Here is a 71,244-nt window from a genome sequence, read left to right as displayed (position 1 = left end):
TGGTGGGAAGGTAAATGGCGTTTCCGTGCGCTGCTCTGGTTTGCCAGAAGCGGCTTAGTCATGCTGGCCACAAGACCCGGAAGCTCTCTGTGGACAAACGCCGGCTCCCTCGGCCTATGGAGTGAGATGAGCGCCACAATCCCAGAGTTGTCCATGACTGGACCTAATGGTCAGGGGTACCTTTACCTGATGTCTAGCCTCTGATTTAGTTGTTGCATCTGAGCATGCTCATACTCAGTAGTGTTAAAATGGGGAAAGTGTCTTGAGTTTAATTTTTAGTGGCTGCACTGTCCCTGCAGAAATAAGCATGGTTACCAAATAAATAGATTGCAGCTAAGTCTCAGAGCCCTTTCCTTTTTTTGTCAACATAGGCTTGATACTGAGTGTGGCCTTTGTGAGAACGTGGAGGCTGACATTAATGGCTTATACCCCGTTTTGGATCAACTGGCCAGCTGTAAGACTGACATGGAAGCTGAACTGAAGTCACTGCAAGAAGAACTGTCTGGTCTCAAAAAGAACCACAAAGAGGTACATGGTTGGCGCAACAAAATAAGAGCCCCTCATTTTCATAAAAACAACGCATGCATGAATTGCGTATTTTATACAAAAAATTGGCACAAGCCACTTTTTGACACCAAGTGCCCCCAAACAGATTACATTCATGAATTCAAACATGCGCACACTTCTGTGCATCTGCAATCAATCGCAGGAAGCAAGTGGTATCCCATAATGTTCAAACCCCTAAATGTTAATTACAGGGGACACGCTAACAATTAATTTTAATTTTTATATTTAAAGCCTTGTTATATTCATATTGTCCCTTGTATTTCTGATATTTTTTTATGATCTGTGATATTGTGTGTGTTGATGCTGGTCTGTGACCGTATTAATAAATTCATTCATTCATTCATTCATTCATTCATTCAAACACACACACACAAATTCAAAGAGGATTGGGCAAATTCATAGAGGAGAGGGCTATCCATGGTAACTAGCCATAAGGTCTATTCTCTTTCTCCATGTAGGAAGCTATGCTTCTGAATACCAGTTGCTGGAAACTGCAGGAGAGAAGAATTCTCTTGTGCTCTGGTCCAGCCATCTGATTGGCCACTGTGAGAACAGGATGCTGGACTAGATGGACCAACATCAGGCTCTTATGTCGTTCCACAGGAAAGGTTGAACAGTTGATGCTGTGCGCAGCCAGCCCTTTTATAATACGACAGCAAAGGCATGGTTCTCATCAAAGTTCTCTTTGCAGGAATTAATCTCTTTGCAAAAACATTGTTCAAGTGATGTCAGCCTGGAAATCAGTGCCTGCCCCAGTCGAGATCTGAAGAAAATCCTGGAGGAGATAAGATGCAAGTACGAAGCGACGATCGACTCAAACCGCAAGGAAGTTGCAGAGTGGTATGAAGGCAAGGTAAATGAATCCGGTCCCTGTAAGGAAGCAAAACTTTAAAAGAAGAAGAAGATGAAGCCTGATGGGAAAAGGGCAGGGTCTGCAGGAGTCTCCAGGGTGATGCTGGTGGTATGATGATGCTCTGTGTTGTTTTGTTATTCACTACTTTTACACCCACACCTTCCCCTGAAGACCATGTGTGGTTCCTCCCACCTCCTCCATTGCATGCTCACAACAAGCCTGTGACACAGGCTGGGAGATGGTGACTGATTCAAGGTAACCCAGCAAGCTTCATGACCTTGCATGGAGAATGGAACCAGGTCTCGCCACTGCTCTTCCCTTTGGCTAATCAAAGAACCGTGCAGCAGTATATCCAAAAGTGCAATGTTATTCAGGTTGCAGTAACTAGAGCTTCTAAAAAAAGAGGGGGGGGGGGGAAATCAAAGCATATACAATCCTGGCTCAGCATCTTTAAAATAGAAAAGAACATGCTCTTTCCTTTTCTTTTGTTCTGCCAAAGCCAATTTTCCACCCCCCCCCCCGCATACCGAATAGTACATAAAACCTCTGAAAATGCTGATGTTTCAGTCAATCTGTGTTTCAGCTGGAGGAAGTGAACCAGGAAATCTGCACCACTAGCAAGGAAGCTGAGGATGGCAACCATAAGGCCACTGATCTGAAACGTCAGCTGCAGGCCTTAGAGATTGATCTCCAAGCCCAGCGCAATCTGGTAAGGAGAGAGAGTGTGGGATGCATCTTATTGCTCTATCCTTTTTGCAGCTCAAAGCAACTCACATGGTGGAGTCACGGTGGGTTTCCATCCTGGGACTAATCAGGTCCACAAATCCCTTAGTTTCAATCATGCCATGCCATGCCATGGGGTCCTCTCCAGACATTCAGTGGGGACAGATGCTTGAGTGCACAAGGGGAGAGCGTTCAACTTAGGTCCAGTAGTGGTTGGTGGGGTAGGATGAAGCAGAGTGGCATTGGAACACTGGAACATAAAATAATTACAGTGGTACCTCGGGTTACAGACGCTTCAGGTTACAGATGCTTCAGGTTACAGACTCCGCTAACTCAGAAATGGTACCTCGGGTTAAGAACTTTGCTTCAGGATGAGAACAGAAATCACACAGCGCCAGCGCGACAGCACGGGGAGGCCCTATTAGCTAAAGTGGTACCTCAGGTTAAGAACAATTTCAGGTTAAGAATGGACCTCCAGAACGAATTAAGTTCTTAACCTGAGGTACCACTGTATCTCAGTGATCAAATTAGGATATAAGGTTTCAGACAGTTCCTAATCTACCCTAGGTTGTTCAGGGCTTTGTAGATTAATGGAAGAGACTTTGAACCTGGCTTGATACTAGATGAGGCTTCAGCAAAGGTGTCACATGAGGGGGGGGGGAGGTAAAGGTAAAGGAGCCCTGGACAGTTAAGTCCAGTCAAAGGTGACTATGGGGTTGTGCCACTCATCTCGCTTTTCAGGCCGAGAGAGCTGGCGTTTGTCCACAGACAGCTTTCTGGGTCATGTGTCCAGGATGACCAAACCACTTCTGGTGCAATGGAGCACTGTGATGGAAACCAGAGAGCATGGAAACGCCGTTTACCTTCCCACCGCAGTGGTACCTATTTATCTAGTTGCACTGGTGTGCTTTTGAACTGCTAGGTTGGCAGGAGCTTAGACAGAGCAATAGGAGCTCACCCCGTCGCAGGGGTTTGAACCGCCAACCTTCTGATCGGCAAGCCCAAGAGGCTCGGTGGTTTAGACCACAGTGCCACCCCCCCATGTTGTAGGCCACTTTGAGCATCATTGACAATCTGTTCCTCAGCAACTGGCATTCAGAGGAATAGCACCCTGATCCTGGGGGTAGTATACAGAATCATAGAATCCCAGAATCATAGAATGGTTAAACTCATGTTGGTATATTTGAGAACACTGTCCAACCATCTCGTCCTCTGTCATCCCCTTCTCATAGAATCATAGAATCATAGAGTTGGAAGAGGCCACAAGGGCCATTGAGTCCAACTCCCTGCCAAGCAGGAAACACCATCAGAGCACTCCTGACATATGGTTGTCAAGCCTCTGCTTAAAGACCTCCAAAGAAGGAGACTCCACCACACTCCTTGGCAGCAAATTCCACTGTCGAACAGCTCTTACTGTCAGGAAGTTCTTCCTAATGTTTAGGTGGAATCTTCTTTCTTGTAGTTTGGATCCATTGCTCCGTGTCCGCTTCTCTGGAGCAGCAGAAAACAACCTTTCTCCCTCCTCTATGTGACATCCTTTTATATATTTGACCATGGCTATCATATCACTCCTTAACCTCCTCTTCTCCAGGCTAAACATGCCCAGCTCCCTTAGCCGTTCCTCATAAGGCATCGTTTCCAGGCCTTTGACCATTTTGGTTGCCCTCCTCTGGACACGTTCCAGTTTGTCAGTGTCCTTCTTGAACTGTGGTGCCCAGAACTGGACACAGTACTCCAGGTGAGGTCTGACCAGAGCAGAATACAGTGGCACTATTACTTCCCTTGATCTAGATGCTATACTCCTATTGATGCAGCCCAGAATTGCATTGGCTTTTTTAGCTGCTGCGTCACACTGTTGGCTCATGTCAAGTTTGTGGTCAACCAAGACTCCTAGATCCTTTTCACATGTAGTGCTCTCATCATGGTTAGTAGCCATTGATAGGCTTGTTTGATTTATGCTCACCCATGTACTTTCTCTCTGGTTTCTGCGTAGCTTCTGGTTCCAAAAGCTTTTCGTTCATGCCCACACATTTAAGGCACTTAGGATGCTGACTCTTGTTCCCTCCTCACCCCTTTAGAGAGACACACTGCAAGTGTCCTTGGCTGAAGGAGAACAACGCTACAATGCTCAGCTAGCCAATATACAGGATCACATCTCCTGCATGGAGCAGCAGCTGGCAGAGCTGCGCTTGGAAATGGAGGGCCAGGACCGGGAATACAAAGAGCTCCTGGATGTTAAGAACAAGTTGGAGCAAGAGATCCAGACATACCGCAGCCTGCTAGAAAATGTGCCAGGCGAAGTACATGCCGCACCATGAAAGAACAGCCTAATTTCTTATCCCCTACCATTTCCGTTGCATGACTAGATTGGGACTAAGGTTAATTTCCTACAAAGGCCAACTATGTTGAAATACCTGCATCTTAATTCTTGGTTTCAGTTTTTAATGGCTTCTGGCCATTTCTACTTCTGAATAAGGCTGAGCTGAAAGAGGGGGAGATTTTTGCAAACATGGAAAAACTCATTTTGGTAACCTTCAGGGGACTGCAGTGAAAGGGGGAGAAAGTATTCAGGAAGCATTGCTCTGTGTCAGCCTTCTGTTGAAGTGATCATCTTTCTGCAATTTTTTTTGCTTCTGGCACCTATTCTGCTAATCCACACAACTTGCTCATTTTACTGTTTAATCAACCCACTTGTTTCTAATAAAGGCTTTGCCGGTTGCAACTGAACCTGAACAGCAGCTTCGTCAATTCTGACTGTGTGATGGTGACAGTCATATGAGAAACCACATTTAAGAGGCATCACAAAATGACAGGCTGCGTTCACCCTACACTTTGGATGTCCCCATAAAACTGCCTTAGACAAGACTAGTTCCAACGTGTCATTCTCGTGAATAACAAACCATTACGGTTAATGATAATAATACAGATGGTCTTTGAGAAGGACAACAGGTGCAGATGAGTTAGGCCTCACTTCTCTGCTGTCATCTGCCAGGCAGGTTCTTGGCGAGTTTCCATCAACTACCAAGTTAACACTAAACCCATCACCATCCCAGCTTCTTTCTATGCCATGGTACTTCCAAACAGACCTGCTGTGCACCAGGTAGACCCACCTGCAGGCATGGCTTCCAAGTCCCCTTCACTATCTAACAGGCAGCTGATGGCCTTGAGACCCCAGCAACCACATTCAACCCCACCTCTGAGCTGAGCTACACAGCAGTGTAGAACTGTCACAGTTCTGGAGGTCATGCATTCAGTAGTGTAGTGTGTGGGGGGGGGCAGCCATGGCGATGGTCCGGGACACATTTTAGGGGTGCAATTTGGGTGGGATGCAAGTTTGCAAAATTTAAGTTTTAAAAGGCCACAAGAATAGAAAACTGCCTGGGTGGGGGATGGGGGCCTTTTTCCTTTCTTTTAACTATACACAGAAATCATGTAATATTGGAGGAATGCAGATTGATGTCTAGAATGACTTGAAGGGCACATGGCTGTATCCAACAGCTGCATTATTTGGATTTTGCAAACTCCAGAGCTTGGTGATGGGCTGGGGGCCTCTTATATACCTGCTGGGATTGACAAGGCATCTGACCCTCACCTGAATCTCATAGCTCTCCTGCAGCTGCCTCTGATTAGTTATCATTTAACTCTTGGGGGAAATAATTAGCATCACACGTCATGTGCATGGAAGTTGCCGAACCAATTAACCAACTAGAAGGATTACTGTTAATAGCACCAGTTTTCCTATAACTTGATATTGCTGGATAATTTTGATGAACTGCAAAAGCATTTTTAGTTTGCTTTCTGTTGCCATCCTGGAACTTTTCTTTATTAGTGCCACTTGTTTTGTACGATTCCTTGCAAATGAAGGAAAACAACTTTTCTACTTGTATATGTTGATAATATAATTTTGGTTACTGAGGACAAACAAGATTGTACAAAAACAAGATTGGGTGCAGCCCTGGCCAGGACATAGGCGTCCTGACTGTGACAAAAGTGACCTGTGTGCTTGCTTGCTTGATTAACAGCTGTTGGGAACCTCAAGGTCCCTGCTCTCCCTTCTTATGGTCTTTGTACTGGACCTGGAGACTCCAATAGAGAGCATTCCATGTCTAGAAGGAGGGCAAGTGGGCACTCTATCAAATGACAGGGCAGGAGTTATATGGAGCAGGGCCTCGCACTTCCCAGACCTGCTCTCTTTTGGCCTGTATTTTGGAACTTTATAAATCAGGAAGACTTTGGAAGACTTGGCACCAGGGTTTACACCAGCATAATAGAGAAGGGCATCCATTATCTGCATAGCAGGGGGTGTTCAGCCAACAGTGCAAACGCTGAGCTGAAGCATTCCCTGCTGGTTACCTGCTTTCAGCAATAGGGCTCACTGTTTGGTAGTACCCAATTGGGTGTCAGATTCTATTGGTGGCTCTTAGGTAATTCACAAAATATAGAGACCATACATAAAACACAGTGCTCATTCATAAAGCAGTAACATAAATCTCCATTGCTACATATTGGGTGTATATTTCAGCGGTTGACCTACAAGTTTATGGCCATGCTGTAGTGTAGTGCTTATGCGACTGTGAATAAAAGGTGGCTGGGCTCATTGTCTCGGGGTTTTGGGGGGGGGGAGAGGTGACAAAACTGATTTCCAATAAATGCCCCCCTTTATTTCCACAACAAGTTCTTGAGTCTGTACTCTTAATGGTGACACCAGGGACCTAGGAGGTGCGGGGCTTGTCAGTCCAACCCCTGCACAGTCTCATCAGGGCTGACCTTAAGGCAATTGGAGCAATTGGGTCAAATTGGGTCCCGCAGACCACTCCTAAGGAGCCCTCCACATCACATCTACCTTTCTTTCACTTGCAAAATCCTAACCTTTAAAAGTCCACTGAAGAATGTGGAATGTCCAAGGGGGTGGGGAAGGGCTGGGACTCTGTGGAACAGGCAGAGCGAGGCCTTGAATGCCAAGACAAATGCTTTGAGATAACAGAATGTGCCTCTCAGCTGGAGAGGAGACCTTTGAAATTCTTCTGGAACTTTTTCCCTTTAACATTCAGGAAGAATGTGAAAACATTCCTATTTACCCAGACATTCAGTGGCTGAAGAACACCATTCCTGACAAACCCGAAGAAAGAATGCTTTTAGCTATAATCTGTAATTGCTTATAGCTATATATATTTTAAAACTGAAACTGCTTTTAGATGTTTTTCATTGTAACTGTTTTTAGAAAGCTTTAAAACTTTTGGAGTGTTTTCGTGGTGATTTTTTATTTTGAAATTGGGTATCCATTTGCTACTTGAGGAGGAAGGTCAGGATATAATTCAGATGATGAAGATCTTCTGGGTCTATCCAGCACTAATTTAACCATGTGATGGTCTCCTTTGGATACTGGATTTTTTTATTTTTTTTAAATGAATCCGCTGTGACACCAAGAAAAGGGGATGAATTAGAATAAGGGATGCCCTGTCAGCCAACATAATACAGTCAAATATATATTAAAGGCAACCCCATCATTAAAAAGGAAAAAAAATGCAGCACTAACATTTTTCAGGTTGTAGCTGCGCCTCCTGAACTGTAATGAATACATGAATTAAGTAAACATGTAATATAGAATTAAAATTTAATGCCTCTCTGTGTGTGTCTAACACGCAAACACAAATTAAAAGCCCACATTCATTATTTTTCCTATGTTAATTTCTTCCTCAACATTACTTCCCTAGCACATCAAAGACACGGAAAAAGTCTTCATCAGATGGTGCCTGCTAGGCATTATGTAAATCGAGCAAGCTCATTATGACAGGCAACAAGATTTTTTAAAAAAAGCTTTGCATAGTTGCTGGTGGAAGCAAAGCATTTCTCAGGGAATGCAAGAACTTCTTGGATATTCTGTTCTCCTGGTGGGATTGGGTGTTTAGCCAGGCATGCCCATTTCTAGGATACAGTTGCACCTTGGCTTTTGAACAGCCTAGTTCTTGAATGTTTTGGCTCCCGAACAATCGAAACCCGGAAGTGAGTGTTCCGGTTTTTGGACGTTCTTTTGGAAGCCAAATGTCCGATGGAGCTTCTATGGCTTCTGATTGGCTGCAGGAGCTTCCTGCAGCCAATCAGAAACCGCGCTTTGGTTTTCTAACGTTTTGGAAGTCGAACAGACTTCCGGAACAGATTCCGTTTGACTTCCAAGGTACGACTGAACTCCATTTGACACCCCCTTGGTTTTCTCCAACAATTAGCCAGCCTTCTGTGGCCATGGAGCATGCTTAGCTCTAAGAGGGTGCTTTTGTCCTCTTCTTGTTTCTTTCCCCACTTTTTTCTAACTTCCACAAACCTTTGGATTCATCCAAACCTGCTGCTATCTCCCTCTTGTGCATGGATTGTGGGGTTTTTTTTTTGGTTGTGCAGAATCCATACCCTGTACAAATTACCAGCAGAGTCAAAGCACAAAGCAGGAATCAAAAGTGCACACAGAACACAAGTCAGGCAAGACGAGCATAGCTGCAGTTACATGTCAAGGCATAAGTATATATGCAGCGTATTATTAAGGAATTAAGCCTTTAGTAGATTCTAGAACACATTAACCCATTTCGCAGATAGGGAACACTGAGAATGATATTAGTCCTGAAAACAGTTAGTGAGTCCATGGCAGAGAATGCAAGGGCGTGTCTTCCCAGGTGTCAGAAAAGGTTATTTATGTATGCAACAACTGCGGCCCATATTTTGTTAGCCCCAAAATGGAAAGTGAACAAGGTCCCAACTAAAGAGGACTGGCAACTTAAGTAGACAAAAATGTTCATGGATGCAGACAACTAACCTCTTACAGCAGTCTTGTGTTGATTGCCTGGTCACTATTGCCAGTGCAGTTGGGCCAGGATTGGTGCTATGTGCCCTGGCTGTTTTGCCCTGGTGAGCAGCCTAGCCACTGAATTCTGCACCAGTTACAGCTTCAAAACTGTCTTCAAAGGCAGCCCCATGTATAACAAATTGCAGTAATCTTGCCTAGAGGTCACCAGAGCACAGAAGCAGAAGATGGGCAATCCCTGTCCTGATTGGGGCATAACTGGGCCACCAGCTGAAGCTGATGGAAGGCACTTCATACCACTGAAGATGTTTGAGCAGAAATGGACCCAGAGGTTGCATTGTGTAGGTGAAGTGGTTTGTTGCAGACAGTTTGTTATGCAATTCCATCACGGATGCAACACAGTGCAATCAAAACAAAACAAAACATTATGCTAACACCTGTCCTCTTGCACAGCCACTCCCCTAAACCAATTAGGATTCCCTGAGTCTCCCCTCCTTGCCCAGAGGACCTTTTCATCCATGATTTCAATTTTGGAGATATTTGCTGAGCTTGTACTTGGGGACCGACTTGAGTACTGTCCTGAGGGGAAGGATGAGGAACTGTCTGCAGAGCTGAGTTTCTATAGGGACCAGCGGTACACCCCGGGGCGGACTGCTCTCAAACCACCAAATCATTTATGGTGCTGTTGCCAACCAAGCTTGTAAAACAGGGATTGAAGAACCTTAAGACTTAAATGAGGATTAAGTATTCTCCTAAAATGTCAAAGAGGAATTGAGGAAACCTAATCCTTTTGCTGTATTCGTGGCAGCAAATCCACAAGCTCAGGCGTGGTTTGTGTTGCACCACTTGTCTCTGTTGAGGAGGGCCGGCCCACCCATGAGGCAAGGTGGGGCAACAGCCTTGGGTGGCAGAATTCACAGGGGCAGCCGATCTGGCCTCCAAGGAAAGCATCGCTCACTGCTACCGCCGCTGCCATAGTGGCAGCAATGGCTGTGACACACTGCTTGGAGGCTGGATCTGCTGTTTTCTTGGCAGCCCTCAACAATGCTGTCTCTACAGTGGTCTCTTGGTGAATAGGATGAGCTGCTGGTCTCCTCCCATCCCTAGGAAGGAAATGGTGGGGTCTCCTGGGTTCTGCACCTGCCCAGCATGTTTCAGAGTAGACTCTTCCCCCCAGCAATGACCTTTGATTTTCAAGTCAACCATCGGCTAAGTTTGCTTTGATTCCACCCCCTTGTACTAAGTGTAGATCTTCCTTTCTCCCTTTCCAGTGGTGTAGCCAGTGTGGTGTAGTGGTTAAGAGCGGTGGACTCGTAATCTGGTGAACGGGGTTCGATTCCCTGCTCCTCCACATGCAGCTGCTGGGTGACCTTGGGCTAGTCACACTTTTCTGAAGCCTCTCAGCCCCACTCACCTCACAGAGTGTTTGTTGTGGGGGAGGAAGGGAAAGGAGAATGTTAGCCGCTTTGAGGCTCCTTCGGGTAGTGATAAAGCGGGATATCAAATCCAAATTCTTATTCTTCTTCTCTCCCCCCTCCCCCCGATGTAGAACTTCACTCATCTCTTCTTCCCTGCTGGGGTTGGAATCATTTTGTGGTTTGCCTCAGGTGCCAAAATGTCTCAGGCTGGCCTTGCTGGTGCTGGGTTACAGACCCAACTGGAGGCCATGCCTCCTGGCTACACTTTCCCGAGCCGAGGGTTGAGCTCTCTGTTCAAAGTCCCCCATCTTCCTCTCACTGCCTCTGTCTACTCCTGCACTTCTCGCCTTGAGAGTTATCCCAGTCTTGCTTTGAATAGGGTGTTGAGTCTTAGAGAGGCTGCCCATAGCCTCAGCTTGGTTTTTATACAGGATTGCAAATCATGGCTCAAAACACAATCTTTGATTTGATGGTTTTCCAGGTTATAGAGATGAGCAATAAGGGTGATTAGCAGAAAGTGTGCGTTAAAAAAAAATGCACTCCTGAAAACAGCATGCAGATTTCTCACTTATCACATTTGGCCTACAAGAGTAGGAGATGGGAGGATCTGGTGATTAGGTTCCTCGCCTCTGCTGTAGAGGCAAAGCCACAACTGTGGAGCCACCACCAAAAAGGATCTTCCAAGGAGCCTTGCATTGTGCACCTTATTCAGAGGAGACCGTCACCCGCTGTCTTGAATGAATGGGCAAGTTGACACAGGAGAATGTGGTTTCTCAGATATCTCAAGTGTTCAAACAAACCCCACTGAATCTAAAGAGTGCATTAACTGGCTACTGCATGGCAAAACCAAGAACGACTATCAGTTTGGCTAGATAGGCAAGCTTTTCTGCTGCCACCCATGGACAGTCTTCCTAAGGGAGACCCCACACCACCTTGACAACCGCTAAATTCTCTCGCCTGGCATTGCGGATTTGTCCTCCGCTGGATCACTTGCTGGTGCTTCGTCATGAGAAAGAAGCGCCTCGCAGCAGCCTGTTTTCTTTCGCCAACACAGCTTTTCCGTTGCCTTTCCCTGGCGCCACATGTGCCACCACGTTTGTAATAAGGAAGTACAACAGAAGGTCCCCTAAAGGGCTTGGTAGGCCCAACTCAAAAGCCAATTACTGTTAATAGCTGCTTTCTGCCCATACTGGAAAAGGAAGAGTGCCCTTTCTGTGTGCTGGGGAGGAGAAAAAAGGTCCTCTGAGATATGCTTTAAGGGGTACATTTGAGCCAAAGCTCACACCACTTTGGGCGTGCCTTCAGTGCTGGGAACCTCCTCGGGCCGTCACTGGAGTGCAGGTGCAGATCTCTGAGATTCCATGAATGTTTCAGGTGATTGCTGTCCAGTTGAGATGGGATAGGCAGATTCTCCTTCTTTCAACTGAACCTTACACCCGCTTTACACATTATGTTTTCTGGATCAACACCTATTAAGTTTTAAGTCCACACCTAAATATGTGTGAATGGGGGGGGGGAGGAGTCAATGTCATGCTAATTGATTGAATGCAATCTACGTACAGTCATATCTTGGGTTACAGATGCTTCAGACTGAGCATTTTCAGGTTGTGCACCGCGCTGAAACCAGAAGTACTGGAATGGGTTACTTCCGGGTTTCGGCGCTTGCAGTACTAAAAGTACTAAATCTCACAGAAGTACTAATTCACGCTTTGCGCATGCGCAGAAGCATCAAACGCGACCCACACATGGGCAGACACGGCGCTGCAGGTTGCGAACGCTGCGGGTTGCGAACGTGCCTCCTGCAATCCGAGAATCTACTGTATAAGTTTTTTTGTTGCAGAAACACAAGAACATAACAAGAGCCTTCTGGACCAGGCCAATGGCCGATCTTGTCCAGCATCCTGTTCTCACAGTGGCCAACCAGATGACTCTGGGAAACCCACAAGCATAATCTGAGCACTGTCCCCTTCTGTGGTTTCCAGCACAGTTTGTGTCTCCAACTATGGAGGTAGAGCATAGCCATCATAGCTATCAGTAGCCGTGGGAGTGACTTTCATAGTTTAACTATGTGCTGAGTGGAGAAGTACTTTTTTTATATATAATCATGGGAAGCCAGAATGACTTTGTTGGGGATTGGATGGGAGAGTTTTTGAGTGTTTTCTGCAATACAGTGGACGCTCAGGTTGCACACGTGATCTGTGTGGGATGTACATTCTCAACCTGCAGCATTCACAACCCACAGCAGCACATCTGCGCATGCACGGGTTGCGATTCGGTGCTTCTGCACATGCGCAAAGCGCGATTTAGCGCATGCATGAGGGTCGAAACCCAGAAGTAACCTGTTCCGGTACTTCTGGGTTTCGGTGGTCCGTAACCCCCAAAAAGGCAACCTGAAGCTTCTGTAACACGAGGTATGACTGAACGTCCTTGATGCAATCATAGTGCAATAGCAGTAGATTTATACTGGGCTGTCCACACACCATTCCACTTTATTGGATATTCAGCAGTGTTTCCCCATTGTTATTGCATTATTGTTGCTTGGCAATATAGACTCTTGCACTGTAGTGCCACAGAATAAGAAACTGTAGCATTTGTGGTATAAAAAGTGACAGGATTTCAGCAGGACATTACAGGACGTTCACATAATGGAAATGAAGCAGTATGTCTGCTCTGAAACTTTTGCAGGCAGAAACAGCATTGAAAGTGGGATTGTATATAACTGCCCCGATACCACCATGAGCACAGATCATCATCATCGCAAAGGAAACTAAGCATCTAGAGCAGGGGTCAGCAACCTTTTTCAGCCGTGGGCTAGTCCACCGTCCCTCAGACCATGTGGTGGGCCAGACTATATTTTTTTTGGGGGGGGGAAATGAACGAATTCCTATGCCCTACAAATAACCCAGAGATGCATTTTAAATAAAAGGACACATTCTACTCATGTAAAAACACACTGATTTCCAGATCGTCCATGGGCCAGATTGAGAAGGCGATTGGGCCGCATCCGGCCCATGGGCCTTAGGTTGCCTACCCCTGCTCTAGAAGTTAGCAGTGGAAAATATCTTCTTGGCTCATTTTTGCCACTGAAGCAACAACATAAACATAATGCTTGATGGTGGATGCTTGTTTTTGTGGGTTGGCGACAGGAGAGAACCGAGGCTGAAATGGCCTTTTTGCACGGATTCCTGTGAAACCCACAGGGCTTCCTAAATTTGGCATTTCATAATCAGAGCTTTTAAAAAGGCTGAAGTTCACGTCTTCCAAGCCAGACTGGAACATTGAGACAAACTGGAGTATCGCTCATACTGAATGCAGGCTGGCACCAAACCCGAAAGCTTCAAATGCGAATTGAAATGTAGATTCTGAACTTCAGCTTCCTTTATCTGAACATCTGAACAACTGAATATGAATGAGAATTTCGCCCCACGGCATCACATTAATGTGTCTTTCAAGAAGTTCCAGATGTTTTCATACTGTCATTGCTTGGTTATGTAATACAGCCTCCTGGAGCAGAGAGAATGGGACATATCCAAGATATGTTATGGATTGTCAGATTTATTTATTTTTTAAAAGTGGAGGATGCACACACAGACAGAAGGATAGACAGAAAGAGAAGGAGAAAGAAGAATGTTTATGAGTGCTTGTTGCTGGAATTGCAACAGCAGAGATCGTCCCATGTGCAACTTAAGGGTTAATCTTGTTAGTGTTAAAGTCAACTAGCCAAGAGGGGATGGGTGGAGGTGTTGCTTAGCAACCATGCAGAGTGGCATGATGTTTGCTGAGGTAGTCTGTGCTCTGATTGGTTGTGTAGTTCTGAGGGAGTTTTCCCCTGTGAGTTTGATTGTATATTTTCCTGATATGTATAAAACCTGAGCTAAGAAAGACAAAAGTCTCTCTGGCCCTTTCTCATCAAATTATACATTGTTTTTGTTAAGTTTCCTCAGTAAAGCATTAGCAGGATTAATTTCCTTGCTGGATTCCATCTGCACTATTTCAGTGACTTTGCTAACACCTTTAAGTAGAGGCTTCTAAAGAAAACAGAATAATGGATTAGAGAGATGTTGTTGTGATTTAGCAAGTTCTTATGAGATACAGAAAGAGAAAGGTGGTCAAGTGAGAAGGCAGGACAAACAGAGAGGAAAAAATCAGCAATGTTAACAGAAAATGGAAGGGGTAGTATTTTCCTCAGGGCTATATTAGTATTAAGGGAAACTGAAAATATTTAAGTAAATGGGAATCTTTTACCAAAAACCCAACATTATTTGGGAAAAAACAGTTACACAGATTTGACCAGTATCAACTTTATACCCATAATTTCACCTTCCTGCACATATGTAGGGGACATAATGCTTATAGAGAGTAACTCGTATTACAAGGGGGAAAACACAGTTATGCATTATTTCTGTTTCAATTTCTTATAGACTTTGGTTTCAATTTCTTGGAATGAATCTCTCTCTCTCTCTCTCTCTCTCTCTCTCTCTCTCTCTCTCCACTTCTAATTTTGAATAATAAAGGTAAAGGGACCCCTGACCATTAGGTCCAGTTGTGACCGACTCTGGGGTTGCGGCACTCATCTCGCTTTACTGGCCCAGGGAGTCAGCGTACAGCTTCCGGGTCATGTGGCCAGCATGACTAAGCCACTTCTGGCGAACCAGAGCAGCGCACGGAAACGCTGTTTACCTTCCCGCCGGAGTGGTACCTATTTATCTACTTGCACTTTGACATGCTTTCGAACTGCTAGGTTGGCAGGAGCAGGGACCGAACAACAGGAGCTCACCCCATCATGGGGATTCGAACCGCCGACCTTCTGATCGGCAAGTCCTAGGTTCTGTGGTTTAACCCACAGCGCCACCCATGTCCCAATTTTGAATAATAATTTTGAATAATTTTTAAAGATTGATAATTTTTGTACAAGATCTTTGAGTCTTGGGAAGGAAGAGGCAGATTTTCTGTTTCATGCTGTCATTTTCCTTCAGTCTGCAAAAGAAATGTAGGCATCCAGAGAGTTAGTATGGCAGAGATCTTCACTGCATGAATAACTTCCACTCCCTGACTTGTAAAAAGCCCCACCAGAAGTGTCTGTAGCACAGAAGCATTCAGTAAAAATACCAATGACTTGTTTTCCAGCTTTTTCTCTGCAAATATGAGGACAAGAGATCTGTTTTAAACACAGTGGGAGGATAGATTCTTAGGATTGTGCAAGTTGACAGCTACTAGGATATAAGTGTGAAGTCAGGTATGCTATGACTAGCTGTCCCTGAACACCCCATTCTTTTGTCAAAGTTAGACTTGGCTATGGGGAGTCTTTGCAGGGTCAGATCCATAACAGCAAGTGGGTCTGGCTTAGGTCCAGGAAACACCAAGTCAGCTGGCAAGCAGGTAGGCAAAATGAACTCTGGGACATAGCAAGGGCAATAGTCTAATGTAGAAGTGTGGAATCTGCAGTCCTCCAGATGTTGTCAGGCTCCAGATCCCATCAGAACCAGCCAGCATTACAGCTGATCAGGAATGCTGGGAACTGTAGCCCAGTAATATTTGAAAGGTGGCTGGTTGTGCGGATGCCTGATGATTGTCTTCCAAAGCAACTACTCTATTTCGAACTTAAAAATGGAAAGCGTAATGCTGGTGGTCAACAAAAGAGGTTCAAAGACTGTCTCAAGGCAAATCTTAAAAAATGTAGTATAAACACTGACAACTGGGAAACACTGGCCTGCGAGTGCTTTACCAAAGGTGTCATGGGCTTTGAAGACACTTGAATTCAGGACGAAAGGGAGAAATGTGCTAAGAGGAAGACACGCTTGGCAAATCCACATCCTCACCTTCCACCCAGAAACCAGTGTCCCCACTGTGGAAGGATGTGTGGATCCAGAATTGGCCTCCACAGTCACTTACAGACTCATTGTTAAAACTGTGTTTATGAAAGACAATCTTAGCTACGAGCGATCACCAAAGAAGAAAAAGAAGTTAGGGGAAAGGTTTCTTTGTGATGTCCAATAATATGTTCCATTACAAAACTCTTCCTGCTTCCTTTCCTTTCCTTCTAGGGACAAGTACCTGAAAGATTTTGGCCTTGTATCTGTGGTTTGATTTGCTTCTCTGTTTGTTCCAAGGTGAAGCAAAGCTAGGTTGACTGAGAAGTGTTATGACAGCGATCTTCCCATATCCCAAGGGCTGTCACATGAAAGATGATGCAAGCTTGCTTTCTGCTGCTCCATAGGGTAGGACCCAAACCAACAGATCCAAATTACAGTCATATCTTGGTTGTTGAACGCCTTGGTACTCATCCGTTTTGGCGCCTGAACGTCCCAAACCCGGAAGTGGGTGTTCTGGTTTTCGAACGTTCCTTAGAAGCTAAACGTCCAATGTGGCTTATACGGTTTCCGATTGGCTGCAGGGAGCTCCTGCAGCCATTCAGAAGCAGCGCCTTGGTTTTCGATTGTTTTCGGAAGTTGAATGGACTTCTGGAACAGATTCCATTAGACACCCAAGGTACGACTATACAAGGAAGGCGATTCCAACTAAACATTAGGAAGAACTTCTTGGCAGTAAGAGCTGTTTGACAGTTGAACAGAAGGTGGTGGACTCTCCTTCTTTGGAGGTTTTTAAACAGAGGTTTAAAAGAATCTGTGAGGGATTCTTTAGCTTTGATTTGTGCATTGCAGGGGGTCAGACTAGATAACCCTTAAGAGTCCTTTCCAACTCTACAGTTCTATGGTTCTATGACGAGGGAAGCCTCCACATTCAGCTTTGTGTCTTCGCTGCTAGTTAAAGAAAACCCCAATGCTCATTAATTAAAAATAAAATTAAAATGAAATGAAAATAAAATATCTCTAATGACAGCAGAAGGTTGCTTTGTTGCAATGGGCTGTAATTATTTGTTCTCCACTCATATTTTAGGGCTGTTTTATTTGATGATGCTCTCCGGTGAAGTGTTCAGTATGGGGCAAAGCCTGATGATTCACGGGACATTGCTGCGGATGATATTTTTGGAAGCAAGGTGCTGACGCCATGAAATGCCTCCCTCATGCAACTCAGATTTCCACAAGCAAGTTTGCCCCAGGGACAATTTTTTCTTGGCAGAGGCAGCCAGGTGAGCCAGCCCCGTGGAAGAAGAAGAGCAGGAAGACAAAGCAACACCCTCACAGCTACACCCACGCCATGGAAGGTATAAATAGAGACCTGTGTGGATGCCAGAATCTGCAGTCTTGTCTTCCGTATCGAGCTTTTGTGTCTTTGGGGCTTCTGCTTAGTCTTTGGGCTTTTTTCTGAAGGTCTTTCGCCATGAGCTGCAGCACCAAACAGGCATCCACCATGTACACGAGAGGCAGAAGCAGCAGTGGGAGCTGCGGTGGAATCCGGGTTTCTTCGGGAGTCTCCGGGAGGTGTGCTGCCCCTGCCGTAGGTAGCGTTAGGTGTGATATGTCTGGGAGGAGCTACTGCAGCGGAGTGAGTTTTGGAGGGGGCCTGAGTGGAGGCAGCTGCATCGATGGTGGCTTTGGTGGCGGGTACATGTGTGCTCCTGGTGGCGGCGCCGCCCGCTTTGGTGCTTTTGGCATTTGCAATGATGCACCCTTGATCTCCTGCGACGAGAAGATGACCATGCAGAACCTCAACGACCGCTTGGCCTCTTACTTGGACAAAGTGCGGTGCCTGGAGGAGGAGAATGCTCAGCTCGACTGCAAAATCAGGGAGTGGTATGACCGCCAAGGTGCCCTCTGTGACCCCAAGGACTACAGCTGTTACTACCAACAAATTGAAGACCTTAAAAACCAGGTAGGACTATGTTTCCTCTGCAGCTTAGAACCAGATGTAGCATCAAGCTAAGTGAGATAGAGAGCAGGGCTCCTTGCTCTGACAGCAGAGCACTCATTCGTTATTATTTACGGCAGCAGATCTTTCCAATCTGGTTTACGAAGAACGTCCAAAAAAATTCATTCTCCAATCCCTTTATGTTCAGAACTTCATATTGTTGAATGAATGATGGTGTTTCTGGTTGGGCTTTAAAAACCATGATTTAGATAGAACCCAGAATGATTATAGGCTGTATCATTAGATTAATGTATTTTTTTGAAAACTCTATTGTCTAAAACAATTACAGTGGTACCTCTGGTTAAGAACTTAATTCGTTCTGGAGGTCCGTTCTTAACCTGAAACTGTTCTTGACCTGAGGTACCACTTTAGCTGATGCGGCCTCCTCCTGCTGCCGTGCCGCCGGAGCACCATTTCTGTTCTCATCCTGAAGCAAAGTTCTTAACCTGAGGTACTACTTCTGGGTTAGTGGAGTCTGTAACCTGAAGCGTCTATAACCCGAGGTACCACTGTAAATGAAAGGAGAAGAAAAGAAACGGCAGCAACTTATTTGCCGTAAGAATGGCTATATCTACAAATGTATAGATCACAAACACATCAATAAAACAAATAAAAAGTGGTATCGTGGCCCTCAATGGTGCATCTGCTGCTGTAGTGGTAAAACTGATAGAAAAAAAAGGATGTGAGGATGGAATGAGACTTAGGGATGTCCTGGCACAGAGCTGTGGGCTAATAGGTTGTCCAGATTTAGCCAGATGTTGACCCCATCTGTGTGATACATTCAAAGCATCATCATAGCACTTCACACAGCCATGGCTCCCCCCAAAGAATCCTGGAAACTGTAGTTTGTTAAGGGAGCTCAGAGCTGTTAGGAGACCTCTATTCTACTCAGAGAGTTATAGTTTTCAGAGTGGTTTAAAAGTCAATGCTCCTTCCCAGAGAACTCAGGGAATTGTAGCTGTGTGAGGGAAATAAGGGTCTCCTTACAAATCTCTGCACCCTTAACAAGCTACATTTCCCAAGATTGTTTGGGGGAACTGTGATAACACTTTAAATGTAATAGTGCAGATGGGGCTGTTCATGGATGCAGAGAATTACAGGATAGGTCAGTTGGTCCAATACAATCCTTCTGGTTTCGGGATGACCCTGTAAATGAATCATAGGCTTTGAGAGAGTAGAATGAAAAATCAAAAACTGCAGTTTGATGCACGATGCTGTGGGCATCAAGAAGAAACAGATGGACAAGCGCAAACTGTTTTATTCCCCAACCCACAGATTATCTGTGCCACTGTGGACAACAGCAAGCTTGTTCTGGATATTGATAATAACCGGATGACTGCAGATGACTTCAGACTGAAGTGAGTCCCTCTTGAGTTGTACGAGGGGCTCTGGGTGGGTGGGGCGAATCCTTTATTTTGTTTCCCTTAAATCCTAAATATGTAGTTGCCAAAGTGTCCATAATGAGTTAGCACTCAAGTCCACACACACTTTCTCTCTCTATTGGCCCCTGTAAAACGTAAAGGGTAAAGGGACACCTGAGCATTAGGTCCAGTCGTGACCGACTCTGGGGTTGCGGTGCTCAACTTGCTTTATTGGCCGAGGGAGCCGGCGTACAGCTTCCGGGTCATGTGGCCAGCATGACTAAGCCAATTCTGGTGAACCAGGGCAGGGCACGGAAACGCCATTTATCTTCCCGCCGGAGCGGTACCTATTTATCTACTTGCACTTTGACGTGCTTTTGAACTGCTAGGTTGGCAGGAGCAGGAACCGAGCAATGGGAGCTCACCCCATCGTGGGGATTCGAACTGCCGACCTTCTGATCAGCAAGTCCTAGGCTCTGTGGTTTAACCCACAGCGCCACCCGCGTCCCTTTTATTGACCCCTGTAGGGACCAACAATTCATCCTTTCCCCTCTTTTTTGGTTCTGTAGGTATGAGACTGAGCTGGCCCTCTGCCAAAATGTGGAAGCTGACATCAATGGCTTACGCCAAGTCCTGGATCAACTGACCCTTTGCAGGTCTGACTTGGAGGCTCAGCTGGAAGCCCTCCGAGAAGAGCTGTGTTGCCTCAAGAAAAACCATGAAGAGGTAAACCCTGGCCCCTTACAAAGAGATGGAGGGCCTACAAAGGAAGGGTACCCCCCTCTCACAGTCAACTCCTGGCACTGGGAAGCACATTTAACAACACACAACAACAACAAAAACCACATTCCAATTAACTAGAATTTCCTTTTCAGGAAATCAAGGGTCTGAGGAACCAAGCAACTGGGGACGTGAGTGTGGAAGTCAACTCCTGCCCAGGCCCAGACCTGAAGAAGGTCTTGGAAGAAATGAGATGCCAGTATGAAACTATGATTGAGAACAACCGCAGAGAAGTTGAACAGTGGTATGAATGTAAGGTAGGTTAATATACTGTATGCAGCCAGGTATTGAAAGAAAAGAAGCTTGAAATCATCCATGCATATTTGGTAGTAGCAGGCAGCTCTGAGCCAGATCTCACCCTTTAGGGGGAGCTGGTTTCGAACCTCTCTCCCTTCTATGTTATGTGAAGTTACTCAGAAGCTAAGGGGCTGGTGGTAGGAGAATAAGCAAGGAAAGACACACCTTCTTTTCTCCTGAGATTCTCCTCAGCCACTGGTTTGTCCCAACACCCTCATCTGGTCCCACACTGGGTTTTGGTACCCAAGTAGGAAGCACTAGTGAAGGCCCATCTACAACACAGTATCTATCGTGTTTAGGAAGGATGAATTCAAGGTGGAAGTGGTGAACTGAAGAACAAATATAGCGATCTTGCCTTTTGGGCAAGATTAAAAGATATGGCTTCACCAGGTTAGGAAAGAAGAATGCTGAGAAAGGGCTGTACAAATAGCTCAGTTTAAAGAGAAGTATTTGGTTTAGTGAATATCATGAACCAATGGCCATAAGTGATCCTTCAAGGAAGTGTGATTGAAAAGCAGAAGAAGGCAGTTAACCCTTAGAGTTAAGCCTCCCAGAGTGGTGGGGACAACCCAGCCAGATGGGTGGGTACAAATAATAATAATAATAATAATAATAATAATAATAATAATAATAATTTGCAGACAAACTTTGGAATCATCCTCATGAGTTTTTTTTTATCTTCATGGCATATCTTTAACCTATACCCAAATTTTCTACATCCAACCAATTGGTCTTTGATTAATCTTTTTAGTGGATCTTTTGACACCCCCACCATCCTTACCTTCATCGTTTGCGGTTGTCATTATTATATCCTTTTGCTTGGCTGAAACTCATCATGAAAACAACTCAACAATTCCTCCAATAAGCCCTAAACCCCACCACCCCAATTTTGTGTTTAATGCCTTTTCAGATGGAGGAAGTGAATCAGGAAGTCTGTAACAGCAGCAAAGAGGTTGAAGACTGCAACAACCAAGTTGTTGACCTGAAGCGCCAGCTGCAGACCTTGGAAATTGATCTGCAGGCTCAGCTTAGCCTGGTAAGTGTTTATGCGGGCAGTCCTCCACCTTGGACCCAATAAACCTTACCTTTGTATCTACTTCCCAAAACTGTCTGAATTAGTCCCGCTAACAATACTGCCTGTGCAGTAGGTATATATTACTGTCCTAAAGTAATAGTATCAGTAGCTGCTCAACAGCTATGGGAATCTGGAAGGTTTGTAGCTTTGAGGCAGATGTGCGCATGCACACACATACACCAGCTCAGTGAGCACAGGGGGTTCCATATACTTTCAGCTGTCTGGACAATTCCACATTCAGGTCCCTCTTGCATGGGACAACTGTAACCAGCAGGTGACTGCTGACAGCATTAAAAGAGAAAGTGGGGACCTGTAGGAAGAAAAGAGGCTGAGCCAAAAATAATCCACAGTGAGGCAGGAGTTGTGGCGAAAGCAGGAAGGAAAAGGAAAAGGAGACATATTCTGTGGAATTGCCTGTAATTATTGCTAAAGTACTACAAACTATTTTAGAGAGAGCTTCCTCACACACCAAAATTTGCATGCATTATGAGCAACTGGCAAAGTTTAATCCCAGGTAAAGGATATTCTCCATACACTCACCAAGTTCTCTTCTTTCCACAATAGCTCGTAGGATATTTTGGGCTCTCTCTCTCTCTCTCTCTCTCTCTCTCTCTCTCTCTCTCTCTCTCTCGTCTCCCCCAAACTTATTTGTGCTAAAGGTTTTGCCTTTGCGTTTTTTAATTCTTCAGAGAGACACGCTGCAAGGATCCTTGGCCGAGACCGAGTGTCGATATAACAGCCACTTGTGCGAAATACAGAACCAGATCTCTTGCGTGGAGCAGCAGCTGGCAGAGTTGAGGACAGAGATGGAATGCCAGAACCGAGAATACAGGGACCTCCTGGATGTCAAATGCCGCCTGGAACAGGAGATCCAGACCTACCGCTGCCTGCTAGAGGGAGGCCAGAATGACATTGTGTAGGTAGACTGCCAAGTTCTCGGGTTTCCCCTGTGCTTCCCCTATCATTCATGAGTGACTAGGGAGAAACCCCATGGAACAGATTTGCTTAGAACTGAAATGAATACTGGCAAATTTTTAATTCCTAAGAAAAGCCCTGCTGAATGAAACCAAAGCCTCTTCAGACCTGTTCTCACAGTGGCCAACCAGATGTTTACTGGAAAGCTCACAAGCAGGACCTGAGTGCAAAAGCACACTCCTCACTACTGATTTCCAGAAATTGTGGCCAGAGCAGTGTGTGGCTTAACCACCTGCAGTGGGGCTGATGTATTGGTGACCCTACTTTGCATGAGAGGCCTCTTGATCCCTAGTCTTCATATATATATATTTATTATATTTATATCCTGCCTTCCCACAGCAAGCACAAGCTGGTGTCCATAGTTCTCCCCTTTCCCATTCTATCCTCACAACAACCCTGAGAGGTAGGTTAGGCTAAGAGAAGGTACTGGACCAAGGTCATCTAGCAAACCTCAGCGGGGATTTGAACTCGGGTCTCCCAAGTCCTGATCTGGAGTGTGCATCCAATCCAAATCAGGGTCCAGCACCAGTATCCTGCCAGTCCTGTCCTCGATTGCTGCTTCCCTTCTTCCCCACTGCCAATTATGTTGTTTATATTGGCATAGACGACAGAAAAGAAGAGTCTGCTTAGAAGAAGTAGTCCAGCCTCGGATGACTATCTCCTATAAGCCATTACTGACATAAAACCCATTTTGGCTTGGGGAAGCACAAAACATACCATACCAATATGATTCAGTTCACATTTAAAGGCAAATCTATCAAATCTGTACTTTCTGAAGCGATACAAGAACCGAAACGCAGCCACCCCTCAAAATTCACACTTCTCTGAATCTTATGACGTACTTCTCCAACCAACCCATGTTTACAAAAATGCATAGATTAGGTAAGAATGAATATATTCCTGAAAGACACACACAAGAGGCATTATATTAGAAGAAACTGCTGATAAAAAAGTGTACAACAGTTAAAACTGCAGACAAAAATGAGTTTATTGGGAGAAATATACACTAAACAGCTGAAGAACTTTCATGACGGTTAAAAAAATAATGCAGAGAACGGGATGTGAAATTGGAAAAATGTGAAAACTGTGAGAATTGAAATGGACAGATCTTTCCATCCTGACTTGGAAAGCATCAAAATCTGTTCAAATAACACTTTAGATGATTTTATAGTGGAGGTGAAGCATGCATGGATTTGATATACAGTCATACCTCGGCTCCCAAACGCCTTGGGAGTCGAACGCTCTGGCTCCTGAACGATCGAAAACCGAAAGTGACTGTTCTGGGTTTCGAACACTTTTTTTGGAAGACGAACGTCTGATGGGTTTTCGCAGCTTCTGATTTGCTGCAGGAGCTTCCTGCAGCCAATCGGAAACCACACTTTGGTTTTTGAACATTTTGGAAGTTTTGGGTTCTGTTCGACTTCCAAGGCACCACTGTAGTTGTCTCCTCAAAACATCCCCTCATCCCCTCACTCCAGCCCTGGGTGCATGACATAAAAGCGCAAGTATTGTTAGCTTCCAATGCTGTTCACCTACTTTTGATCTCATCCAACAACCCTCTTCCCCTCTCTGCACTAGGGGCTCGAGCAGCAGTGGTTCAGGAGGCGGAGCCTGTAGGCAGTCAGGAGGAGGGGTGACTAGAACTTGCCACACGTACACGGCCTCCACTTCCCAGTGCCAGCCTTGCCAGCCTGATGTCAAAGGTAAGTGGGGAACGATGGGGTCTCCTACATTCACCAAGTATTGAAACTTTACAGGTATTCAAGAAGGAACAAACTTTCTTTCACATGTGGTGGTCCTGTAAAAGGGTAAAGGAGTAGTGGGAAATAATTTATAATGAATTGAAAAAATGTTTAAAAGCACTTTGCGACAAAAAAACCCAGAGTCCTTTTGTTGGGGATAATTCAGATGGAAATTCCCAGGTGTCAAAAAAGGTTATTTATGTATGCCACTACTGAGGCCTGTGTTTTGTTAGCCCCAAAATGGAAAATGAGTGAGGTCCCAACTAAAGAAGAATGGCAACTTAAGTCGACGGAATATGCTCAGCTTGTAGACTTAACATATAGAATAAGAGAACAAGAAGATTGGAAAATGTTTATTCAATATATGGGGGTGGGGATTGTGTACACCTGAAAACATTGGCAGCATTAAGACAAATTCAACAGTGCAAATAAATTTTGATGGAAGTAATAATGGAATACTGAATGGTTTAGTTTATATAAAATAGGCAGGGATTTATGCTATGCAAAACGAACCATGGAAAGAGAAGAAGGGAAGTCACGGATATTTTAAGGTTGTTGAAATAAGTATTCTAAATTGTAAAAACAGAAAATTTAATCAAAATTATATATATAAACTTTACAGGTATTAATCTGTAACTTCTAGTCTAATTTAAAAACCATATGAATCCCCTAGCAAATGTCCTCTGGAGCATTGGGAAGACTCCTTCCTTTCTGCCAAGCTATCAACACCATCTTCAGTGAGGCTGCATGCATTAGCTTGAAATATTCTTTCTTTGGTCATAGCTGAAGTTTTCCTCTTTTCCCCCCACTCTCCCCAGGGTACAGCAGATAAGAGCTGGAAAGAGAAGAGCATCTTCTGTAGATGCAGCTATTGCAATTCTATCCTGTAAACTTTCTAAGCTCATATTGACAAGCAAGAGGAATCCCCCCCCAGCTACTGAACACTATAAGTACCAACCATCCACCAGTGGGCTGACCTCCAAGCTCATTATATTACTCACTTCTATAAGCTCCAGGGTATTATTAACCATGGCTAAATGTTAACCAGCATTGTGGGGTTGGTCTTGGGCATTGTGGGACTTCAATAAAGCTATGCTTCTGCCTGATGCAAACAAAAACTTTGTGTCTCTGTGTCATCATTAACATATGGCCGATCATTTGGAGTTATCTCTGTTGTTCCTTTAGATGCAGACCCCGTAATTACAGGCAACCAAAAAACCCGCTGAAATGGGTAAATATTACCTGAGCTCCTTAGACATTGGAAGAACTGCCACTAGTTATCTGTTTTATTGCTGCTGAAAGGACAGCGGAGGTGGCAGGGCTGGACAAATTCGGTTCAACATTCGATTCCAGAATGCATTAACTAGTGTAAAGCATGCATATAAATGCATATGTTGATGAAAATGGCAGACCATGGGCAATTGCTTCTCAAAAATGTGCATGTTAGTCAAATCTGCATACAAAAACCTGTTCATTAGGGGTAATTAACTCTGAAACAATGAGGAGTTTTCTTGAATTTCTTTATTATAATTGCTATTTTTGCAAATTGCTGTGGCAATGTGGTGAACTGAATTTAAGATTAAGAAAACAAGAAGCATACAGAACCTGGATTTGACAGATTCATGCATCCCAAATAGTTACTGGCCCAGTAGCACCCAGGAACTTTGAGCAGGTGCCAGGATCTACTGTCTGTGGTGGCACTGACACTTTCCCTGTACTGGATGGTTGAGCTGATAAGCCACTATTTTAAAATTTCCCACAATGCTCCAGAGTGATGCTACATTGGGGGCGTTTAAAATGGCGACCCACCGTCACCCACTTCTGCTGCCAGGTAAGGCGGTCTACTGACCAAGGAACAAATTCACCAGAGGACAATTTGACATGGAGCCGCTCAACCCTGGAGCCAAATCTGTTTGGAAGCATAAACCCCTGATATGAGACAACACCCCAAGCCACTTAAATGGTATCGATTTCTTTTTTAAAAAATCTATTATATGATATGGTTTACAACATGGGTAGGCAAACTAAGGCCCGGGGGCCGGATCCGGCCCAATTGCCTTCTAAATCTGGCCCTCAGACAGTCAGGGATTCAGCGTGTTTTTACATGAGTAGAATGTGTGCTTTTATTTAAAATGCATCTCTGGGTTATTTGTGGGGCATAGGAATTCGTTCGTTTCCCCCCCTTCAAAACATAGTCCGGCTGCCCACAAGGTCTGAGGGACATTGGACCGGCCCCCTGCTGAAAAAGTTTGCTGACCCCTAGTTTAGAAGGTGCAATGCACACACACAAACTCCACTTTTAGCAGATTATTTAGAGAAAGCAGAACTGCAAACACAGAATTAAATCATTAGGATTTTTGTGGTTAAAAGAATGACATGCAAAGTGGCTTAGCAAGAAATGCTGGCGAATGTTGATAAGGCTTGCCAAAGCAGCACGCTTAACATAATGCTGGTTTCAGAGGACAGGTTTGAGAAAGATCAGCCAGAATTGGCTGGCTTTTGATCTCGAACTTCACAATGCAGCATTTGGTACGGACTGATAGGTTCTATCCTTGGTCAGAGAGACCACTCGAAATAAGGCAAAGGCAAGAGAAAAGGAGGAGCAAGTTTGAGGAACAAAGGCAGGGTGGAAGCAGAAAAAAAGTAAGTCCAGTCCTCTCTGACTCCAAGAACATCGAAACCCTTTGAAGGACCACACAACATCATTACTAGCCAATCCCCTTCTTTCTTGTGGCGGCCTTTATGAACGAGAACAAAGAAAGATGGAGAGGCGTTGAACTTGGTGTTGCAAAGGAGCTGAAGGAAGAAAATAATTTAATAAAGTTAATAAAAGCATAAAAAAGTATTTTACCCACATGTCCGAGCCATTTGCTTGATCTTTTTTTTTATGTCACAAAAATATTAATGATAAATTGTGAGACATGGAATTCTCATATATTTATTGTGCCTCTCCCTGAATATTATACTGTGTAGCTCTTTTCTCATGAGTCCCTGCAAAATATAGTTTCTATTTCCACCCCAGGCCAAATTCCTAGTTTTTAATAAGGTTTCCTAATTATGTTTTTTTCTCTCTCTAAACCATTTAAGGTACCACACGTGTATTATCTCAGCAATCTTTGCAATTATAATTCAAAGTATGCAGGGTACGGTTTCCCCATTTTACAGATATGCCAGACCTCACAGAAGTGGATCCATTTCTTCCCTGTCTCTGACTTTGTGATGTTTCTTCCACCTTCATTTATACTCGAAGGCTTCATGCGCAACAAGGGTGGAAGATGTAATCTTCCAGGAAGTTATTTTAATGACACAAGATTCACACGCTGGCACTGACTGGCCATTCTCCGTTTCCCCTTTAGAGGGCGCTCTGCTGCCAGCCTCAACAAGGGCGTCTCTTATTTCATTTTTCTAGAGGCTTCAAGCCGTGTTCCAAAACATGTGCTTGCTTTTTAGTGTGTTTTGCTTTGCTAATTAGGGGATTAAGTAATCTTTGGCTGCCTGGCAAAAATGTGCTCAATTATAAACATGCCTGAATGTGGGTTTAGCATATTATTTGCATTCTTTATTTTTCTTTTCTTTTCGTGTTTGTGGGGAGGGAATCCAGTTTAGTATTATAGCAGTGCAGGAGGGCATCCCTTGTAACCTTTCCACTTAAATGGTTATTTCTATAAACAGGTGGCTGTAACCTTGGTCATAAGGTAAAGGTAAAGGTAAAGGGACCCCTGACCATTAGGTCCAGTCGTGACCGACTCTGGGGTTGCGGTGCTCATCTTGCTTTATTGGCTGAGGGAGCTGGCGTACAGCTTCCGGGTCATGTGGCCAGCAGGACTAAGCCGCTTCTGGCAAACCAGAGCAGCGCACGGAAATGCCGTTTACCTTCCTGCCGGAGCGGTACCTATTTATCTACTTGCATTTTGACGTGCTTTCAAACTGCTAGGTGGGCAGGAGCAGGGACTGAGCAATGGGAGCTCACCCCATTGCAGGGATTCGAACTGCCGATCTTCTGATCAGCAAGTCCTAGGCTCTGTGGTTTAACCCACAGCGCCACCCGTGTCCCTAACCTTGGTCGTATGTTGTTGTAAAGACATGCGCAACCCTTTCCATTGCTGCTGCTGCTTGTGTTGTTGTTGTTATTTATATAGAAGAGAAGTGGCTAAGCTTTCTTTCACCTGGTTTGCCCTTGCCCAGTCCTCTGGGATGCCAGTGGTGGGTGTGGCCCAAAGTGGGTGTGGCCACCAGGGATGAGTGAACCCGTCAAATACATTTTCTATCACTTTCTCATTTTTCCAGTTCCATTCTCCACATTTCCAAATCAGTTTGCAATTAAGAAGAAGAAAAATCCCATGAGCATTCACTCATTCACTCATTCATTCAGTATGTAGCCTATACCCACAGGCCTCAGGGAGGTTACAACATAAAATCACAATATATAAACACATTTTAGTGTGAATTTCTCCCAGTTTTCACATTTGGACATGCAATCTGGCCTAATATATTGTATGTACTCAAGTCTAATGCATCATGGAATCTAATGCACACCCCAATTTTCAGAACCTTGAAACAAAAAAAGAGGATTTGCTGGCAAATATAAATGCGCCGTCAGATCTTAATAGCACCTTGATTTTCATAACATGATTTGGCCGAAAAAAGGTGCACATTAGATCTGAATAAGTACAGTAATTTTTTTTTTTGCAAAGCATCTTCCTCTGATATAATGCATTTTAGTATGCTATTTTCACTCATATTTACTTTATATGCAAGTTCAGCATGGCACATGAAATTTTGTAAACATTATTTGGGACTCAGCTACATTAGTCAAAAAAACATCATTTTGAATGCTTTTTAAACATGTAACACCAGATGGTGCTGGAGAGCAAAAAAAAGTTCTTTGTGATTTTCAATGGTGGTTTTTCCCATTTATTAAAATGATTTAATTTCTGACTTATTTAAAGCAATTTTTTTTTTAGCTCAGACAACTGCATTGCAAAATTCAGGGAAGTTTGAGTTTTGAAAGGTGGCTGTGTTTTGGATCATGTATTGCTTCAGAAAGTGCAAATGAAGCAGGTTCAGCTTTAAGTGTGAACTAATCTGAACTTCTCCCTCAACTCTATTGATCACCCAACACTCTCCCATGTGCACCCACTTGCACAGACAGAGCCCCCCACAGCTGATCTGTGCAGATCTGATGAGCAGGAAGTGCAGAATTCACATCCCTGTCAGGGCACTGTTCTGGGAAAAGGTATTTAAGTGCCTCCAACAACCACAGCACCATGCGCACTTTATTTCTCCCTGCCTCTGTGCTGCCTCCTCCAAGATCTTGGGAGTCCACAAAAAATTACTTCGGGGTAAAGATCAGGCCCTCAGATTGGGAGTGAGATGTCCCTGGTTTAGGCTTTTGGTTAATATCCACCCAAGATTGCCAGATCAAGATCCTGAGAACATTTTTGTTCCTTAATGAGACACATAAAAGAGAAGAAGCAGTTAGTGGTAAGATTCATAGGGCTGAATTCAGCTAATGAGTTCTGCTAGTGGAAGCTAGTGCAAGGAGTTCCACTAATGCAATGGGGTTTTTCACCCCATCTCTCCCCCCCGTGAACCCCCGTGCCCCCAAAATTGGCTTGTGCTGGGGTTCACGAGAACCCTGGAACAGCATGCGAGGATGGAGAGGCAGGATTGTTCCAACGGGCAAGCTGAAATTATTGTGCTGACAGAAGGATCGCCGCAGTGCTATCTTGCAAACTTCCCTTAGTGTCTTGTTCCAGCCAGTTTCCTACTGTAAAAAATACCCTAGAACCAGAGCCATAGCTAGGTGATCTTGCACCCCTGACAGAACTGTCCAGATTGCGCCCCTAACCAATGACAAATTAGCTCTTCTTTCCGCCTCTCTTCCAACCCTCCCCCCATTCAATTCGCTCTCTATTAAAAACCCTTTCTTATGAAGCAATAATCAATATTTTTATTTATAGACATATTTATGGACCTATATTTTAGCCCATTTTGCACCCCCCCCCCGCCTGTGCTCATGGCGGGAGCCCACCTCACCACCGCCTAGCTACGGCCCTGCTTAGAACATGCCTTTGGTATCAGGGCTTTGTCATACAGATTATGATCTGCAGAAGGTGCTATCAGCTGAATATAGAGGCTGTGATTAGAGGTGAAACAGAATTAGAAATTCTACTTTGAAAATTCGTAAAGGAGTTCTGTACAATAAAACTGAGCGAACTACGCCAAACAACTGATTCAAAAATACCTGAGTGTCCAACTCAGCATGGAATTTTAAATGAGAACTGGCCTGAGAATCTCACCCACCTTCCACATATGCATAAATACTAATTGTAGCGAATACTGTACAAATTTCATCCCAGGCATTTTCTTTTAAACTCTTATGTGTTCGGGGATTTTTTTTGCTAGACAGTCTCATCCTAGTTTATAAACTAGGCCCTGATCTACAGAGCATAGCTGAGAGTGTAATGTACATAGACTACACCAGGAAGATGGAAAAATAGCTGGTTTTATTTCTTGGTTTGTTTTGACAGAGTTCTCAGTCTGGTTTCCATTTTGATTTTATTCCCGTAATCACAGGCATAGAGCATGCTCATTTCCAACTTTTCTAAAAAATCACTTTTCCCATTTGCCCACTAGGTGGTGTCCACATAAACCTATTGCATATAGAGTTCATTTTTTTAAAAAAATGTATTTTTATTAAAGATTTTCTTGGTTTACAAAAGTATGTGCAATGTTTCTCTCTCTCTCTCTCTCTTTCAAGTAACATTTTTTTACAGATCAGTTTTGTTTGTTGAGACATTAGGAAGAAGAGGGGGAAGGGGGAAGGGGGAAAGATGGGTGGGGGTGGGGTCGGGTGGCGATGTTTCTATTTTACTTAATATATGTGGGGTTTTGTGTCAGGGTTACTCTTGCTGGTTCTTTGCTATTCACTTGTGTTCCTTTGGTGTTGAGAGAGGTTGGGGTTGGCCTAGGGTGTGGTTGTTCATTTGTGATTGGCTGTGGTGATCTTTGTTTTCATGTGTGAGTGTGGTGGGTGGGTGTTTTGAGTCAGGTTAGCCATATTGATTGTATGCTGTTGGTGGATTATTGTCATTGTCTTGTTGAGCTGTGTATGTGATGAAGGAGAGTCATACCAGGATGAAGGCGTATTTAAACCATCTGCCTTGAGGGACAGCAGAACACCAGTCCTTTCATTTAAAAGACCAACCCATTCTAACAACCTCAAGATGAGGCTGGTAGAAACAAGATGAAGAACTGCAGCTACCCACTCCAACCACTTGGAGGAGGCAAAGATTAGTTGCCCAAGTTTGCTAATTGACACATTTGTGGACATGAATCACATCGCCCACGCTGACCTGCAACACTTGCTTGCCACCCACACAACAAGACAGGTGCGCTGTGTTCTCCTGACACCTGGAGGGCTGGAGACATCCCATGAACACCCTGCCTAGCCACCAAGGAGCACTCCTCAATTTCTTTCAATGCACACAACAAGATGTACATAACTATGGTGCGTCTTTCCCCAACCTAGTGCCATCCAGGTATTTCGGACTACAACCCCCATCAGCCCCAACTAGTGTGTGGCTGTTGGGCAGGGATAATGGGAATTGTAGTCCAGCAAGATCAGAAGGGCATCAGGATAGGGATGGCTGGTGGAGTGCTCTCCTCTCTATTCTTTCTCTCCTTCTTTCAAGTCGTTCCATTCCATTACCAGAGGACATGCCCTCGCCCTCAGGCTAATGATTTAGGAGACTATTTTGTTCATTGAACTTATATCCCACCTTTTCTCCTGAAGGAACCCAGGGCAGCAAAATTGTCCACCAGCTGATTGAGATGTTTCATCAGCTAGGAGCATCAGTCACTGTCCCTAAAGATCAGAAAACATTTCAGGCAAGGAGAGCCATCTGCTCTCCTCAGATCCCATAATGTGAAGCATAGGAGCCAACTCTTAAGAGGCCAAGGTCACTTCAGTGCCCCCAATAAAATATTTGAGGGGGCTCCCCCCCCCAAAGTTGATGGGCATTGCCATTCAAATGGTGTGTATTCGCCATGTTGTGTGATCGATTATGCGGGGTGGGGCTTACCTGAGCCCCCACAATATTTTATTCAAGTTGGCTCCCCTAAGAAGGCTGCATGAATACCATCAAATGGATTTGCTCAGCTTAATTTGGGGTCTTCTGGGACAGATTTTACTTTTGAATAGTCTTCGCTTTCCCCGTCAAACATTTGTTCCAGAAAGTTTCTAGGCTCGGGAATTGTAGGAAGAATCATCTCTTTAATCCGTTTCCGGTAAATGAGAAAAAAGACAGTCAGGACGGCCACACATAATGGAGCGAGAATGTATGCGATATATAATGTGTGGTCTCTCTTATCCCAGTTCACCACCTCGCTCCAATCACTGGTCCAGATTTCCCCACTATTGTAGAACTTTGCTCTCACTCGAAAAGTGTGCCATGCCTTAGGCTTGAGACTGATTGATATATTAGTATTGTGAGTTTGCTGTATCTCTGATCCAGAGTTATTAATTTCTACTTCATAGTTCATGCCGCTCCATGGGGATGGTTTAGTCCAGTTCAAAAAAACATCTTCATTGTTCTCTGTGATGTTTACAATTGATGGAGTCTTCAGTCTGACTGGAAATCCGACTTCTCCCGCCATTTTGCTAAGGATACACACAGGTTGAATGTCCTTGGAATTGCCTTGTAATGAAACGCTAAGTTCTATCCATTCGTATTTCAAGTCAAATGCACATCGAAAGGCACCACCTTGCTTTGTGTAATTTGTGCATGGCTGTTCTCTTCTGAGTTCTGGGATCCACAAAGTCAAGCTGTAGTTTGCGTCACGACTTGCATTCTCTCCACGAAGCCATGAGCACTCCAGGGATCTCTCCATATGCCAAACACAGCTGACATTAACCGCTCCTGTGCCTGGAACACCGTTTTGTGGAAGAGAGATATTAAGCCACTCTCCTTTCTGGCTCTGTTCTTGCTGACATTCCGTTCTGACTCGGAAAACAACTTCTTTACCCAGAGGCACCTGCACTGTCCGGGAGTGGTTTCTATGAATACGCTCCACGACCCAAACTCCACCGGTCCTTATAGCACTCCGATACTTTACATCGCAGGCCCCTTCCATTCTTACAGGAGTCCACACCACATCCAACTGGCAGCGTGTTTCATTGAGGGTATAACTCACGTTTGATGGGCGAGGAAGAGTCAGCGTGGCTCCTTTGACAGCCCCAATGAGGGTGACAAGCAACAGCACCAGTGTCCCCCTGAAGTTTCCCTGCCCCATCTCATCTCCTGATCTGGACTGAGGGCTGGTTATCATAGGAAGGACTGCTGGCAGGGCTTCCATTCATTGACACGTCAGCTGCGGTTTGCTCACCTGAGAGACACAGACAGGGAAAACAGGAAATCATATATAACAATGTATATCTGTTGAAATATACATTTTTTAAAAAACCAGAAGCATTTTTACTTGGTATTATAGGTCCGGACATTAATAGGCAAGATGTTAAATTGTTTTTATATGCAACAACTGCGGCAATTGTTAGCCCAGAAATGGAAACAATAAGAAATTCCGATGAAAGAAGAATGGCAGATGAAATTAATGGACTATGCAGAATTGGACAAAATGACAGGAAGGATTCGAAACCTGCGGGACCAGAGATTTACGGAAGATTGGAAGAAGTATATGAATTATTTGAAGAGCAACTGTAATCAACAAATGACGCTAGTAGGACTACAAGAAGTTTTGTAAGGAGAAATATACGAAGTGTTACAAAGTAGAAAAAGATAGAGATATTGGTTATGAGTTTGAAATGTAATAGGGAAGATAAGAAATGCAGACTGAGAGATTAGATTAGAAAATTTTCATACAGGATTGATGGAAGTCAAACATTTGAATAAGATGTAAAAGTATGTTTAATTACTGTTGAAAATGATATGTTAAAAAAACTAATAAAAATTATATATATAGATAGATAGATAGATAGATATAGATATAGATATAGATATAGATATAGATATAGATATAGATATAGATATAGATATAGATATAGATATATAGATATAGATATAGATATAGATATAGATATAGATATAGATGATATAGATATAGATATAGATATATGAGAAATTGTATATAACAGTTTGATGGAAGCCATTACTTTCAAAGCCATTTCCTTGGAAGTGACTTCAGCTGAATCAAACCATACATTATACGTACAGTGGTGCCCCACAAGACGAATGCCTCGCTAAACGAAAAACCCGCAAGACGAAAGGGTTTTCCGATTTTTAGCAGCTTCGCAAGACGAATTTCCCTATGGGCTTGCTTCGCAAGACGAAAGCCAATAGGGAAATCTCCGGGGACAGCGGGGAAGCGCAGCGTGCCTTCTCCTCTGTTCCTGGACCTGTCCTGAAGGCTTGCGGTGGGTGGTCCGGGAACAGAGGAGAAGGCGCGCAGCGCTTCTCCTCTGTTCCCGGGGCTTGCGGTGGGAGGAGGGTTTTTCCTCCCCACCGGCAACATTCAGAACAGCATTCTGAATGTTGGCGGTGGGGAGGAAAGCCCTCCTCCCACTGCAAGCCTTCAGGACAGGTCCGGGAACAGAGGGGAAGGCGGCAGCGCTTCTCCTCTGTTCCCGGACCTGTCTTGAAGACTTGCGGTTGGAGGAAGGTTTTCCTCCCCACCGCCAACATTCAGAAGGCTGTTCTGAAGGGTGGCGGTGGGAAGAAAAGCCCTTCTCCCCCGCCAGCCTTCAGAAGAGTTCCCCGCAGGGCTCTCCAAGCTGCGGATAGCAGCCTGCTGCCCCTATCCGCAGCTTGGAGAGCCCTGCGGGGAAGTCCTGCAGGGCTCCCCAAGCTACGAATGTCTGCCCCGCGCGAGGGGTGCTCTGAAGCAGAGCGCCCCTCGTGCGGGGCAGCAGCCTGCTATCCGCAGCTTGGAGAGCCCTGCGGGGAAGTCCTGCAGGGCTCCCCAAGCTGCGAATGTTTGCTCCGCACGAGGGGCGCTCTGAAGCAGAGAGCCCCTTGTGCGGGGCAGCAGCCTGCTATCCGCAGCTTGGAGAGCCCTGCGGGGAAGTCCTGCAGGGCTCCCCTAGCTGCAAATGTCTGCCCCGCGCGAGGGGCGCTCTGCTTCAGAGTGCCCCTTGCGCCGGGCAGCAGGCTGCTATCCGCAGCCTAGGCAGCCCTGCAGGAACTCTTCTGAAGGCTGGCGGCGGGAGAAGGGCTTTTCTTCCCACCGCCAGCCTTCAGAAGGCTGTTCTGAAGGCTGGCGGTGGGGAGAAAAGTCCTTCTCCCCCTGTCCCCGGACCTGGTCTGAAGGCGGTCTCCCTAGGAACGCATTAATTGATTTTCAATGCATTCCTATGGGAAACCGTGCTTCGCAAGACGAAAAACTCGCAAGAAGAAAAAACTTGCGGAACGAATTAATTTCGTCTTGCGAGGCACCACTGTACTTGGCTTCACTTATCCCAGCTTGCAACTGCAGTGACGGGAGATGGCACTTTGGGTGTTGGCTGGCTGCGTGGGTGAGAGACTGACATCATGGTTTGTGTTGAGCAATGAGGCGGAAGGGGACAAAACCTCTGTGAAAGTTGCTAAATCTTGCTGCAATAACGCAGCCATCTAAATGAGCATCAGTCAAAATCACGAAGGGAGGCATATTGGGAAGGTAGTGCATGAGAGATATTCAACACGCCACAACAAACGAGGCCAATGGGTGCTGCTGGGTTTATTGACAGACATGAGGAGCTGTTGATATGGTGTAGTCCAATAGAGAATCAGCAGGCAAAACTCAAGATGTTCTAGGCTGGGATAAACGAATACATTTGAGATATCAGGTGTGCCTCTTGCAAACTCAACAATTTGGACAAATATCCCTTCTGTCCAATAGCTGGGCCTGTCTGCTGATACCGCCACATAAGGCAGCCCTCCAGACTGGTGTTTTATTGTGAGTGTATTCTGTAAGATGTTATTGACACAATAATAGCCCATTAGTAGGGGATTCATTCTGCAATGTGTCTCCAATGCTAACACATTATTAGGGTCTGGTGGAGCTGTAGCGCAACAAGAGCAGGACAAAAATAAACCAGAATATTTGTGGTTTAAAGGGTTACGGGGTGTTAGCAAGAAACTACATGCCATGTACTACTAGAAATGAAGCTGTGTGACCACCCACAACACTTTTACAGGTGCAAACAGTATTAAAAGTGGGATCGTATATGACAGCTCCAATAGCGTCATGAACACAAATCAGCATGAATGTGCAATAAAAAGGATGTCTGGAGGAGCCCAAGGATTCTCATACACGTTATATAGCAGATGCAAATATTAAACACACACATGTAACATGGATGCACAAATTTCAGGCTTGCCAGATCTACTCCATCTTTTGCTAAAATGCCAGCTATACCAACCAACCAAATGCAAAATACAGGCAGCTGGAATTATAGAACAGGATGCCTTTGATCATATCCTGAGCCTAGGAATTTGCTTTCACTTCCAGAATTGAATTAAGTTCACAGTCCTTTCCGACATAGAAGTTCACTCCTGGTTACAAGCCCCCCATTTTGGCAGCCTAAGAACAAGTCATTTTGTCATTGCAGTGGTTCAGCAATTGAGAGACAGAAACCTTTCCTGCAATACCAATAAGGCATCTTCCAGTATCTCTTTGATTGATACACACCAACTTGTATGTAGCACAAAAAATGTAGTTTTTCTCCATCCAGTATGCTGCTTTCAGTCAAGAGTGATACTAGATCCTGCTGCCCACAGAGGTGTGTGTGTGCTTTTGAAAAAACCTTTTTCCTCCCTGCAAATGCCCCAGAAGAAGGATGTGGAGGTTGTGATATTGATATATGCCCACATCATTGAGCAGTTGTGGATACATTCACCTGTTTTTAAATGGACAGGCTGTGGGGTAATACAGAATCAATCTGCAATCAGCTTTTATTTCCAGAATGCAATGAGCTTCTGAAGACACACTTTTCGCGGGCAAAAAATATGCAATAGATCTAGACAGCGTGTGGACTATGTCTGTGTGTGTGTGGGGGGGGAGACAAGTGCTCAGTCTCCATTGGTTCTAGAATAAAAATAAAAATAAAATGTGTGTACAAAGAGTAGAAGATTCTATCCCTGTATGCACATTGAAATTCTTAAGACTATTGAAGAGCATCTTTTTAATAATGGCAGAATATCAAAAGGAGAAAGGACACTAAGCTCAAATATCAAGGAATACAGTGGTACCTCGGGTGAAGAACTTAATTCGTTCTGGAGGTCCATTCTTAACCTGAAACTGTTCTTAACTTGAGGTACCACTTTAGCTAATGGGGCCTCTCGCTGTCACAGCACGATTTCTGTTCTCATCCTGAAGGAAAGTTTTTAACCCGAGGTACTATTTCTGGGTTAGCAGAGTCTGCAACCTGAAGCGTCTGTAACCTGAAGCATCTGTAACCCAAGGTACCACTGTATTACCTATAACAGGTCCACAGTTCTCCTCTGACGGAGGTAAAAAGCGTCAAGAAACCTTTCTGTTTGAGCAGGTATTGGGTGACAGACAGCAGCTGATTGACGCTGTGTTTTTGCATACCACCCTCAGCAACACATTTTTACATATCTTATGAGGCAAACTGCACATGTTGCTGGAGAACAGTGATAAGATCTCCCCATTTGTTTACTTTTTACTTTAAAACAGCTCTGCGCGTATGCACAGCTGCAGCCCTGGGAGAATATGTGCTTTAACTCTTCCCCCCTTGCCATTTCCCTGATTTGAAAATAGCCTGCCTCCTAGTTGCCCCATGGCAGGGAAATGTAGGCTTGTGCAATTCCCTCATCCTATCACTGTCATCTTGATTAACTGCATGGTTTAAAAATAAATAAATAAATCAGGAAAACAGCATGGTGAAAAGCGAAACACCCCTCTCTCCAGATCAAGTTTGGTGTTCCTTTCATCTGCTTAACATTAAAAGGAGATGCGGATCAGATCACTAATCTCCACCACCGCATGTGGTTTGACCTCGCTTCACAAGGACAGAGTGAGCTCTAACATAATGCATCAAAAACACATTGCAGGAATTTCCAGTCTGTTTACATTCACACCATACTTTTAAATCACTCTTACACCATTTTAACAGTCACACTGAGAACTGTAGTTTGTCAGAGGTGCTCACCTCACTGAGCTACAGTTCCCAGGATTCTCCATGAAGAGCTCAGGGCAATGTAAATCCTGTGTAGATTGTTTCATTATGACGTTTAATCACTAGGCTTGGTTTCATCTGGCTGGAGTCGGGGGTTTCCTGTGGTTATTTTGTTCTTAAGATAAAAATTATTGTCTCACTTCCTGACTGGTGGGTCCTCTAAGCTTTCCATGCCAAACTGGGTAGTTTTCAACCACTTTATCCTCACCTCTGTCCTGTGAATTCGAAGCACAGTGAACTTCATGACCCACAGAGGACTTGAATACAACTCTTCCTGATTCAAACTGAAAGCTGAGCTAGTCAGTCCTTGTAAGCAAGGGTGTGTGGGTGTGTTTAGGTCATTGTGGCACCTGAAGTGAATTTGAAAATTGCGCTCCAAGGATTGTAGTTTGTTAAGGGTCCTACACACAGACGGAAGAGTCAAGCTTATTTCTTATAGCAAACAACTGTTGATGGCATCTGCCTGTCTTGGGTGACAGTGAAGGAGTGCATCTTTGGAGGTTAGCATCGAAGAGTTACAGTGCCTACTACAGTGGGACCAAGCAACAGGCTCCCCATATCCCAACCCATATAAATAAGAGACCAATAAGCCTGGTTTAGGGTCAAAACATGCCACAACTTTATCGAATGCAGATTAAAGAGGTTTGGCTTGGGCATGGAGCAATCTACTGTATTTTTCCATGTATAACACCACCCCTGTGTATAAGGCCCCAAATTAAGGAAATGGGCAGTGATTGCTCAGAGTTGTTAAGCTTTTTTGTGAGGGGGGGGATTGCCGCCAATCGCTCACCCACTTGATTGCCACTGCCAATCGCATGCTTCGCCAAAGCCGTCAATCGCCCGCCCAATTGCTGCAGCAGCAGCTAATCATCAGCAGGCCTTGACTTAGCCACCAATCAACTGCCCAATCACCACTGACAATCTCCTGCTTGCGGCTGCCACCAATCACCCGTCCCTCCTCTGCACTATCTGTGCATTAGACGACCCACAATTTTAAATTATTGTTATTGTTATTATTATTATTATTTAAAAATCATCTTATACATGGGAAAATATGGTAAATACTTCTGGCCCACCTGCTGGAAGTGACGCGTGGTCAAGCCAGGCGGGGGTTCCTAAGGTGACCATCCAATAGGGTGACCCCTGCAGGGACCACCATCTGCTGGAGTGCTTTCAGCCCTGGCTCCACCTGGGCATGCGGACATGGCCACTGCCCCCAGATCTCTTTAATGGGATACCCCAGCATACAACCTCCCCTCTATCCAAAACAAAGGATTGCCCCAGTGCCCAACCAGTTGTGACGATTGCTATGAGATAGGCAAAACCACCAGGTCAGTGCCAATTAGCCAGGTGGGCAAATTCCTACCAGGCCCCTTAAAGGATGGCGACCACCATAGCCACAACAACATCATTGACTATTAGCTTAAACCAAGGGTAGGTGGGTGGGGAAAACTGGCAAGGGAAGGAGCAGGTAGTGTGGGCTGCTGAAATGGGCAAGGGGCGGATCTGAGGGAAGCCCAACATTGGCTGTGTGGGCTTCTCCCTGTCCCAGCCCAAGTCCCAGCCTGCACCTCCATTGGCCAAAGCAGGGTGCAGGCTAGGATCTGATTCCTGATAGGCGGACGGGGGCTTCTGCTGCCCCCTGCCTATCAGGAAGGGCATGGCAGTTCCAGTTCTAACACTGGAGCCCCAGGGAAGCCTTTGCCATCCCGCAATGCTGCCACACCAAGAGGGGTGAGCGGACTTGCATAAACTGCATTGCTGTTGCATATGGGACTTCTCTCACTCAATATACAGTTTAAAACAAAATACAGTTCAGGAAGGGGAAAGGAGGGAGTGTTGGCTGCCCTCCAACTTAGTTTTCTGTATTTTGCACAGCAGTGTCGGCAAAAACAAAACAAAACCCAGAAAACTAAGGCTTTTTGTTTTTTTTGTTTTTGCATCCAGCAAAAACAGCAGCCAGCATCAGCAGCAGACCCAGGGAGCTGTGAACGCTCAACATCTGGGAGAGAAGCACACGTTGCACTTAAAAGCAGATCAACTGAAACGCAGGAGGTTTATTTACGGGGGGGGGGGGGAAGGAATCAAGAGCAGGAGAGTAGAGGGAAGCAGAAGACTTACTTGTCAGCCCCACACACGGGAATGGAAGACTTTGCTTGCTGCTTTCCCCTCGCCGTAAGGAGTGGAGTCGGGGAGGGGAAACCAGGAAGCAACGCTGGAGAGGAAGGCCTGCCTATTGCTGGAATTCTTAGTAAAAGGGAAGTGCTTGCAAGACTTTGCTTGCTCACCTCTCTACACGCCAGGCAGGGGAAACACAGCTGGAGAAAAAGCTTCAGGGGCTCAGGCCACAGCAGCTGTGGGGGCATGGAGGCGGCAATCGTTTCATCTTACTTCCTGGGTGGGGGGCTGGTTCTGCTTTTAAGACCCGGTTATACTAAGGCTGGCAGCAGCAGCAGCAGATTTACATATGGGCTGAGCATAAATGAGGTATGTGTTGGGGGGGGGGGCTTGGCTTTTTGCCATTTTCTTTTCTTAAGAAAACAGGCAGAGTTTTCTGTCAGAACCCAGTTGCGCAGTAATGCGATGCATGTGTCTATGACTGTGTAACAGTCACACAAGTGCTAGCTTACTGTTGAGTAAAGTTTGTGGAAGCTTTAAAGCTCCTCAGAATCAAATGGTAAAGTCAGCCATGAAGCAATACAAGGGCTCCGATCGCTGCCTATCATTATAGCACACATTCTGAGAGCAAGTGAGGACTCATTGACATGTCGCTGTGAATCGCAGTAATACTTAATTTTGACTTTTTGCGAAAATTAAAACCAGTAAGCGCTATGAAAGCGGCGCTAGGAAAAGAAAACAACAAGAAGAAGAAGAACGGAAGGAAATACCCAAAACATATAAAGCCAATCACGCCCTATGGCCTGGAACAACAGGCAGAAGCAGCCCTACACAACCCCTCAGATACAGAACATTTGTGTTTACAAACAGAAGGAAATCAAGTAGATCAGTGTTTCCCAAACTCGGGTTGCCAGCTGGTTTTGGGCTACAACTCCCACCATCTCTAGCTGACAAGACCAGCAGTCAGGGATGTTGGGAATTGGGGGGGGGGGGGGTTTGTGTGTGTGTGTAAATATTTTTTATTGAGGTTTTTCGCCAAATTTTAACATATTCAGAAAACTTAGATTACATTTTACATTTTCAGTTTAACTGACTCTCTCCAACTTCCCTTTCTGGTTTAGAGTATATTATTTCCATTCTGCATATAATTTTGTGTACCTTCTATTCTAAAATAAATTCATTTCCTAATCAGTTCTTAACCTCTTAGTCCCTATTTGTATTTACTGTTTGTATTTGTTCATTGTAAGTGTATTACTCAAATCCTGCAAGTGAGTTCATTTCAATGTATTGCTTCTGTATATATATCTTAAAAGTTTTCCAATCCTTTAAAAGTCATTGGGATGGGAATTGTAGTCCAAAAGCAGCTGGAGACCCAAGTTTGGGAAACACTGGACTAAATGATCCTCAGGGTTCATTCAAGGATTCTATTATTCCACCTCTCTCTCTCTCTCTCTCTCTCTCTCTCTCTCTCTCTCCAGTCTTTACTGAGCATTTGTTCCAATCTGTTTGCAATGAGGTTGTACCGCAATGAACATCCATCACACATCCCTTCTGATTTGCTTGCAAAGTGTTTGCACATCTTCTCGTTAATTGTTTGCTCATCCCACATACTTCAGCACATGTCCTCATCAGTTTCCTAACTGCAAACAAAACACCTGAAAAGTTGATTTGTTGCACCAAGGTGACAGAACTCTTTAATCCACTTTAATTGCACAAACCTAAAACCCTGGCATCCTCTCGAATCCCTCTTCCAAAGCATTGACAGTCTGGAGGCGACCTTACTTTAGAGTAGGAAACATTTCCGCGTTCCCTTGTGTTTTGAAACATGGATGTGAAAGGTTGCAGCACTTGCCTGGGTTTTCTTTGACCGATTAGCTGGAGTGCACTTTTCAAGTATGTGCTCACCAAGACTTCTCAAACTATTTTAGTCTAACCACAGCCTGGAAACACAAACCAAGTCTTGTGCAGCCAGGAAGTTTCTTGTAGTAGCAACAGGTAAATCTTGCCACTCAGTGCCAGGCAGACACCCAGTGACAACGAAACATGACCACAAATCATCTGCAGCACGCTTCCAAAATATAATTATGACAGCTTTTCTAAACACACTGACTAGGCAGGTGAAGGCACTGCTGAAGTCATCTATTGATTAAAAACCAGCTACTGTACAGGAGTATACAAAATACAGGTCTTTAAAAGAGCCAGATTGTTATCACCTGGCTATTATCTGTCCAAATGCCGGTTGTTGAGTGTCCCCATGGGGAACAGGGGGGCAGTCCTGCAGGCATGTGATCAAGATCTCAAGTGGAGCATAGACAGATTTGCTGAAGCTACTTTTGTCACTCTAAAGGTTAAAAATATACACAAACTGAAGGTGAAAGCCACAGTGATGGTAGGTGTCACAAGTTGAGGACAAACCAGCCACTTGAGGACAAACAGTGGCTGCTGTGTGTCATTTAAAGCCATAATGACCATTTCATGTCAACTAACCAGCTCAAAGACTCTTCTGATCATGACTCTCCTTATGATCCCTGGACAGTTCCATGATTTTGAGGGCAATTGAAGACAAGTGTGACTGCCCTTTCCCTAAAATGGATGAGCAGTGAAGAAAGGCAAGTACAGTGGTACCTCGGGTTAAGTACTTAATTCGTTCTGGAGGTCCGTTCTTAACCTGAAACTGTTCTTAACCTGAGGTACCACTTTAGCTAATGGGGCCTCCCGCCGCTGCTGCTGCATCACCACCGCATGATTTCTGTTCTCATCCTGAGGTAACGTTTTTAACCCGAGGTACTATTTCTGGGTTAGCGGAGTCTGTAACCTGAACATCTGTAACCTGAAGCATATGTAATCCAAGGTACCACTGTAACAACTACAATAACAGCAAGATGATCATCATCAACAACAACAACATCTCCAGCCTTCAGTTTCACCTCTGCTCCATAGATTCCTCTGTTCTTGGGAAGGTTAGAAGAACCACAGAAGAACACAAGAAGGCCCCTGGTGGATCAGCCAATGGCCCATCTAGTCCAGCATCCATTGGCCAACCAGATACCCACAGAAAATCAGCAGTCAGGACTTGATCACAAAAACACTCTGCCCTACTGCAGCTTCCACCAACCAGCTTTTAGAAGCATTACAGCCTCAGACCTTGGAAGCCGAGGATTGCCGTCATGGCAACTAGCGATTGATAGTCTTCTCCATGAATTTTCCATCCAAAGCCATCCAAGTTAGTAGTCATCACTACTTCCTGAGGGAGAGCACTGGTCTTCCCGAGAGCCCCAGACAAAATAAGAATCCCTCCACTGCAGAGGACTCAGTTGTATTGGGCCCCAACTCCTATCAGTCACAGTCAACATGGCCAATGGCCAGGGATGATGGGAGTCGTAGTCCAGCAGCACTGGAAAGGCAGCAGGTTAAGGAAGGCTGAGTCTCCCCCTCTCCCCCAGTCTTCATCTAGCAGAAAAAGTGGGCCACTTCCAGGAAGCACATGTCGCCCACTTAACTGGAAAAGCTTCACATGTGCGCAGTACAGTGATACCTCAGGTTACAGACGCTTCAGGTTACAGACGCTTCAGGTTACAGACTCCGCCAACCCAGAAATAGTACCTCGGGTTAAGAACTTTGCTTCAGGATGAGAACAGAAATTGTGCTCCGGCAGCGCAGCGGCAGCAGGAGGCCCCATTAGCTAAAGTGGTGCTTCAGGTTAAGAACAGTTTCAGGTTAAGAACGGACCTCCGGAACAAATTAAGTTCTTAACCTGAGGTACCACTGTAACATGAAACTTTCCCATTGCCCTTTTCAGGCTTTCCATCATGCCTTGTATTTGACAACACCATTCTTATATTAATATATAATGCTGAGCACGCTTCAGCTCATTCACACCCATGGTAGCTCTGAGGAGAAGATAAATACTTTTAAGCACATTTTCCAAATGGGGAAACTGAGGCTGGGGGGGGGAGGGTTCTTTCTCACAAAAGATGCAATTTGCATATGAATGCTTTTGGAGTGATTCCTATGCAAGCAGAAACTAGGCACCCACGTGGTTCTCTCAGAAAGAATCCTGACAAGAGAAATGATCAGGAATCCAGAACCCTCCTCCTCAAGAATTTCATGTGGGTGCTTAGTTTCAGCATCACATTAGCCAAGGAAGTTGTTTTAGAGCAGGGCTTTCGTTTTGCTGTCATGGCCCCAGCCTTACAGAACAGGCCACCCAAAGAGTATCCAAGCTAGCAATCATTCTGTCAATCAGCAATGCATAATAGGCTTGGAGAACACCTAAACCTCAACTCCCCTCCTCTTTTCTCCACCACTTGCAAAACCACACTTGTTTATTTACATTGTATCTCGTGGGGACTTTCAATTGTAACTCACTCAGGGAGCCAATCTTATCTGAAAAGCTGGGTATACAGTGGTACCTTGGTTCTCAAACTTAATCCGTTCCAGAAGTCCGTTCCGAAACCAAAGCTTTCCAAAAACACGGCGCGCTTTCCCATATAAAGTAATGCAAAACAAATTAATCCGTTCTAGACTTTTAAAAACAACCCCTAAAACAGCAATTTAACATGAATTTTACTATCTAACCAGACCACTGATACATAAAATGAAAGCAATAATCAATGTACTGTACTATGAAATAAATAAGACAGTATTGTAGGTGATAAAAATTAAAATGATTCCCCCCCCTTACCTGTGCTGATGATAGTCATTGTTTGGATGGGGGGGTATCCATTTCCACAGTCACACAATCAATCAATCAATCAATCAATCAATCAGTAGCTGAACTGAGTTCCACACAGTCGCAAAAACAAATTAACCGAAAAAGCCTTAAAAACAAAAAATGCAAAATAAATAGCAAAAACAAAAACGCCAAACTTAATTCATTCTGGAAGTTTGTTTGACTTCTGAAATGTTCAAAAACCAAGGTGCAGCTTCTGACTGATGTAGGCGCCCGGCAGACAATAGCCGACAGCCATATCGGATATTCGGCTTCTGAAAAACATTCAAAAACCAGAACACTTACTTCTGGGTTTTCGGCGTTTGAAGACCAAGGCGTTTGAGAACCAAGGTACCACTGTAATAGTTTGGGCCCAGGCTACCTGAAGAATCATATGTCCCTATATGACCCTGCCCAGGTACTAACATTCTCAAGTGAGCACCTTCTCTCTGTCCCATCAACATTAGTGGCATGGTGGGTGGTGGCATGAGAGCATAGGTGCCAACTCTGGGGCTGAGGACATGTTGGCCCCCCAAAGTATGGGGGACGGGGTTGAGCTCCCCCTCCCATCTTGAGGGGCCAGGTATTGGCAGGCCTTCCTGTGGAAACTGGGCCCTACTGGCCTCCCTATGGTGGTGGCGGGCCTTGACGGGCACCCCACAGTGGTGGTGGGGTCAGACCTCCTCATGGTGGCGACGAGCCTCAGCAGGTCTCATGGCCTCCTCCCACTGTGTGTGACATCGTACATGTGTCTCATATGTGTGGCATCATGCGTATGCGACAAGCTCCACCCAATGTTGGGCGGAACTCAGCACCTCTGTTTAAACAAAAAAAATTCCTTCCAGTAGCACCTTAAAGACCAACTAAGTTAGTTCTTGGTATGAGCTTTCGTGTGCATGCACACTTCTTCAGATACCTCTGTTTGAGAGAGAGAGAGAGAGAGAGAGAGAGGGTCTTTTCAGTGGCTGCTCCCATATTGTGGAATTCCCTCCCAAGAGAAGTCAGACTGGCTCCTCTTTGCTGTCCTTCCACCAGCCGGCTAAGACTTTCCTTTTCAAACAGGCCTTTGAAAATTAAGGTGCAGATGATGCTGACAACTGGGCCACTATCAGGGCAAACTGTTTTTAATTGCTCGCTTTAAATGAGCTTTGATGTAGCTTCCTTCAGGGTTGCCATATTTCGAAAAGTGAAAATCTGGACTCAAAAGTTGTTGAGCAACACTTCCGATATGGGCAGCCATTTTCAAAAATTCCGCCCTGACGCCATTTTCGATGAATGAATCCCAGCTATGCCCAGGAAATTCTGAACGTATGGCAGCCCTAGTTTACTTACTGTTTTTAACTACAGTGGTACCTTGGGTAACATACGCTTCAGGTTACATACGCTTCAGGTTACAGACTCCGCTAACCCAGAAATAGTACTTCAGGGTAAAAACTTTGCTTCAGGATGAGAACAGAAATCGTGCTCCGGTGGCGCAGCAGCAGCAGGAGGCCCCATTAGCTAAAGTGGTGCTTCAGGTTAAGAACAGACCTCTGGAACGAATTAAGTACTTAACCTGAGGTACCACTGTAGTTTGTTTTTTGTAATGATGTTTTTAAATATTGTAAGCCAACCCGAATTTCAGCTTTGGAGAAAGGTTGGGTATAAATATATTAAACAATAAAATATTAAATATATTAAGCTCTCTCTCTTTCTCTGGATGTCGTTGGGACTAAAACTACCACCACGTCTGACAGTTGCCAGATTAACTGGTGCTGATGGGAGTTGGAGTCCAACAGCATCTGAAGAACACAGGTATGCGAAGGCTTACCTGCACAATTCTATGACTCTTCCGTTTCAACTTTCAAGTCCCTCTCTAGGAGGTCACTTATGTGGGCCAAGGAGGCTGTATGCAATTGCAATTCTACCCATAGATCTCAAATAATCCTTGTTGCAATTTTCATGTTATTGCAGGGCTGAAGGAGGCTAAGTCCAAACTTGCAGGAGTCACTTGGGGTGTAAAATCGTGGAAGTGATCAGAACGAAACACGGAGCCACCCAGGTGAAAATTACACCGTTGGAATTTTAAACAAACAAACAAACTCACACAGACTGGGATTGTTCGAAATAATGACAGTCTCCTTTGGCAAATCATGCCGGGGATCAGCAAATGAAGCCAGACAAACCCACATAGGATGGAGAAACACCTGGAGTAGAAGGTATAAATAAAGATGGCTTTGGACAGAATCCCCACAGAGCCGTCATGATGAGCTGTATCTCTAGCTTCAAGCAGACATCTATCTGTGGTGGTGGTGGTGGTGGTGGCGGTGGTGGCAGTGGAGGAGGAGGGTCTTCCTCAGTCTCCTCTAGGAGAAACGCTTCCTCCATGAGAAACAGTCAAGGGTTTTCTGGTGGAAGTTATAGTGGAGGAAGATCTGGTTCTGGAGGGGGGATATGCCATAACATGCCTGGAGGGTTTGGTGGTGGGTTTGGTGGTGGGCATAGCTATGGGGGTGGGAGTGGCTTCAGTGGTGGGAGTGGCTTTGGTGGCGGTGGCTTTGGTGGCGGTGGCTTTAGTGGCAGCGGTTTCGGAGGCGGCTCTGGGGGGTTTGGGTTTGGTGGCGGCGACGATGCTGGGTTCCTCTCCAACAATGAGAAGAGCACCATGCAGAACCTCAACGACCGCCTGGCCTCTTACCTGGACCAGGTGCGGAACCTGGAAGCAGAGAACAACCAGCTGGAGCACCTGATTGAAGAGTGGCATCGGAAGCATGGGCAGAGCGGCGCACCGAAAGACTACAGCTCTTACTACGATGAGATTGACAAGCTCTCCCACGAGGTAGCGTAATCGCCCTTCCCCGCCACAGTTTCTAGCTGGGGCAATCCGTGTCAGGTCCACTATTCAATTGCTGATTCAGGACCCTAAAAGTGTTTTATATAACTGACTTTTTATTTTGTTCTGCGTACATCCCAATGTTCTTTGGTTGCTACGGCCAGTGGGCGAATAAAGTTTCATTCGCCCTTCCCCATCTGTTTTGACTCTCGGAGAGGGGCTTCTCTTTGGGCTCCAACTAAAAAGGTCATTTGTGGAACGCTGTACAAAGCGGGCAACATCTTCTCAAATCCAGTAGAATGGGGATTATGGTGAATGGATTGTGAGAACTGCTCAACAGCAAGGATGAAGGAGGACTCCAAATGGTTGACATTTTAAAGAGAACCAAACCATATTAACTTATTCCAGATTTATACATATGGAGAAATGTGTATTTTAGGGAAAGTGGTTTTTTAAAAAATAAGAATTAAAAAATGTGTTACTTTAGGGGTAGAATATATATAAAATGTGCACAATTTTGATGTGAGTTGTGTGTTTGTGTGTGTTTAAAAACAATTCACAAAAAGAAAAAAATCAGGGAACAGATCTATGACTAGAATAGAGCCTTGGGGAAAAGTTTCCATTGGTTTTTTTAAAAAGAAGATTATTGTCACATATCAACCCTCACTGGTGCCAGTGAATACGTTTTCCTTAAGGCACCTAGGACTCAGCTACATTAGTTAAAAATCAGTGTTTTGGATGCATTACAAACATGCAACACCAGATGGTGCTGGAGAGCAAAAAAAAAATCTAAGCGATTTTATATAGTGTCTTTTTTCTTTTATTATAACGATTTAATTTCTTACTTTTTAGGGTCCCCCCCCCCGTGTGTAGATCCACCCCTAGTGACATGTGTGTTTTGTTCAGATCACAATGGGGAGGGACATAAGAATATAATAAAGGCCTTGCTGGAACAGGCAAAAGGCTCACCTCGTGCAGCATCCTGTTCTCATAGATGCCAGTGGAAAAACCACGAGTGCAATGACATTCTCCCATTCTGCAGTTTCCAGCAGCTAGTATTTTACTTTATTGTATGTATTTTTCCATAAAATTTATGCACCGCTTGATTGGGGGGGGGGGGGGAGAGACACACCTCAGAGTGGTTTACAAAAGATAAAACATTAAGAAAAAATAACAACCCTACTTTGAAACATACAAAAGTTTAAATACTAAAAGAGATAAAAATTGCCTCTGCTGTCTAAGCACTTCATCTACCTCTCCCCTCCCTGTATATCCTTAAATCTGTTCTGGAGTTTTCCTCTGGAGCAGATTTGGGGAGGGTGCGGGGCGCGTGGGAGAGGAGAGGGAGGGGAAGCTCCATAGCAAAAGTGGAAATTCTTACGCCCGCAGATCTACTTTGTTGGATACCACCCTACAGAATGAGAAGGAGAATGAATTGGCTTGCTTGAGGTCCCACCAGCTTGTAGTATCCTAGAGGAAAGCACGACTGCTTCAATGAAATGTGGGGAATGTGGGGAAGAGCTGTGGCTCGATGGCGGCCACAAGTTTTAAATAACATCTAGTTAAGCACTAATTGCCATAATCAGAATGTCAATCAGAATGTCAGCTTTCCATACATGATTTTTTTTTTTTTAAAGTGATGTTTTGCGTCAGGTATTTCTTCCCTTTGTATCACTGTGGGAAATATGGTAGTCCCGAATCCTTAGCAACCAAATGTGCCCTTTCCCCTTCTTGCAGCTGGTCGATGCGGTGGCTGAGAGTAACAAGATGCTCCTGGACATCGATAACACAAAGATGGCTGCTAATGACTTCAAGATGAAGTAAGACCATACAGAGATGCTTCCTATTAGGCCACATCCACACCCATGCTCTTATACCACTGTAAACAGCCATGGCTTCTCTCAAAGAATCCTGGGAACTGTAGTTTATTGAGGGTGCTGTTAGCTCTTAGGAGACCCCTATTCCTCTCATAAAGCCAGTGCTTTCTTTCCTGGGGGTACACATAGTCACGCATACCCCTTAACATTTTGTGAATCTAATTTTGGCCTCATTGAGGGGCAGTATTTCAAAATGAGTCATAAAATGAGAGTACCCCTAAACATTTTTTTAATAGAAAAAAAGCACTGCATAAAGCTATTATTCCCAGAGCTCCCCATCAGGGACACTGAGGTCCAGCTCTGAGGGCCTTCTGGCGGTTCCCTCACCATGAGAAGTGAGGTTACAGGGTACCAGGCAGAGGGCCTTCTGGCTAGTGGCACCCACCCTGTGGAACGTCCTCCCATCAGATGTCAAGGAAATAAACGTTTAGAAGACATCTGAAGGCAAGTTTAGGGAAGTTTTTAATGTTTGATCTTTTATCGCTGTTGTTGTTATTGTTGATATTGATATTCTATTGGGAGCCATTCTATCTTGCTTTTCCTCCCGGCCATTCAAGTGACTTTCCCAAAGACCTCTGTGATTGGGCAGAGACGTAAGGAATTAGGCAGTGCTTGAGGTATCCTGGACCTTAAATACTTAGGGCCTTGGAAATTAATACAAGAAGCTTGCATTCCTGCCTTGCTTTTCCTCTCAGGGGCCCAAGGTTGTGTAAATTACCCTCCCTCCCCCCTTTTCTCTTTACAACAACCCAGTTAATGGCAGTGAGGTTGGGGGGGGGCAAGAAGACGCAGGTAGCTCAATCCAGTGTACCAGCCTCTGGAAATCCTGTTGGCATCCCTGGAATTTAGGATTGGTCCCTGAGAGACGTTTAAAACAACAGCAACCAAACAGTTTTGTCACAAACAAAATGGATCGCTGCAGACTGCGCCTTTGTTGCCTTTCAGACTAACTTCCTTGGCTTTCTTAGGTATGAGACAGAGGCTGGTCTTCTCCAAAGCGTAGAGGCTGATCTGCAAGGTTTACGTCCCCTTTTGGATAAGCTGACTTTGGAAAAGTCTGACCTGGAGATGGAGTATGAATCCCTGCAGGAAGAACTGAGCCATCTTAAGAAAAACCACAACGAAGTAAGAGCCGCCCACCCCCCTCTTGCCTGGAATGAAATCCAAGGCCTTTGGAAGACATGTGTTAAATTTCAGAAAGGAAGTTTACATCTTCTTCCTCCCTGTGCTGGGATCTTCCAATATTTTTGTGAAATCCCAGAATATAAAAAGGTAAAGGTACCCCTGCCCGAACGGGCCAGTCTTGACAGACTCTGGGGTTGTGCGCCCATCTCACTCAAGAGGCCAGGGGCCAGCGCTGTCTGGAGACACTTCCAGGTCACGTGGCCAGCATGACAAAGCTGCATCTGGCGAGCCAGAGCCGCACACGGAAACGCCGTTTACCTTCCCGCTGGTAAGCGGTCCCTATTTATCTACTTGCACCCGGAGGTGCTTTCGAACTGCTAGGTTGGCAGGCGCTGGGACCGAGCAGCGGGAGCGCACCCCGCCGCAGGGATTCGAACCGCCGACCTTTCGATCGGCAAGTCCTAGGCGCTGAGCAGCTTATTTCTCACTAGGTATGGGAATAAAGGACACAGCGGCTCTGGCCTGGTGGTAACTCTTGGGAACTTTAAAACGGAGGAGAGAACTGCTAACTCCTAGGCAAGGTTCAGGATCCTGCCCACAAAGGATTCCCCCCCCCCCGGCTCCCCATAAACCCATAAATTTGGACATAGTGTGTGCATAGTTTTGGCAGAATTGGAAATTGTGGGCGTGAAATTGCTGCACATTTCAATGCCCAGTCAGACATGAGCTCAAAGAAGGATGCAGTCTAAGCACACTCCATTGTTTTGAATGGGATACGCTCCATCACTTTGAATGTGACTATGTCAGTGGGAGAGATGGGAAGCAGAGTTTAGTCCATCACCTCTGCTGTAACAGCCCAGCTGCATCACATACCTCTTGCCCCTGAACTGTTTTTTTTATCTTTATTAATTTAAAATAAATACATTTATGAGAAAACAGATGTACAGACAAGTAAACTAACATACAATCAATCAATCAATCAATCAATCAATCAAATAACAGAAAAATCAAACAAACCACCACACTATAAGATATAAGAAAATTAATATAATTATCATCATATATACTCCTGATACTGAACACAATTATAAAACTTATAGAGAAAAAAATTAAAACTGACTTCCAATTGATCTCACTGTACTTTCTCTATCCATTACTTTATACCGCACAGTTACATATTTCTTATATAGTTTCTTTTTACCTCCCTACGAACTTATATTTATACAATATACCGGAATCAGTCTAATTCTGCCAAGTTGTTTCCTTTTATTCCATAGTTTTCTAAATATTCTTTAATATTTAGAACTGTGCCAGCTGGTCATTATAAGAAAAGCTGTTTGAGAATTGGTGCCTGAGTTTTGTTTCCCCCTCTTCCCTCCCTGTCCATTTTCTCCTGTGTCTTTTATTTATTTATTGTAAGCCTGTGGACAGGGACTGTCTTGCTTTAACTGACTGTATGTGAGTCACTCTGGAAGTCTTTTTGGCTGAAGGGTGGGGTGCAAATGCCCTAAATACTGAGCGCCCGCCATCCACGACTCAAAAAGCCATTTACACATTAGTGTGCCTAAGGAAGTGCGCCCACTGTGTGTGCCGGGAGGGTATCAATGTTTTATTTGTTTTGGACATGCAGGTAAAGAACAGTATGCAACACCAGTCCGGTGGGGATGTCACTGTTGAGGTTGATTCCAAGCCTGGAGAGGACCTGAAAAAGAGACTGGATGATCTGAGACATGAATATGAACAGATCATTCAGCAAAATCGCAGAGAGGTCGAACAGTGGTATGAGGCTAAGGTGAGTAACCCCGGGAGAGCAAGGAACAGGGTCAAACGATGCTTCTTCGCAGCCTACCCCAGCTCTAAAAGAAAGAAAGAATTTTAAATCATATGGGGTCTGACACAAGGAAAAGGTACCCAATTGCTTGCCTACTTGTAGATAGCTGTGTGGGGAGCAAACACTGGCATCTGTAGTACAGTCATAAATTGTTTTATGATCAATTTACGTTTCCGAGCACAATTCAAAGTGTTGGTGCTGACCTTTAAAGCCCTAAACGGCTTTGGTCCAGTATATCTGAAGGAGTGTCTCCACCCCCATCATTCTACCCGGACACTGAGGTCCAGCACCGAGGGCCTTCTGGCGGTTCCCTCACTGCGAGAAGCCACGTTACAGGGAACCAGGCAGAGGGCCTTCTCGGTAGTGGCGCCCTCCCTGTGGAATGCCCTCCCACGCTCTTGCCATTGCCCATCCTGCGCAGTAGCCTGAGGCGCAAAGAGGGGAGGAGAAGGTTGGGGGTAACGAAACTCTTATGTTGGGGGAGGTCCAATAAAAGACCACTCTTAGATTCTGCTAGCAGTTGAGCCAGACATGAGCTTTGGGGCTCTTCACTGTAAATAGTTTGCACCAAAATAAAGCCTATAAAACACAGGTCCTGCCTGGTTACTCTCCAGCAACTGCAACAGCCATCTGACACTAGGGATCATTATCTGAAGATGTTCAGCACCCTCACCCAGCTACAGTTCCCAAGTTCTTTAGGAAACTGAATCAAATCGATGTAGCTTGATGGTATAAGCATGCCTTTAGCACTCAGGGTATAAATTGATACCTTTCCAGTGCTTTCCCCAAGTGCCCTCACTTCAGCCATTGAAAACCCAGTGTGTAATTGAACTATGGAACAGGCTCCCACGGCAGGCAGCGATGGCAAATCAGCTTGGGTGGCTTTGAAAGAGGATTAGACAAAGTCACAGAGGACAAGGCTATCAGCAAGAGGAGAATGCTAATAACCCTGATGGCCATGTTCTACTTCCTCTATTGGAGGTCATGTGACACTGAATACTATGACTCTGAAACCACAGGAGGGGAGAGTGCTATTGTGCTCATGGCTTACTTGTGGGCTTCCTAAAGGGATCTGTTTGGCCACTGTAGGAAATTGGAACCTGAATTAGATGGGCCTCTGTTCTGACCTGGCAGGCTTCTTATACACCTTGAAATGTGAACGCCTTACAAGTCGAACATTTTGGCTCCTGAACGCCGCAAATCCGGAAGTGAGTGTTCTGGTTTGCGAACATTCTTTGGAACCTGAATGTCCGATGGGGCTTCCACAGCTTCCAGGAAGCTCCTGCAGCCAACAACAACAACAACAACAACAACAATAATTTGTTGTTTATACCTCGCCCATCCGGCTGGGTTTCCCCAGCCACTCTGGGTGGCTTCCAACAAAAGATTAAAATACAATAATTCATCAAATGTTAAAAACTTCCCTGCACCTTGGTTTCCAAACATTTTGGAAGTCGAATGGCCTTCCAAAATGGATTACGTTCAACTTCTGAGGTACCACTGCAATAAGATTTGAGACGAGGTTAGTAACATACACATTGCATATTTAGAAATACTATTGAAAAAAATACATCGTTACTGTTGTCACCGAAGTGTGAAAAACACAGATATTCCCATCTTTTAAATTAATGATATTTATTAAGTTTGGGCAGGGGGAAATAAACAAATTGTCCATTATTTGAAGTGTCTGCATAGGAACAACTATGAAAATCCAGCAAAGTTGCCATTCCTCTGTTTTGCACAACACATTCTGCTCATTTCCCCCCACTTTGATTTGGAACGTGTATACTTGGGGAAGGCCCGATTCATGGCCCTCTGTTTGTGTTTTCCAGATGGAGGAATCTCGTCAGCAAGAAAAGTCGAGCGACCAGGAGATTGGGACCAGTAGCAAAGAAGTGATGGAGCTCAGTCAGCAATATCAAACCCTGGAAATTGAGCTGCAGTCGCAGATCAGTTTAGTGAGTCACAGCTTCCAATTCTGCGTCATCGTTCCGTAGAACTAGTCTCAGTTGCTTGAAGCCGTTGGGATCTTTTGGTGCAATCACACCATACCAGAAAGAAGGCTATGCTAGATGTTAAGTTGTGGGTGAACATATCAGACGACACCGCGATTCTTCAGACAGCTCTTGTTTATTCACAGGCCAGAACAGAACTGAAGGGCTCAGTCAGCCTGCTTATATAGAGCTCCAGTACAACATAACTGTAACAACTTTCTGTAACTATCCAATCACTGAACGTCACTTTTGATGCCTTATTTGCATATGTGGACCTGAGTAAAATATATCAACAGTATCCCCCTGCTGGCCCAGGGTGAGAACTTCAGTACATAACACTAGACCTGACACCTAATGTGGAACAGGAGTGGGGACACTTTGCCCCCCCCTAATGTTGCTGTTCTAAATCTTCCATCAGCCCTGGCCATTGGCCATGCTTGCTAGGGCTGATGGAAGTTGTTCAGCAACATCTGAAGGGTCAAATGGTCCCCACACCTGATATGCAGGAATGAATGAAGAAAGCTAGGTCTATGTTTTGCCCCTGCTCTTGAAGGCTTTGTATTTGCTTTGCAGCTCCAGTCTCTGCAAAACAACCTGAACGACACAGAAGGACGCTACAACATGCAGCTGCAGCAGATCGTGAGCCTTGTTGAGCCCCTGGAACATGAGCTGGCCAGTATTAAGTATGAGATCCAGAATCAAAGCCAGGAGTACCAGACACTCCTTGGCATCAAGACCCATCTGGAGGGGGAGATCAACCAGTACCGTCAACTTCTTGAGGAAGGGAAGCACCTTGCGTATGTAGAATTCACACAGGAATGAGTCAAATAATACGCCCGTTGCTATTTATAGGATAGTGGGAGAAATGGCCCCTGAGAAGCTTCTCCTGGAGAACATCTCTCCCGAAAACTTGCAATTTTTACGCATTAAACCTTTTGAGCGCTTATTCTCCTGCAAGGCTCTTTATGACCTCTTGATTCACTTTCACAACAAACCTTTGAAACTGGATGATAGATTGAGGAAGTGCAACTGACAATTGAAATTGTCAGACCCCACTCTACCACCCTATTCACTGGAACAGACTGGTTGGTAAAAGTAAAGGGGCCCCTGATCGTTAGGTCCAGTTATGGACGACTCTAGGGTTGCAGCGCTCATCTCGCTTTATTGGCCGAGGGAGCCGGCGTAGAGCTTCTGGGTCATGTTTCCAGCATGACTAAGCCGCTTCTGGTGAACCAGAGCAGCGCACAGAAACACTGTTTACCTTCCCGCCGGATCAGTACCTATTTATCTACTTCACTTTGATGTGCTTTTGAACTGCTAGGTTGGCAGGAGCAGGAACCGAGCAATAGGAGCTCACCCTGTCGCGGGGATTCGAACTGCTGACCTTCTGATAGGCAAGCCCTAGGCTCTGTGGTTTAGACCACAGCGCCACCCGTGTCCCAGACTGGTTGGTACTCAGTGGTAAATCCGGCTAAAAATGCCATGCTCCAGTAGACATGCCCTTTACTGGTTCCAGGGCCAGAGAGGAGGGTGGACACTTCTCCTGCTCTATAATTTCTACCCAATCCCAGTTTTGACCCCCGGTCCATGCCAAATTTTGATCTAGTGAATCTTTAGTCGCTGGCAAACTTGAACAATTTTTGCTCTTCTGCTTCCTGAAATCCTTTTGAATGTCTAAATATACACTTCTTCCTCAAATAAGAGACTTTCCTGCACTTTTGTGCCTGGTGAGATAAATTGCTGCCATAAATTACAGGTAGCCTTGGGATTCTGTTTTGTGGGGTAGACGTTAAATTGTACGTTTTCTTGGTGTCATAGAAGGCAACTGCGCTAAATATCATTAACCCGTCAAATATTTTACTTTTAAACTTCCCATCCCTCACACCACAAACCTTCTGCATTCAACAGCATCCATAATGAGGGATGTTGGGTAGCGGGAACTCTAAATTAGAAGATTTGATTTCGATCCAAATTGTTCTGCTTAGATCCCACCGAAATCAATGAAGCATAAGTTTGTTGCTGTTTTGTTTATAGTTGTATATGTATTGTGTGAATTGTTTCCCCACTTTTGTGGACTACCTTGGAATCTTCTGATGAAGCATAGTTATGTTTTGAATAAAATAAGCCATGGCTAACTTTTCACATTGATATCAAGGAGAAGCAAGTTGACCTACTTAGTCGCAGCCATCCCTGTGTGTTTAAATTTTGGCAAACAAATATGAACTTGGGCAATCTGCTCAAAATGTCACTGTACTCTTTATCACCCACGTTATTTGATTCAGGCTGGGGCACAATGATAGAGCAAAAAAAATTGATATAAATACAAAAGAGTAGCTTCTGTCAAATCATGCAGCTGATATCTCTCTTCCCCCATCTAAAATAACACCTCTTTTTATTTATCAAAGGGCTGATATAGGGCAAGGAGGAGGTGGATCATCTGGTGGAACTTCAGGAGGAGGACGATCATCTGGTGGAATGTCATATGGAGGAAGTTCTAGAGGCGAAGGAAGTGGAGGGCGGCAATCTCCTGGTGGAATGTCATATGGAGGAAGCTCTAGAGGAGGAGGAAGTGGAGGCCAGCAATCTCCTGGTGGAATGTCATATGGAGGAAGCTCTAGAGGAGGAGGAAGTGGAGGCCAGCAATCTCCTGGTGGAATGTCACATGGAGGAAGCTCTAGAGGAGGAGGAAGCGGAGGCCAGCAATCTCCTGGTGGAATGTCATATGGAGGAAGTTCTAGTGGAGGAAGACAATCGCCTGGTGGAATTTCTCAAGGAGGAAGTTCTAGAGGAGGAGGAAGTGGAGGCCAGCAATCTCCTGGTGGAATTTCACAAGGAGGAAGTTCTAGAGGAGGAGGAAGTGGAGGAGGACAATCACCTGGTGGAATTTCTCAAGGAGGAAGTTCTAGAGGAGGAGGAAGTGGAGGCCAGCAATCTCCTGGTGGAATTTCACAAGGAGGAGGTTCTAGAGGAGGAGGAAGTGGAGGAGGACAATCACCGGGTGGAATTTCACAAGGAGGAAGTTCTAGAGGAGGAGGAAGTGGAGGCCAGCAATCTCCTGGTGGAATGTCATATGGAGGAAGTTCTAGTGGAGGACGACAATCTCCTGGTGGAATTTCTCAAGGAGGAAGTTCTAGAGGAGGAGGAAGTGGAGGAGGACAATCGCCTGGTGGGATTTCTCAAGGAGGAGGTTCTAGAGGAGGAGGAAGTGGAGGCCAGCAATCTCCTGGTGGAATGTCATATGGAGGAAGTTCTAGTGGAGGAAGACAATCGCCTGGTGGAATTTCTCAAGGAGGAAGTTCTAGAGGAGGAGGAAGTGGAGGCCAGCAATCTCCTGGTGGAATTTCACAAGGAGGAAGTTCTGGAGGAAGAGGAGGAGGAAGTGGTGGCCATTATCAATCTTCTCCCTCATCTCAAAGCAGGCCTTCATTATGTCACAGCCATTCATCCACCCAATCCCAGTCTGGCTCTTACGAAGAGCAAGGTAAGAAGAACCATACCATGTTTATTATTTATATATTTATTTATTTATTACAAAAAACAAAAATGATCAAAGCAGTTTACAATAGTAACTATATATAATAAAAACAATTTAAAAAATTAAAAATCAGACACCATCAACTAAAAATCTCATGCCTGCATAATCTTTGCAGAAAGAAAAGTTTTTGTTTAAAGGTGTTTAAAGGTTCTGAACTTCCTGTAACCAGTCTTTCTTGTCTTGGAAACATTGATTTAACCTTTCTCAATCTATGCATTTCTGTAACAGGATGTATACAACTGTGTGTATACATACCGTATTTTTCGCCCTATAGGACACACCTTTTCCCCTCCAAAAATGAAGGGGAAATGTATGTGCGTCCTATGGGGCGAATACAGGCTTCAGGAAGCTCTGCGCAACCCTCGGGAGCCCTGATCTCCCATCCTTTGTTTTCTAGAGTTACTTGAGTGGGGCAGAATGTTAGAAAGAGGAGTAACAATGGAAGAAATGGGAGAAGCCAGAAAGGCCAGAAAGTCTGCTAAGGTTTCGGGCTATGCGTGGTTTCTCTGACTCTATCTCGGTCTTGTTCCTGAGTGGTTCGTTGGTGACCACTGGGCCTTTAAAATGCAGAAACATTTTCCTCTCTCTCTCAATAGACTATTCACCGACGTATTAAGGCATGACGACATCTCCCTCTTCCAAATAAAAGAACGAATTGAAGCAAGAGCAAAGAGCAAGAAACAATTCTACTTCCATTTGACCGATACTGCTGATAGCATGAAGTCAGTGGGGCCGGTCCCAAATGCATGCCTCTCCCTCTGCAACCCTTGGCGTCCCTTCCAAAACTATATGATTCTATAACATTTTCCAGATGTACTTAGTTGCTGCAGCCTTGTTGGGTACCATCTTTAGACTGAGCTGCAAAGCAAGAAAAGGGACGTTCTACGTGTTAAATTGGCATATACAAGGCTATGTCCAAATATTGTCCAAAATAGCGCTGCAAAGGAAGCCAATATGCATAACAAAATGTGCGCTATAGCATACCTGAAATGAAATGGCACACGCCTTCGGAATTAAGCAGAGGTTTTGAATTAGAATCTTCTTACATTTCCAAAAATTATTATACTTTTGAAATTTCACTTAAAAAGAAAGAAACTAAACCCTTAAGCAGATTAACTTGCCCCAACCTATATCTGCCATCACAGCATAGGTGATCAAGAAAGTTCAGGAAATTTAGGTGAATATACATTTGGATTTTCATAAACAAATTGGAGTCCCACATCGTCTAACCTCTCTTGCGTAGGTGGCAAGGACATAAAGGGTGTGTATATATGGATTCCCTTCCTGCCTCTGATGTACACCTGCTTTCCCCATTCTCTGCAATCTCCTCTGTGCTTGCACCTCTAATAAAAGTTTACTTCTGCATAAAGCAATCGGGAATATGGGTTTCCAAAGTGATTCTGTTTCACAAATGTTGCTTCTGGCTGCCTGGCTGTTTTGTAACCATGAGGTACAGAGTTGGGGAGGCAGCTGAATGTTCATTCTAAAAAGTTTCAGAAGTCTGCTCCTTCTCGAAGTCTTGCAGCATTTGGGAATGGAGGCGTTGCCACCAAGCTGATATCACACACACACACACACACACACACACACACACACACCCTTGTGACAAACAAGCCTATGCACACGGGTAGAATAATGGTTTCAGATCTTTGGCTCCTGGGCAACTAGAAGCTGGGATTGCTCAGGCCCTGACGCTATCAGTGGTGCAGAAACCTATCAGGTAGATATATCCTCAGGAATGGTGACAGATCTGGCAGGGCATGTCAGAAAGAGAGAGCTTGAGAGGGGGGGGAGTGGCAGAGAGTGAAAAGGAGTGACTCCTCCCACTTTGGGCTCTGGCCCCACCCATCACTAGCTTTGGCCCCACCCAGGGCTGGATTTAGGTTTGATGAGGCCCTAAGCTAATGTAGCTAATGGGGCCCTTTATATGTCCAGCTGTCCTTTGTCAACAACAAATTACCACTGTTTTTGTGTGTTGAATATATGCTACATGGTAATTTATGGACCAGGGACGCAGGTGGCGCTGTGGGTTAAAGCCTCAGCGCCTAGGACTTGCCGATCGAAAGGTCGGCGGTTCGAATCCCTGCGGCGGGGTGCGCTCCCGCTGCTCGGTCCCAGCGCCTGCCAACCTAGCAGTTCGAAAGCACCTCCGGGTGCAAGTAGATAAATAGGGACCGCTTACCAGCGGGAAGGTAAACGGCGTTTCCGTGTGCGGCTCTGGCTCGCCAGAGCAGCGATGTCACGCTGGCCACGTGACCCGGAAGTGTCTCCGGACAGCGCTGGCCCCTGGCCTCTTGAGTGAGATGGGCGCACAACCCCAGAGTCTGTCAAGACTGGCCCGTACGGGCAGGGGTACCTTTACCTTTACCTTTAATTTATGGACCTAATAGGTATCTAAAGCCATTTACATATGTTGCCATGCAACCAGTCCATGCAGAATGTATATATAGAAATGAGCAAACCAGTGATATTTTAGGGAGCAGGCTAGCAGGTGGGGCCCATTACTTACATCATAGGAGCCTACACAACACAAAACACTGTTGCTGTATGTAGGTTTTATTTTATTTATTTTTTATCTTATATTTTGGAAATGTACATCCAGTTTTTTTCCTTTAAATTTTTTTGGGGGCCCCCAAAAGAGTGGGACCCTAAGCTATAGCTTGTTTAGCTTATACCTAAGTCCAGCACTGGCCCCACCCATAATTGTCATGTGTGAGGAGCACAGACTAGCCCTAAGGGAAGGAGGAGGGTTGCCTATATCACAGCAGCAAAAGGAAGAGCATGCACATAATTCCTTCGAACCTTTCCAGTACTTTTTTAATTGACCAAGGATTGTGTCCAGGATCCAGTTGTAAGGTCCACCAGCAACAAGGAAACATTGTCCCCCCTTTTTAAAAGTGAAGCAGTGTAGGAGTTGCCGAGTCATGAAACTGGTGATTGCCACGTAGCTTAATCCTCTGATGGTGCAATGGATACTGGCAGCCTGATCTCTTTTGCAGCCCCGCCAATAGCCCCACCCAAAATTAAAATGGCATCATGCATATCTGGAGAAACTTGAGATGGAGCACGTTGCTGGGTTGTCCTTATATGAAGTTGCAGCTGATGAGCGTTCCACCCAGCGGTCCCTTTGCTTCCTTGCACCAGTCGGCATGGCCATGTATGCTTGAAGACTGCAGTCGCCACAAACCTTCCTTGCTGCTGCCCCCTGTAAACTAAGATGGATGTTGGAGAGGCCTTGTGGTGGAGGTGTCCAAACACAGAATCAGAGAGTTGAGGAGTTGAAAGAGACCCAGAGGATCATCTAGTCCATGTATCAATGCGATCCAATTTTTTTGAAAGGGGTTCAGGGAGGTTACCCCAGTGAGATTTGAGTCCCCTAAATAATGTCATGTCATGTCACTTGCGAATATGCCACATCACCTATATCCTAGGAACATAAGGAACTGTCTTATACCAAGTCAGGTCACTGCTCCATCTAGCTTGGCACTCTTGATGCTGACAGGCAGCAGCGCCCCAGGGATTCGGGCAAAAGTCTTCCCCAGCCCCATCTGGAGACACCTGGGTTTGAATCCAGTGCCTTCTGCATGCAAAGCATGTGCTCTGCTACTGAGCCACAGCCTTCTCCCAGAGCCTAACACAGACGTTTTATACTGAAAGCATCTCTGTTTCATCAGAAGGAAATCCCAGGAAAATGCCTCTTAGGGCCAGTTGCCACAGACTCTAGGTAGTGTTGCCAAACCTTCAGCTCTCACCTGAAGTCTCCAGGTTTACCTGTCCCACTCCAGGTGGCAGGTGGAGGGCCTGAATCTCCAGGTGGGTGAGAGTGCCTTTAAGAATAATTAAAAATAATTAAGAAGATTGTGCATACAACTTGCAAGATTCAGCTTAGCAACAGCTAGCTCCAAATTGTAGCACAGACATTCTGTTGGGAGCTGCCTTCCTCCACTCCCTTCTCCCAATTAACCCCCATCTCCAGGGCCCACCTCCACGCATAGCTGTCAACTTTTCCCTTTTCTTGCAATGAATCCTATTCGGAATATGGGAATTTCCCTTAAAAAATGGGAAACGTTGACAGCTATGCCTCCATGACACCTTCAGGAACTGCCCCTAGGTCTCAGGTTTGGGCTCTGAAATTTCAGGGCCTGGGATGCTCCTGACCTTGCAACCCTACATCCAAGTTTGTTGTGACTGCAAGTCTTGAGCTCATACACTATCTCCTTTCCTCACCACACATTAATTCTAATTTAAACCCAGTGTTCAAATCACATTTTCCACCTGCCTTCCTGCTTCTCTCCCTCCAGTTATGGGCTTGAATGCCAACATTCAGGATCTTTTATAAGGCAGTGGCAGAGAACACCTCCAGTTCTTTCCGCCAAACACACCTCTATGACTGGAGAATGATCAGGCTGAGACGCAGCCACAGCAGAATCTCTGGAGGATGCTCCAGAATGCAGAAATAAAGGAACAAAGAGTGAGAATGAGGACGCATCATTTTGCAATTAAATTTATCTTATTAACACTAATGACACACACCCTGTCTGCTGAATCCTTCCCTTGCCCATCCCTTTGACTCCACCTTTATCTGCCTTCACGATCAACATCAGCCTCTGCTTTGCTTGGCCGACTCAGGATGCCATTTGCTTCATGGTTTGATGGTGTGTGTTTTTTTTGCCCAGGTATGTCCCTCTCTAGTGGTTTCTCTCTACTCCTGCAATAACCATGGCCAACAACTTCATTTAACTTCAACGCAACAAGTTCTGCAACACTCCTGTCACTGAGCAGCACCACGGATCATGCCTGCAGCTGCCCCTGCCTTGAGTCAGGGCAAGGAGTGGGAAGGCCTACATGCCTGGCCAGTGTGTGTGGATTCCACAATAGCTGGCTAAGCTATGTTGCAAACAACACATACGTGAACTGACTGACTGGTTCCAGCATTCTAGAGCTCCTGCCTCATGGCCATCACAGGCCTGATTCTGAGCTAACTAGGCTGAGCTGGTGTGCCTGTGAGGCTGAACAGGTTTCTTTGCTGAGCCAATGCTTAGGATGGGGAAAAAAAGTTGCTTCTGTTTCTTCAAATCCCACCTCCCACTGCTTCAAGGCAAGATCTACACCAGCTCCTTCAATCTAGAGCAAAGGTCGTAAACCTGATGCAGACCCTCCAAATGTCCATATTTTCCAGGGGCAGACCTGGATTTACAGAAGCTTTCCTGGTTTCTGATTTGACCCCAAATGTCCTGCTTTTCCTTAAAAAGGTAAAGGGACCCCTGACCGTTAGGTCCAGTCACGGACGACTCTGGGGTTGTGGTGCTCATCTCACTTTATTGGCCGAGGGAGCCGGTGTACAGCTTCCGGGTCATGTGGCCAGCATGACTAAGCCGCTTCTGGCGAACCAGAGCAGCACATGGAAACGCCGTTTACCTTCCCACCAGAGCAGTACCTATTTATCTACTTTCACTTTGATGTGCTTTCAAACTGCTAGGTTGGCAGGAGCAGGGACCGAGCAACGGGAGCTCACCCCGTCACGGGGATTCGAACTGCGACCTTCTGATCGGCAAGCCCTAGGCTCTGTGGTTTAGACCACAGCACCACGCGCATCCCTTTCCTTAGCTTTTCCTTAGGACACCCCTATTTTCATCAGATGGCAGGGGTATTAACAACAGCAGCAGCAGCAGCAGCAGAAATAATAATAATAACGGAATAGGACATCCCTATATTTCATTGGAGAAATGTTGGAGGGTATGCTGATGCTCTCCAGATGTTGGACTCCTACTAACCCTGACCCTAGATCTTGCTAGCTGGGGTATATGCAAGTTGCAGCTCAACAACATCTGGAGAGCCAGTGTGGTGTAGTGGTTAAGAGCGGTAGTCTCGTAATCTGGAGAACCGGGTTTGAGTCTCCGCTCCTCCACATGCAGCTGCTGGGTGACCTTGGGCCAGTCACACTTCTTTGAAGTCTCTCAGCCCCACTCACCTCACAGAGTGTTTGTTGTGGGGGAGGAAGGGAAAGGAGAATGTTAGCCGCTTTGAGACTCCTTAAAGGGAGTGAAAGGCGGGATATCAAATCCAAACTCCTCTTCTTCTTCTTCTTCTTCTTCTTCTTCTTCTTCTTCTTCTTCTTCTTCTTCTTCTCTTCTGGAGAGCATTATGTTGACTTCCCCTAGTCTAAAGAAAGGTTGCCAACCAATTACTGATAAAACCACATTTAATTAGATAACCAGTGCTAGAATATGAAAGGCCAGCAAACTTCAGATTCTTTCCATCTCCACCTTGAACCCAAAAGATTCTTCCTGGCTTGCACAGGACCCACCAAATCTTAGCTTCTACCTGATTCATTGGGATGTCCCTGCCCCACCCCACCCACTTCCTGGCTCCATCTAGGAGGATGATGCTTTTGAAATGAAAAGTTGCTAATCCTCTCAGTCTCCCTGCTTCAGTTCTTCAACACTTGTTAAAAACACCAGGAACCAAAACCACCCCTACTTTGCATAAAGCTTCCAGCTGATGACAAAGTTGCTTGCAAAAGACCCTTGCCGTCCTGCCATTGGAGATATTCTGAAAGGATGGAAGAACACACAGCTTCCACCACATGCTGTGAAATTTTGGAGCAAGAATCTGCAACATCTGTGGCCTCCCTGTCTCTCTCACACACATATATTGATACACACATACACAGCAATTTTATACCTGCACTGCAGATATTTTTCATGAATATTCAAAGGATTACATGCCACCCATAATATCTATTATACTATGATTGCAGTTAGCAAAGCGCTCCTTTGATCCTTTCACGTAGGGTGTAGTGCCTGAGCACAAATTTTTGCCCTTCCTCTGCAACTCGATAATTTATATTTATATTATATTCCACACATCCACACCTCTTTCTGCTGTCCATACAGGCAAGCTGGAGGCATTTTCAGATGTCATGGGCACATTCGAGAAAGGTGTAAAGCAGGGCTGGTGAGAGGCGTGAACTTGGGGCAGTGGGTGTGACTAGAGAGGAGATACGGTCTGAAGGGAGTCCCAAGGGCCACACAGTGAGTCTTTGAGGGCCACACTGCCCCCCCCCCCACTGGACGAACCAACAGTTTGATCCAGCGGGGCTGTTCTTATGTTCTTGTCCTTTGGAATGGCAGAGTAACCAAAGGAAGCAAGATTTACAGAGCTGTGCAAAACAACGATCCTATAAGCAAATGCGTATTAAGGGATGTGCGTAAATGTCAACTCCCTCTCTCCAAAATTAAAGGTTTTAAAAGCATTGACAAGAACTCAGCCAGGACCTCCCCAAACTGGTGACCTTGAAATGTTTTGGTACTATAGCTCCCATCATCACTGACTATTGGCCATGCTGGTTGCGGCTGATGGGAGATGTAATCTAAAATATTTGGAAGGCTGGACTAGGGAATGGAAGGAGGGGAAACTGGACCTTGGTGCAGAGTAAAGAAAATAATCCAAGGGAAGGTGGGATATTGAATTCCCACCCTCTGACCAGCCATTTCTCAGCACCTGAGATGTCAGGTACTACTAGGGTTGCCATATTCTGAAGATCAAAAAAGAGAACGCTCTGACTCTCATTTTAAATACTCTTATTATATGTAGGCTATAGAAGCTGTGATATATTGCTGCGGGGGCAGGAGAAGAGAAGAGGAAAGCAAGTCTTCAACCACCAGTTATGTCTATCTCTCATCTGGAAAGTATAGCCACAGACATTTTGGCAAATTTAAAAAATCCACTCGGACAGAAATTTTACCCCCGAAAAAGAGGATGTGTCCGGAAAAAGAGGACACATGGCAACCTTAGGCTGCTCACGTCTTTTCAAGCTGTTACATGAAGGATTAGAAACTTGATTTTCTTTTTTCACAAAAGAGTAATGACCTTATTTCATTTGAGGATGCAGAGCTTCATACTTGCAAATGAATACTCTGAACGCAAACAGTTGTACCTGTAGGGCTTCATTTTTCTGTCTTCTGGACATAATTTTTTTTTTTACTGCTATCATTTATAACACAGTTTAACTTTATAACTTATTATTACTGCTATTACTTTACAAGAGTTGGGCCGCTACAGAATATTACAGCAGGTCATGCCAGGCCAGGCATGGATGGAGAATTCAAGTAAAGTACGCAACAAGACTGAGGTTAAGAGACTCTGTATTTTCCTGAGGTGGCAGCGTTTATTGCTGGGATGAGATTGTGCATAATTTGATACTGCAATTTAGTACACATTCATTAGGCTTATTATGAACTGTGTACCATCCTGTACTGTTTATTGCTTTGTGTTGCTTATTATTATGAGCTGTATTTATAATAACTGTTTTAATTTTGTATTGTACAGATGTTATGCCTCAATAAAATGTGGAGCCTAGTAACACCAGCTATTGTGTTGGGCGCAACTATAAAACATTTGTCTCAGAAGACACCTGGAAGAAGAAGGCGCCCAGCCTGATCAGGGAAACAAGTGTGGTTGGTTCATCTTAATTTCATTTTGCTCCAAATACTTCTGCCAGAGGTAGCCCTTTGTGTGTGGGGCAGAGAATGCCTTTGGTTTAGAATTGGCTAACCCCCTGCCCAGGTGGGGGACCTGATCCCAGACCCCTATGCACATTCTTCTGCCCCACTGATTTTGGGAGCAGTGGCAAAAGGCAGAAAAACTAAAGAAGACGCAGGCCCAAAGTGGGTGGAAGGGTTTAAATTTATTTCGTCTAGTGCAAGCCCGAGGAAAGCTGATCTGCATGGATTAGTTCAGCTGGGGGAGCAGGTGAGTTCTTCAGTCCCTGGAGAGCTGATCAAGGCTGAATGGAGAGAAGGGAACTTAGCCCCCTCTTTGTTTTGAAGGAAGGCATAATTGTCTGTGGTCTCTCACATACCCCTCAATTCCATCTTGGAATATAAGCTTGCTATGACTCACTTGGCTCAATTGCTCAAGAGCACCCTCTGCTTTGAGCCTGAACATGACCCCACCTGGGAGGAACCCTGAAAATCCCTCTCGGGGAGCTGAGTAGGCATCTTCGTAGGCAAGGTTACCTGCGCTGTGAGAGTCACACAGCTTTCTCAAGGTGCTCTGTTTCACGCCCATACTCACCTAAATCAACCAGCAGATCAAGATAAAATCGTAAACAAAGTGTTGTTCTCTGCTTGCAGCTCCAACTGTGACCACATCAGCACCAAACATTTGGAGCACCCTTACGCCACTTTAAGAATCAAAATAAAAAATTCCTTCCAGTAGCACCTTAGAGACCAACTAAGCTTGTTATTGGTATGAGCTTTCATGTGCATGCCCATCTGAAGAAGTGTGCATGCACATGAAAGCTCATACCAATAAAAAACTTAAAGGTAAAGGTAAAGGTACCCCTGCCCATACGGGCCAGTCTTGACAGACTCTAGGGTTGTGCGCTCATCTCACTCTAGAGGCCGGGAGTCAGTGCTGTCTGCAGACACTTCTGGGTCATGTGGCCAGCGTGACGAAGCTGCTCTGGTGAGCCAGCACCAGCACAGCACACGGAAACGCCGTTTACCTTCCCGCTATAAAGCGGTACCTATTTATCTACGTGCACTTCAAGGGTGCTTTCGAGCTGCTAGGTGGGCAGGAGCTGGGACCAAACGATGGGAGCTCACCCCGTCACGGGGATTCGAACTGCCGACCATGCGATCGGCAAGTCCTAGGCACTGAGGTTTTACCCACAGCGCCACCTGCATCCCTATAACAAACTTAGTTGGTCTCTAAGTCTAAGATGCTACTGGAAGGAATTTTTTATTTTGTTTCGACTACGGCAGACCAACACCGCTACCTACCCATAACTGCCACTTTAAGAGTCGTTGCTTCCCCTTAAAAAAATCCTGAGAATTATATACATCCCTTTTCAAACCACGGAGCGACAATTTTCAGAGGAGATTCATAACCAGCCCCTCTTTCCAGCAAACTCTTTCATCTCCATAGTGCAGGGAATAAAATGAGATCAAGTTTAAATGACTGTGTCTCTCTCTCTCCATTTCATCCAAAAATATATGGACTACAGTCGTACCTCAGAAGTCGAAAAGAATCTGTTCTGGGAGTCCACCCAACTTCCAAAACGTCTGACTTCCAAAGCGTGGCTTCTGATTGGCTGCAGGTTTTTAATCTTCCCTTCTGGTTTTCGATCGGAGCTGAAATGTTCGACTCCCAAGGCGTTTGGGAGTCAAGGTATGACTGTATTCGAAATGAGCAAAGTTAACGGCGAAAATAAGAGATCAATACGATAGTCACTTTACAGAAAAGCGGAAGCCTTTTTCTGATTATTTGAAAAAATATCATCAAATGAAATCGCAGGCAGGATTTGAAATTTGAGCAGCAAAAAGAAAAGGATAGGATATGAACTAGAGGAAGATGTATCAGATGAAATATGTGATATGTATTAGATAGGGTGGCCATATTTCAAAAAGTGAAAAACCGGACGCAAAAGTTGTTGAGCTTTTCTTTTCTTTTTTAAAGTTTTGTCCAAAGTTGTTGAGCTTTTATGGTGAAATCAAGAAGAAGAAGAAGAAGAAGAAGAAGAAGAAGAAGAAGAAGAAGAAGAAGAAGAAGAAGAAGAAGAAGAAGAAGAGTGATATTATGCAGTATGTAAAAGGGATGGGTATAAAAACAGCATGGAAAGAAAGATGGGAAGTCAAATCATAGGAGAAATGTGTAACAAACCAGAAAATAATTTTATGAAAATCTAATAAAAATCTTAAGACCCGGGGGAGGAGGATACAGAGCCTGAACAGATACCAAAAAAATTGGGATTCGGTTCAAGGGCTATACCAGAAATGTCAGCCTCACAATGGGGCACAGATATTAAAAAGGTGGTTGCTCATGCATTCATTCATCTATTTATATTCAGGGCACCCGTCCATCTATTTATAGTAATTTATATGCTGCTTAATGCCAAAATATACATTAGGCACACTGACATTTGTTTTCACTATGCTTCCTAAATTGTCTTTTGCTAAGGCTGTCCAACTATACACAAACAAACACACACCAGATTGAGCGATACATCTGAAGTAATTTGCATAATATCATCTCATTACTGAAAACCTCTTGAGATATTAAATGCAATGTGGGATAAATTGCCATTTTAAAAGACAGCTGACTCACCAGTTAAGAGCCAGCCATAATTAAGACAGCCCAGCAGACGTCTTCAGGACAACATCACCCTGAGAATTACCTAACAATAACCTTTAATAAGTTTCATGAAAATTAGGTTGTGTAGTTGAACTAACCATGAAAGCCACAATAGGCAAGTCAATGGGTTGTAATCCAGTCTGTGTTGCACTTCGCTCTCATCTAAATAAATGAGATCTACATCATGACTTACACAACCCATTGATTTCAGTGGGATCCATCTTAAACTAAATTAGATTGGATCTAGCCCAAAGTATAGTGCAGTTAATAATTTTTGGAAGGCTTGTTGGGTGGGTGAGAGAAGGATGAAGGTAGAAAGTGCTCCCCCTTTTCTTCTTTAAAAGAAGGGGATGCTCCTACTGGGTCTTCTTTATAGTTCTAAAGTTTTTATTTATTCATACCGCAAATGGGGACTTGTCGGTCCTCCAGATGTTGCTGGACTTCAGCCCAGCCAGCATAGCCAATGGTTAGGGATGGTGGGAGTGGCAGTCCACACATCTGGAAGGCTGCAGGTCCTAGTTTATGATTGCCATATTGCATGTTAGTAGGTATGTGTTGTATATAGCTATACCCATGCACCCAATAGCCTGCTGTTGTTAAAAGGAATGGCCATTGCCATATTTTCCTTTCCATTCTCTGTTAAGGTAATATACTTGAACCAAAACAGCCTTAAGAAAAAAGTGAGTGTACTGTCCCCAACCCCCCCCCCCATGCCCTTTCTTTCTGTTTTTCAGAGCTTCTATCTTCAGGGAACCATTTCCACACCAGCTTCTTTACTGAAAAATCTGTATGTGTTGCAGATGTTTGGGGAGCATGTTCTTGGATAGTGGCCCCCCACCTTTGGGTCCCCAGATGTTTCATAATTAGAATCAAAGAACTGTAGAGTTGGAAGGGACACCGAGGATCACCTAGTCCAAGCCCCTGCAATGTAGGAATATGCAGCTGTCCCATATGAGAAGCAAACCTGCGACCTTAGCATTATCATCACCATGATTTAACCAACTGAGCTACTCTGATCTTGTTTGGACCACAGCTTCCACCAGCCTTGAGCACTGGCTGAAGATGTTGGGAGCTGAAGTCCAGCCCCATCTGGAGACCCAGCATTAGAGAACAGTGTTCAATGAAGCATAGTCAGTTCAGACAGAACCTATTGGGTCCTTCATAAACCAAGTGTGCCTTCTAGAAGTCATCCCAAGACTTCCTTTGGGCTGGGTAGAATAGCTACCAGGAGTCAATGCATATTTTCAGGATGTTCATCTCCCATTATGGAACAAGGTCTACCTAATGAGCTTCCAAGGAGCCCTAAGTATGTCTAGAACGCTTTGAAAGCCACCGAGCTCATTGATTTCGACAGTGCCTCTACCCCATATTTAAGCAGCTCAAATACCTTGGAAGTTGCGACATACATTGGAGTGTCAAGTGCCAGTCAGAAACCACATGGTAAGTGATATTGTCCTAGCTAAAGCTTGGATATTGGGCTCAAGAAGTCATTGGTCTGGCACAGTGAGGCTT

General features: G+C 44.9%; 2 protein-coding genes and 1 pseudogene across 9 annotated transcripts; 2 read left to right on the top strand and 1 right to left on the bottom strand.

Moving 5' to 3' along the window:
• The first annotated feature begins 16,613 nt into the window (after positions 1-16,613).
• LOC310829867 (keratin, type I cytoskeletal 19-like) lies at positions 16,614-25,508 on the top strand. The gene is made up of 8 exons (XM_083708900.1): positions 16,614-18,124; positions 19,436-19,518; positions 20,091-20,247; positions 20,397-20,558; positions 21,509-21,634; positions 22,363-22,589; positions 24,227-24,351; positions 25,209-25,508. Exons 1-8 carry the CDS (start codon positions 17,633-17,635, stop codon positions 25,220-25,222), a joined length of 1,386 nt encoding a protein of 461 aa, XP_083565026.1. The 5' UTR covers positions 16,614-17,632; the 3' UTR covers positions 25,223-25,508.
• Positions 25,509-30,880: 5,372 nt separating this feature from the next.
• On the bottom strand, positions 30,881-41,041 carry LOC310830572 (interleukin-13 receptor subunit alpha-1-like; annotated as a pseudogene). The gene is made up of 2 exons: positions 40,727-41,041; positions 30,881-33,780 (listed from the first exon to the last, which is right to left on the bottom strand). The product of its transcript is annotated as an interleukin-13 receptor subunit alpha-1-like (transcript).
• A 6,557-nt stretch (positions 41,042-47,598) lies between these two features.
• LOC310829782 (keratin, type I cytoskeletal 19-like) lies at positions 47,599-59,973 on the top strand. Of its 7 annotated transcripts, none has more exons than XM_083708693.1 (9): positions 47,599-48,237; positions 49,969-50,051; positions 51,077-51,233; positions 52,864-53,025; positions 54,897-55,022; positions 55,632-55,855; positions 57,464-57,795; positions 57,847-58,539; positions 59,190-59,973. In XM_083708693.1, the coding sequence occupies exons 1-9, from the start codon at positions 47,662-47,664 to the stop codon at positions 59,207-59,209; spliced, it is 2,373 nt and encodes a 790-aa protein (XP_083564819.1). In that variant the 5' UTR covers positions 47,599-47,661; the 3' UTR covers positions 59,210-59,973. The 7 variants fall into 7 exon arrangements, with proteins under 7 accessions (XP_083564819.1, XP_083564820.1, XP_083564822.1 ...); XM_083708694.1 differs by having other exon boundaries at positions 47,602-48,237; positions 57,464-58,358; positions 58,431-58,539; XM_083708696.1 differs by having other exon boundaries at positions 47,604-48,237; positions 57,464-58,082; positions 58,431-58,539.
• The last annotated feature ends 11,271 nt before the right edge of the window (positions 59,974-71,244 follow it).

Source organism: Podarcis gaigeae (assembly GCF_964106915.1).
Source record: "Podarcis gaigeae genome assembly, chromosome: 13".
In the NCBI taxonomy this organism is placed as follows: domain Eukaryota; kingdom Metazoa; phylum Chordata; class Lepidosauria; order Squamata; family Lacertidae; genus Podarcis; species Podarcis gaigeae.
This window is presented reverse-complemented; position numbering and strand designations above follow the sequence as displayed.

Coding starts and splice junctions, on each gene's coding strand:
- LOC310829867 (XM_083708900.1), top strand. CDS start 17,633: ATGAGCTGCAGCACCAAACAGGCATCCACCATGTACACGAGAGGCAGA. Junction 20,248..20,396: donor TCAAGAAAAACCATGAAGAG/GTAAACCCTGGC, acceptor TTTCCTTTTCAG/GAAATCAAGGGTCTGAGGAA. Junction 20,559..21,508: donor AACAGTGGTATGAATGTAAG/GTAGGTTAATAT, acceptor ATGCCTTTTCAG/ATGGAGGAAGTGAATCAGGA.
- LOC310829782 (XM_083708691.1), top strand. CDS start 47,662: ATGATGAGCTGTATCTCTAGCTTCAAGCAGACATCTATCTGTGGTGGT. Junction 55,856..57,463: donor GAGGAAGGGAAGCACCTTGC/GTATGTAGAATT, acceptor TATTTATCAAAG/GGCTGATATAGGGCAAGGAG. Junction 58,540..59,189: donor TGGCTCTTACGAAGAGCAAG/GTAAGAAGAACC, acceptor CTCTCTCAATAG/ACTATTCACCGACGTATTAA.